General features: G+C 29.3%; 4 protein-coding genes and 1 long non-coding RNA gene across 15 annotated transcripts; 2 read left to right on the top strand and 3 right to left on the bottom strand.

The window, feature by feature from the left end:
- Window positions 1-20,491: 20,491 nt before the first annotated feature.
- Window positions 20,492-22,450, bottom strand: LOC112756103 (uncharacterized protein At4g06744-like). Its single transcript, XM_025804536.3, has one exon. It carries the CDS (start codon window positions 22,286-22,288, stop codon window positions 21,035-21,037), a length of 1,254 nt encoding a protein of 417 aa, XP_025660321.1. The 5' UTR covers window positions 22,289-22,450; the 3' UTR covers window positions 20,492-21,034.
- A 3,728-nt stretch (window positions 22,451-26,178) lies between these two features.
- Window positions 26,179-29,783, bottom strand: LOC112756102 (probable WRKY transcription factor 7). Its single transcript, XM_025804535.3, has 4 exons — window positions 29,054-29,783; window positions 27,795-28,273; window positions 26,771-26,896; window positions 26,179-26,558 (listed from the first exon to the last, which is right to left on the bottom strand). The coding sequence occupies exons 1-4, from the start codon at window positions 29,381-29,383 to the stop codon at window positions 26,393-26,395; spliced, it is 1,101 nt and encodes a 366-aa protein (XP_025660320.1). The 5' UTR covers window positions 29,384-29,783; the 3' UTR covers window positions 26,179-26,392.
- An 8,983-nt stretch (window positions 29,784-38,766) lies between these two features.
- On the bottom strand, window positions 38,767-40,927 carry LOC112756101 (uncharacterized). The gene is made up of 4 exons (XR_003179157.2): window positions 40,670-40,927; window positions 39,662-39,788; window positions 39,361-39,515; window positions 38,767-39,256 (listed from the first exon to the last, which is right to left on the bottom strand). It is a non-coding gene; the product is annotated as an uncharacterized lncRNA (long non-coding RNA).
- On the top strand, window positions 40,681-45,773 carry LOC112756100 (uncharacterized). Of its 8 annotated transcripts, none has more exons than XM_025804529.3 (6): window positions 40,681-41,607; window positions 42,988-43,181; window positions 43,355-43,610; window positions 43,863-44,038; window positions 44,164-44,455; window positions 45,578-45,773. In XM_025804529.3, the coding sequence occupies exons 2-6, from the start codon at window positions 43,130-43,132 to the stop codon at window positions 45,639-45,641; spliced, it is 840 nt and encodes a 279-aa protein (XP_025660314.1). In that variant the 5' UTR covers window positions 40,681-41,607; window positions 42,988-43,129; the 3' UTR covers window positions 45,642-45,773. The 8 variants fall into 8 exon arrangements, with proteins under 8 accessions (XP_025660314.1, XP_072054516.1, XP_072054518.1 ...); XM_072198415.1 differs by having other exon boundaries at window positions 41,100-41,607; window positions 42,305-43,181; XM_072198417.1 differs by having other exon boundaries at window positions 41,100-41,607; window positions 42,305-43,213.
- A 17,140-nt stretch (window positions 45,774-62,913) lies between these two features.
- Window positions 62,914-67,369, top strand: LOC112756098 (cysteine proteinase mucunain-like). Of its 4 annotated transcripts, none has more exons than XM_025804528.3 (5): window positions 62,914-63,687; window positions 64,621-64,856; window positions 64,949-65,089; window positions 65,596-66,048; window positions 66,903-67,369. In XM_025804528.3, the coding sequence occupies exons 1-5, from the start codon at window positions 63,207-63,209 to the stop codon at window positions 66,987-66,989; spliced, it is 1,398 nt and encodes a 465-aa protein (XP_025660313.1). In that variant the 5' UTR covers window positions 62,914-63,206; the 3' UTR covers window positions 66,990-67,369. The 4 variants fall into 4 exon arrangements, 1 of the variants encoding a protein (XP_025660313.1); XR_011862939.1 differs by having other exon boundaries at window positions 62,947-63,687; window positions 64,949-65,214; window positions 65,414-66,048; XR_011862941.1 differs by having other exon boundaries at window positions 62,947-63,687; window positions 64,949-65,296; window positions 65,520-66,048.
- Window positions 67,370-72,089: the final 4,720 nt, after the last annotated feature.

Here is a 72,089-nt window from a genome sequence, read left to right as displayed (position 1 = left end):
TTTAAAAATTGTTTTTACTTTTTTATAAAAAATTTAAAAAAATCACTCAAAAAAATATTTTTTAAAAATTTATCCAAACAAACCCTAATTCTCTTTCCTGTGTACGAGAGTTTATTTTTAAAGAAGAATTTTGTTTCAAGTCCTTTCAAAGTTTCACTGCTAAAGGAGGATTACAAATAGCATCAGCTAAGCCAGAATTTTTACCGAAAACTCAAGTATTAGTTTTCTTTCCTTCTTTGTTTCGTTTATGATTAGTTTTTATTTTCTTGTACCTTCAATCTCCCTTGTTATCGGTAAAACTGAATTGTTGCACTTCATGCATGTTTTCCGATTCATATAACAATAGGATATAGCTGCTTTTACACGTTAAGTTGATAGTTGAAAAACGTTAAATAATTTGACTGATTTGACTAAATTTTTATCTAATATTTTCCGTTATCAATTTTACACAAAATTAACTGTACCTGAATTTTTACCTTCTTTTAATCATCTGATAATTTTTAACATTTTTCAGTAGGATTAGTAATGAAGAAGGAACGAGTTCCATATCAAACCCAATACCCGTCCTAACAACAAAATTGAGCTTGACGCGTCCATACAACGCCGTCAACTTTGGACAAACATCAAGGTTTGTAACTGAATATCAAACCCTTGGAGTACAGTAAATGTTTTATTTGAATTCATTTATTATATGATTATATACTTATTTTGGTTTAGAAATTAGATATCTTGATACGTTACATATATCCAGGTATGATTGCTTTATGTGTAATATTATTCATATATTTAAATTGAGAATTTTTTATATAAATAAAATATTTTTTCACATTTATTGTTATTTTGTTTGCTCGTTAAATCAGTTTCTAACTTTAACCATATATCTGCAAACAAGACACATTTATAATCTATTATTATTTGGATCGTATCGATTTAACTTTTTATTTTAAATTGCATATGTACTACGTCAATTTAAATTTACATTTTAATCTAATCAAATATGAAGTTGTGAAAAAATTTAGGGAGAGTTGACATAATTTTTTTTTTACTTGATTCCTTTAAGTTACACTTAATAAGGATAAAAGAAAGAAATTTATAAACAAGAATTGAAACTTAATCTATACAGAGCAGATTAATACTTATTGAAATTTATTAGACAAAAAATATGTGACACTTAGTTTACTATTTTTTTTCATTTTTTTTTGTGAGATATTTGTAAAATCTACTTGGATCCTGTTTTTTTTTTCTTTAAATATTTTAGTGAATAAATGCATTAATTATCTTTGTATGGTCAATCAATAAAATGCAATTGTAATGATTTGTATTTAAACTCAACTTTTTTCAAGTCCTTTTCTTTTTGAAGCCTCATTCATTTTGTATTAACATGAATTTAGTGTGGGATATTAATTTTCATGATTTTTTGTTATAAAAATGGGACATCTATAATTTTCAACTTTTAAAACATATCACTTTTTCATAACTGAGAATAATACAATAATAATTTTTATATAAAAAAATTAGCCACAAAAAATTTATTACATATTTGTAAGAAAAATTAATTTACTTAGTATATAGATAAATTACTTAATTAATATTTTTTTGTTATATTAATGTTCTATATTTTGAAAAGATTAAATAGCGTGTAATAAAAAAATGCCTTAAATTTTTTAAAAAGATTTTATTGCTACTTTGCGATTTTAATTAATATACTTTTATATATAAACACTGATATCTATCAAATTTGTAAATTTTTTAAATGAAAGTTGTGAAGCATTTTAGGTAATTGTTTTGTAATAAAGGATAATTTAAATTTAAATAATAATATTTGTTAAAATATATTGCTCTTTTCTTTAAAAATTATCAATTAAGTATGTATTATCTATCTTAAATTAGAAGTTATTAAAAAAAATATTAAGTAATCAGATTGAAACATTAATATAACAAAAAAAAAGTTAATTAAGTAATTTATCTATGTACTAAGTAAATTAATTCTTCTCACAAATATGTAATAATTTTTTTGTGGCTAATTTTTTTTATATGAAAATTATTATTATATTATTCTCAAATATAGAAAAGTGATGTGTTTTAATTTAATATGGAGATAATTATAAATTAGATTCATTTAAAAATTAAAAAAATTAAAATTCATAAATCGATAGATAAATTTTTTAAAGTTCACGAATCGGAGAATAAGTTTGAAATTTTAAACATTTTAAAAAATTAAAATTTACAAACTCTCCAAAATTAAAATTTACTCTACAGCTGGCGTTTTAAAATTCTTGCATAGAGAATGTATCAATGCCAATGAAAGAGTATTTTTTTTTTTTTTTTACCAAAGATAGGAGATTCAAATCCGCAACTTCTTAATTGAGTATAGGGAGATTATGCCATTTAAACTATTACTCATTGGTTCCAATAAAAGAGTATATAGGAATCATTTCAATTCTTTGGTGTGGTTCCTATTTAAATTTTTCATAATTAATGTGAAATATCCGGCTTCAAAACAATTGTTATATTTGCTCTTATTATTTTCAATTTTTATGTGAAATAAAAATTATTAGAATAAGGTGAAATTAATCCTATCAAATACTATTTTAATATTATTAGCGATCTTGTCAAATTTTTATGTATATTTTTTATCACAATATGTAATGTGATATATTTCAAATTTTAAGGTATTTATATTGAAGTGATTAATTGCTATCTCAATTAAATTTTTTTAACAATAAGATAACTTTTAATTAAAACTATTTATTGAAGGTCATTTTTTAGAGTGATTTTAAATGTTATTTTTAGGATTATATATATATAGTGACAAATCCGACAAATATATATATAGTATGATAATACTTTTTACAATTGTATTATAATATTGTAATTTGTAAAATATTAATTATTTTTTAAATTATCTAACCAACAAATTATTAAAGATAATTTTATATTTAAGATTTCAAAATTTTAGAGGGTTTCAATAAATCTAATATCACATACAGGACCTTAATGTATGATTTTAGAAGTAGATTTTTTATTTTTTCAACCAATCAAAAGGCTTAAATTACTATTCAGTCTTATTTCAAACATGAAAATGTTTACAAAAGTTGTGTTACTCTAACTCACAGCAATAGGTTTATTTTTAGAATAATAATATACATTCAAATTTTTTTTAGTTAACTAAGTCTAATTAAATTGGTCTAACATAATAAAAATCAGTTATGACTAATATTATTTTAAATCTTATTATTTAATTTAGTTGCACTTAGCTCATAAAAAACTTAAATTTATAATATTACTTTTATTCTTATTTTTTTTGTAAAAAATGGGTGTTTTCACATTAATATTAAATTTTCTTTTTCTAATTTTTTTTAATAGAATTTATTCCAAATGACCAAATCAAATAATAAGCTGATCCGAAAGATGATCACTATCTCATGAATTACTTAAACAACATCATTGTTAACCTAATTAAAATCTCATGGATCAAATATAAATTGAAGATGTCAATAAAAATTAAAGAGGATTAGATGTATTAATTGGAATAGATGTTGTTTTACTCTTATTAAAAAAGATGCATGAATATTAGAAATTTTGATCGCAAATGAAAAAGGAGAGAGTAAGAACTAAGAAGAAAAGAGAAAAAAGAGTGCGGCACAAAAGAGAAGGAAGCCCTTATATATGTTGAAGAGGAAGTAACATTACGTTACCAATTGTTGGCTGATTTTTTAATTAATTGATTGAATTAGGGTGATGTTAGATAGTCAAAGAATAATTATAATATAAAAATATTATATAAAAATTTTCATTTTCTTTATAAGTAAGTGATATACACTTTTTTATCACTTATTTTTCTTATTACTTACTATTTTGCTACATGTTTGGAGTCATTAATGTTCTTTCTAAAATTAATTTCAGTTTTTCCCAAATCAAATTCTTAATATCTCTCAATCACATTAATATCCATTAAAATGTAATAACTCTCTGCAAAAATTATGGAAATTAAATTAAAATTTTTTAACAATTTCTACTATACAACTTATATTTTACATATAGACTATAAAAAAATAAAAAATAAATTTTTAAAAATAATTATTAACTCGTCATATTAAAATCAATAAATAAATATACATATGAATATTAAATAAAATATTAAAATAATTAAAATCATAATCTATTATGCACATATGAGTTAATTTAAAAAATATAATAAGACATATAATTTAAAATTTGATAATATTAATTATAAAAATTTATTAATTATAAACATTATATGTATGAAATTAGGGCAAGTTACTTAAATAAATAAATTTGAGAAAAGCTTTACTCAAATGTGCAAAACTGGATATGGTTACCCGTATGTGCAAAAACTGATTATTATGTAAACCGTGGCAACCCACCACGGTTTCACATTGTTCATAAACCGTGGTGAGTCAAGGCGGATTATGAAGGAGAATTTTTGAACGTAAACCGTGGCAGGTCACCACGGTTTACTCAGGATTGCTGGCGTGCATAAACCGTGGTGAGTCACCACGGTTTATGAAGAGATGGCGAAACACATAAACCCCTATGGGTCACCACGGTTTACTATCACTGGAAATCTATATATATGCAAGTGATTCTAGCTCATAAGAGATCATTGTCACAATGGCTAGTGAGGAAGAGAGTTTTCTTGCCCTAGTGCATTGCTCTGGGAAAATAAAAAAAAGTAAAAGCCACGGTGTGAAGTTTACCGACAAAGAACCACTAAGTATTTTTATTAGTTCGTTGATGACTTTGTCAGATCTGAAGAACAGCATCTTGGAGAAGCTGGGAGTTTTGGGTAGCAAGTGGGTGAAGAAATTATTCTACAAGATTCCCATGGCGGTTGTATCGACCGGTGTTCAGTATAAAACATTTGCGGTTAAAGCTGATGAAGATATAAGGGTTCTGTTCTACTGTGTAAGGAGTTTTCCCGAGATCAGAATCCATGAGTTGTTCGCGAAGCTGGAGGTTGGTGTCGATAGTTCCGGGGCATCCGCCCCAGTTCCTTGCCCAGGTTCTGCGGTTGGTGCATCTAGTTCGATGCCTGCGGTCAGACCGGTTCTTCCGCCGGTTCAATCACCTTCGTTTGCGGTCGATTTAGCCCGAACGGAGGTTGTTGGTTCTATACCTTTGGAGAATGCAGTAGTCGTTGAGCCTTCCCACGTTGTGGACACCGGTGGCGGCCTCGTACCTTATATTGAAGATTATGGTGTACCTGATCAAGTAGAGAATGCAATGCGTGACGATGAGTCTGAGCAGGAGCCTGTTGATATTGATGGTGACAGCGACGATCACACCGGTGGCGATCCACATCCGCAGCATCGGCCATCAAGTTCCGGTTCTCATCAGCAGCCTCCACACTTCTCGACACTAAACTTGGAAGCCCTTGGTCAACAGGAAGACAATGGTAACAGAGTGGGGGGATCTTCTGCAGAATTTCAGATTGGCCAATCATTCCAGAGTAAGGATGAAGCTGTCCTGAGTGTAAAAGATTATAGCATCCGGCGAGGTGTTGAGTACAGAGTCATTGAATCGGATCATTTGAAGTATCATGGAAAATGTAAGGATTTCGGCAAGGGTTGTACTTGGTTGATTCGTGTAGCGCTTCGTGCACGAAAAGGTACTTGGGAGGTTAGGAGGTACAACGGGCCACACACATGCCTCGCAACTTCTATTTCAAGTGATCACCGTCAGCTGGATTACCACGTTATCTGTGCGAGGGTTCTTCCTATGGTTAGGGCAGATGCTGCGGTTACGGTAAAGGTACTTCAACAAGCGACAGAAGCTGATTACGGTTTCAGGCCTAGTTACAGGAAGGTTTGGATGGCTAAGCAGAAGGCAGTGGCACAAATATATGGAGATTGGGAAGAGTCTTACGCGGAGTTGCCACGTTGGATCCTAGGGATCCAGGCGACAATGCCGGGAACAATCACGGTGCTGAAGACGTCTCCTGTTCGAGTTGGTGGTGGGGTTGATGAGTCCACGGAGTACTTTCACCGGCTATTCTGGACATTTCCACCCTGTGTCGAGGCATTCCGGCATTGCAAGCCCCTCGTCAGTATTGATGGTACCCATTTGTATGGGAAGTATGGAGGGACGCTTCTGTTGGCGATCGCTCAGGATGGAAACTCGAACATCCTCCCGATAGCATTTGCCCTTGTGGAGGGGGAAAATGCAGAGTCGTGGTCATTCTTCTTGACCAATCTCCGAGAGCATGTGACTCCTCAGGAGGGTATCCTTGTTATCTCTGACAGGCATAATGGGATCAAGGCAGCGCTTGAGGCACCTGAGACTGGGTGGCTGCCTCCTCGGGCTTTCCGGGCCTACTGTGTTAGGCATGTAGCAGCGAATTTCGCCCTAACGTTCAAAGGTAAGGACTCAAGGAGGATGTTGGTGAATGCTGCCTACGCAAAGACTGAGGCTGAGTTTTACTACTGGTTTGACATCATGCGGACTGAGAATCCAGCAATGTGTGACTGGGCCAACCGGATGGAGTATGACAAATGGACCCAACATCAGGATGGTGGTCGTCGGTTCGGGCACATGACCACAAACATCAGTGAATGTGTGAACTCCGTCTTGAAGGGAACTCGCAACCTACCGGTCACATCGTTGGTTAAGTCAACCTACGGGAGGCTAGCTCAGCTATTTGTGGTACGGGGACAGACAGCAGAGGCACAAGTCGGATCTGGGCATGAATTCTGTCAGGCCTTGGTCAAGGCCATTGATCGGAACGTAAGAGACTCTAGGTGCTTCACTGTGACATTATATGACAGGCAGCAGTCCGAGTACACCGTCGCGGAGACAACACCAACCGGCAACTTCTCCCTGGGTAGTTATAGAGTTTCTCTTAAAGATCACCAATGCGATTGTGGCCACTTTCAGGCGCTGCATTATCCTTGTTGCCATGCCATCGCGTGTTGCGCCTACTCTCGGCTAAACTGGGCGTCATATGTTCACGAGGTGTATCGTATGAGTGAAGTGTTCAACGTTTACAAGCAGGGGTTTCTCCCACCTATCCCTGAAGGACTATGGCCTCCATACGCTGGGCCTACCATCATTCCTGACCCTAATATGCGGCGTGCAAAGGAAGGTCGTCCAAAGGCAACTAGGATCCGTGGTAGTATGGATCAGTCTCAGGTGGACCAGCCGAAGCGATGTGGGCTATGCCGTCAGCCTGGGCATACGCGGAGGAGCTGCCCCCAGCGAAGACAGAGTGGTGGAGGGGATGCGTAGATCTCATGTCGTGTATTATGCAGTCCAACATGTTTTAGTTGCGTAAGCGTCTATGTAATGTTAGTAATTTATTGTTGGTTAGGTCTGTGATTGTCAAGAGTTTTATGAAATGCAAAAAATTCAGATGAATAAATTCCTGTTATTTTACCTAGTAATGTGTGGTTCCTTTTGTGCATTATAATATAAACCGTTGCTCTACATATGAAATAAGCTGAAACCAGTCAATAGGATTCGTCAAAAGACCAATAACATTTAACATAAGACTGAAAGTCATAAAAACTAAGTAGCAAGCTCAATTCATAAAATAACAAAGTCCCTAACAGATATGAACATACAACATAACTAATCAGAATCCTCAATGGTGTCACTGTCAGCATCGTCAAGCTGGCCAATCAGGTGACCTCCGGTGCCACACAATGGAGGACGCCTCACACGCCTGGGTCTGTGATCTGGCGCTGCTACTGAGGGTTGTGCGGGAGCGGCACTGAAAGCAGATGCAGGTGTCCCTCCTAAAGCAAACCATGGGTCAAACGGAGAACCTGCAGGCTCGTTGAGGTCAACTGGCAACTGAGCCTGAACATCGTCACTCCTGGGCTGCTGATCAGCAAACTGGGCATGCTCCGCAGGCATCTGTGGCCTATAGTCATCCCTAAGCATGTCTGCTATGTCCATGTAGAACTCGGACTCAGTAACATGATCATCAATGTCCATCCCAACTGCCGCGGTAGTAAACTGAGCAAATGCATGTGGGCTAACGTTCCCAAACAGCTGAGAGCTAGTACCCACCTCGAACGTCGGCTGATCCATAGCTGATGCTGATCCAACTACCTCCTGATCGGTCACGTGATGGCTGCTGTCTCCCTGCTCGGATGGTGCTCTGTCAGGCGCACCTCGACGGTTAGGCCGCGCAGCTGCCCGTCTGCCTCTACGTCGAGGAACGCGGTAGTCCACTGCATCCCCAGGCTCAGCTGCAGGAACGTCCTCCTCCAAACGCTCGGCAAACTCCCTCCACTCGCGATCAGTGGTCCGGGTCCCTATACGGCGACGCCGATCGACTCGTCTGTTATCTGGTCTGTCATAAACGTGCACTCTAGGAGGTGCCTGTGACGACCCTCTGTGACGCGCCTCCTCAGTCAACACAATCGGCCTCGGATCCTGAAATGCTACATCTGGGGATAGGAACCTGTGCGCCACACGGCACCACCAATCCAAGTAGTCTGATGATGGACCAGGGTCGAGGACTCGATCAACCCATATGACTGACTGAAGCCTGTCCTCCCAATGCTGGTGCCACTCCCGATAATATGAAGGAAACCACCGGTCCCCACCCCTGCCATCCTTCGCGTGTAGCCAATCTATGTTCAGAGCTGGCTGCGGGAGATGCTGAACACCGCCGAACTGGGGTAGAACCCTATCGACCTGGTGCCACTCGATCGCAGCAAAATATATGAGGCTAGTGACGGTCGTCCATAGGCGTCGATGCTCGTCAGCTAGTATCTCCGGATGAATGACAGTACCAACATCAACAGAAGAATAAGGCTCCCACACAAACTGCATATAATAAGTACGAGTTTGCTGAGACAGTGACATTTAAGCAAAACTAGTACATCTATCAGTAATAAATAAATGACTCACATCGTGGACACGCAGCCTATCCAGTGCAAGGCGTGCAGAAAGTAATCTCTGTGCCCCTGCATCGTTCCTCGGCACAAACTCAGCCCACCTAAAAAATTAATTGAGATGATGTCAAAACAAACCATAACACATGATGTATTTACAATTTATTAACAGAACATACTAAACCATACCTGGAAGCAAGAGGAAAGCCGAACCGGTCAAAACCAGTGGGCCTCATAGTGGGAAACCTCCAGAAAATCCAAGACTGTAGTAGTTGTAGAGGCCCAGCCAAGTTAACGACGTTCCTGTTTGTACCACGACAAAGACACCTATACAACCAGGCTAGTGCAGCGGAGCCCCAGCTATATCTGCCCAAGTCGTCCAACGATGCCAAATAAGGCAACCAGCGAAGGTGGACCCTGTTTGCGTTCTTGTCCGCAAAGAGCTGAGACGACAACAGCATCAGGATATAAGCGCGTGCGTATACACGCACGGTCTCATCAGTAGCATCTGCAGGGAGAACCCGGAACCTCTCGTGGAACCATGTGTAGCACACTGTCATCTGCTTAATTTTACTCTGTGGAGGTAACTCCCCGAACAACTCGTGAAACCACACCCATGCTGGTCTACCGTGTTCCATAAGATTCTCAAACTCAGTCAAGCACCCACTAACGGGCACACCATCAATCGGCAAACCCAGCTGATACGCAACATCCTGTAAAGTAATGGTGCACTCACCAAACGGCATATGGAACGTGTGGGTCTCCGGACGCCACCGCTCAATAAATGCGCTAAGGAGAGACTCATCAACCCAGAACCACTGACTGTTTAGCCTAGCCAGATGATACAAGCCGGCAGTCTCTAGATACGGTATAATCCGGTCATGTAAGGGCATATTCTGCTGCCTCCTAACGGCGCTAATAACCCTACTAGGCTGCACAAGGTGGGTAACATATTCTCTTAGTGTGTAATACAGAGTTAAGCTACGAATACTAAGCACTGATTATAACGGTATAAAAACAGGATAAAAAATATTATTCAATAAAATATTTACAATTATAACAAAATATTTTAGAAAAATACTATTAACCAGACTTACAAGATAAATCAGCATAATAAAATATGCATTAATCAGTAGACAATAGTAATGAATGCCTCACATTTTGATTCACAGTAACCATAATAATATCAATATTTATGTAAATAACATTAATCAGAATAACAACACAAATAAACATAGTAAAATATTTTCACTAACAATATTCCTAATAATATCAATTGTTATATTACTATGAATTTTGATAACAATAATAATAACAATAACTTACCTCTTGGTCGATATATCCTGCCACGTGAGCGACGCCGTTTAGTCGGTACAAACGATTCTCATCCTCCATTGGTTCCATCACCCACTTCCCCCTCAAGCCTCCAAAATTTCCTCTCAACACAACAACAATTTCCTTTTTTTGTGATTCAACAAGTGATCCGTCCTAACCTTCCACGGATTACTTATATAGACACACACACATAAACCGTGGTGACCCATAGGGGTTTATGTGTTTCGCCATCTCTTCATAAACCGTGGTGACTCACCACGGTTTATGCACGCCAGCAATCCTGAGTAAACCGTGGTGACCTGCCACGGTTTACGTTCAAAAATTCTCCTTCATAATCCGCCTTGACTCACCACGGTTTATGAACAATGTGAAACCGTGGTGGGTTGCCACGGTTTACATAATAATCAGTTTTTGCACATACGGGTAACCATATCCAGTTTTGCACATTTGAGTAAAGCTTTTCTCAAATTTATTTATTTAAGTAACTTGCCCATGAAATTATGAATATTATGAGTACATAATAATTATAGATGTTATGAGTAAATTTATCAATTGAATAAATTAATTTAAGAATTTGATATTTTTAAATTCAATTATGATAAAATTTAAAAACATCTGTGTTAACTTTATAGTTACTTATGCAATAACTAAAAAATGATATGTGTATAGACGTAATATCTAATAAAAATGAATTTAATTTTTAGATATTAGTTGTATGTAATTATGGATGTTATATATACGAACGTATGAATGTTATGTGTATGAACTTAGTTAGTACAATATAATTATAAATGCACATAAAAGTACAAAAAAAAAATCAGTTTATTACCATACCTCATCAAAGCTAGTGTGGTTTTTCATATTCTTGAAAATTGGTTGACTGACAACAACTTCGTTGGGTGAGTCCGTTGTTCAAATTCTTCATCAGCACCTTCTACCATAGGTACCGTATTAAAGTCGAATTCAAATGCCATAGTATTTGCAATGATAAACATGACTTCTTGTAAAATTCATTAGCTTATACACTATTGTGCTTGTAATGGTATTAGAGTCATGATTTTTAAATAATTGTAATTGAATTAATGGAAGGTATATATTACAAAGAATTAGGTGTAATTAAATGCTTTAAAGAAAACAAAGAATTAATGATTTTTTTGTATCTCTATTGATTGATATTAAATGCCTTAAAGAAAACAAAGAATCAAGTGCAATTAACTTAATTAATATATATTATCATTGCCGTCCATTATTATTATTATTATTATTATTATTATTATTATTATTATTATTATTATTATTATTATTATTATTATTCTTATATTCTTAAATATAAAAATTAAATTATAAAAGAGAATATTAAGTATTGATTATAAGAATGCCTAATAGTAAGAAATATGATATTAATAATATTATTAATAAGTGGAGTTGATAAGAATATGATAAATGGAATGATGAGAGATTGGGTTAAAAAATAAAACTATTATTAAGTGATGTAAATTATGGAAAATTTTGGTTAATTATGGCTGAAAATATTTTGTTACCAAAAAATTTGAAAATGGTCTCTGGCAACTCTAACGAGGGACAAAATGGTCCCTGACCCTCTTTAATTAGAAACGACACTGTTTTTCTCCAATTTCCATTATACGTTGCATAACCTTAACAGTCTAGCACTGCAACTTCAAGCTACACAATGCACACTCTGCAATTTCAATGTTCACAAGAAGAAAAATTCTTAACTTGTTCTCAACCAATTCATACTCAGAAAATTAATGACTATGTCTTTCAAGTACTTGTCGTCTTCGATGAATCTCATGAATCTAGACAGCAGGTCCGATTTGTTAAAACCCGTCGTTTTCGTTGTCGCCATCTCCCTCCTCCTCTGCTATATCATCTCCATGGGCACATTGTCCACCATTCTGATCGCTTATTTCAGCTTCTTCTCCGAACCAATGTTCAATAATTACTTCAGTTTTCATATGAGCGGCGAAGGCGACATCGCTCGCTGTATTGATAGCTTGGATGCGAGATCGAAATTTCCTGCCAGCTTTGACTCCAGGAGAGAAGGAATGAAGCACTCGAAGTCCATTCCAAATGAGAATTTGCATATGATGTTGAAGGAGAATCTTCTCATGATGTCCTAATGTCCAACAATCTATATTGCTTGTCGTAGAGTAGAGAAATGCGTGCCCTTGGAGTAGTTGTGGAACTTGTTATTGAGGATGTGGTGGACGTTGTTGGGATTGGAGGTGATGCTATTATTGAAGACGTAGAGGTAGATGCTTCTAGTGGGTGAAGTGCGGAGAAGGTAGATGTGTACCAGTTACAGAAATTTGGGAAGCGTGTGGTCCATGACATATTGAGGTAGGTGCGACACACATGGCAATTACACCATGGCTTGTTTTTGGAGATGAAGAGGAGGAAGTAGAAGACGGAGAAGAAGACTATAAAAGTGAAGAATGAGAGTATAAATGTCAGGGTTAATCAAGATACGATAGAAATCGGGAGAGAACGGCGTCGTTTTCAAATAAAAGGGAGATAGACCATTTTGTCCTCGGTTAGAGTTGTCAGGGACCGTTTTGTTTCCCGTTAGAATTGACGGAATAAAGAACCTAAATGACTGACAAAATTAATTATTAGAAATTAATCAAATAATTAATTTTAATTAAAAATTAAAATATCTGATCCAAAATTATTTAAAGACAAAAATAGATAAATACTCTAAAATTCCTCTAATCCTCTCTATAACTCTTTTGGGAATCACATGGTTCTTATGGCATAGAATTTGAGTTTATTGATAGTCATTTTTGTGACAAAAAAATATTAATATAGAAATAATGTTAGAGTTATAGCTCAAGACGAGGCTAAAAGGTATTGTACTCATGTATGGTGGCTAGACTTTTTCAATTACTACTAGAACTTTCTTGCCTATGAGAAGATTTAATATAACATTTTTAAAATTGAAAGCAAAGCATCTTTCATGTAGCGAGATAAAGGCTGAAATTGTTTCTAAATGGCTTCTCGCAAAGAGCGTGAATACCAGAATGACACCCAGCGAGAATAAGAAAATGATTTAAGGCATTCATTCACATTAGACATTAATAGTTTTCACACAAAATTCATTATTAAGGCTTGTTCAATTAATCTACACTAGTTAAACTGAACACATGGACATAACACGGGCTTTTTTATTAAAATGCGCATAAAAAAGCTTTTAATTCTCAATATACGTACGGTTTGATTTTCCTCCTCAAATACGCACGACCATTTTGCTTGAGTCAGCTACGAAATGATTTTAGGCAGCAAGTCAAGCATAGTGAACACGAAATAGTGTATTGAATCTGACACGGGCTATATCTTCTGTAGCAGGTCTCCTGTAGGCACGAGATAAGAGACCTCACCTATGACACACACGAAACAGTGGAATTCATATATGAAGCACACGAAATAGACCAACTCAATGCAGACACACACGAAATGGGCCATTTTACTTATGGTTGTTGTGTTCATATATAGCAGGCACGAATCGGTGTGTTTCTCTTGTATTTTTCTTTGTGGTTTGTTGTGTTCATGATTGCTTTCTTGGCTATTCTTGGTTATAACTTTTTTCATTTATTAAATTAATTATGTATTACTTTTATTTTTTTCTCTATAAAATTGTAAGAAAAAATGACTCATAATTAACCATATCAAAAATTCTTCCATTTTTATGATAATTATAAGAAAAGTGGTTATAATTTTTTTTAACAATTTGTGATAGTACGAAAGATGTTTATTTATACTGGATTAAGTCACTCAAAGAAAGATTAAGAGTAAATAGAGTATATATTTTTTAGCATTCATACAATTTACTTACAAAAATTAAGAATGAAGTGATTTTTAAGATAAAAAAAAAGTATACTTTAGAAGGGATGAAAAGAAAAAAAAATAGTCTTAACTTATATGATTTAGCACTCACTACGTACTCTATGATATACTGTACTGTACTTTGACTTGCAATTCGGACTCAACTTTTAACAAACATAAATAGAAAATTCATTATATGCATGAATTATAATTAAAAATTTTAATTTATTATTAAATAATAAATTAAATAATATTATTAAAATGGTTGTTGACAAACTTAAAATGGTTTTCACCACTGCCGTATGCCCAATTCGTATCTGTTGTCTCTGATTTGGTCTGTCCATTTCGCTGCTGACAAACTTGAAATGGTAAATAAAATAGTTTTACCATTTCGTGCCTGTCCTAAGTGAAATGGTCATTCCATTTCGTGCCTGCCATGTGGCACGGCGCATTTTGAGAAATGTTTTCACATATGCGCATTTTAGGAATTAAAGAAATTTTCATGCGCATTTTAGTAAAAAAGCCCATAACAGGCAAATTAGTAAATAAAAAATTAGAGAGATAAGTACAGCGGACATAATTTTTTTTAATGCATATATAATTCTTTTCTACAATGAAATCAGAAACACTAACACTACATAAGGCTTGATTTGGTAAAACTTTTCGAAGAGGTGCTTGTACTTTTTAAAAGCTTAAACTCCTCATTTTATGTTTGGTAAATAAAAAAGATCATGTGCTTGTACTTGCAGTTTTTAAAAGATGAGGTACTTTTAAAGGCACCTAAGATAGAGCTTTTTAAAGATGGCTTGTGTTTTTTAAAATTCAAAAGTCTAATATAACTTTATATGTTAACTAATTTTTAAATTTAATACATGCATTTATGTCTATTATAGTATTTTTAAATTTTAAAAGCTATTTTACTAAATGCAATTGTTGTTGCTTGTGTTTATTAAAAGCAATTTCTAATTTGATTTACCAAACATAAATATACAACTTTTAAAAAGTAAAAACTTTACCAAACTAAGCCTAAGATGCTTAATAAAATCACTAATAAAGATAATGCATTTATAATAAATGGTACTAATGAAAATATAAAAGGACCTTCTCAAATATATTCGCAACAACAATGACTTAATTTTAGAAATTTTTTATTGGGTTAACCACTAAAAACGCCCTCGAATTATTCAAACACTGACAAAAATGCACCTGAATTTTACTATCGACAAAAATGCATTCAAATAATTTTAAAACACAACAAGAATACCCAACAGTAAATATATATTTTTAAAAAATACCTTAGAGATTGAATTTGAATGTGATTTTTTACAAGCATAATTAAAAAATGAGATATTATTATTCTTAAAATTTGGTGATTTTTTTCTAAGTATATATTTTTTTGTGATTTTTTAAAAGTATTATTAGTTGTTAACAAAAAAATTACAAAAAAAATATATACTCAACGAAAAATCACCAAATTTTAAAGATAATAATATCTTTTTTTTTAATCATACTTTCAAAAAATTACATCAAAATTCAATCTCTAATATATTTTTTGAGAAATACATATTTAATGTTAGATAATCTTGCAAAAAAATTAACATTAAATATGTATTTCTCAAAAAATACATTAGAGATTGAATTTTGATGTAATTTTTTGCAAGCATGATTATAAAAATGAGATATTATTCTTAAAATTTGGTGATTTTTTGTTACGTATATATTGTTTTGTGATTTTTTAAAAGTATTATTAGTTGTTAACAAAAAAATTTATAGAAAAATATATACTTAACGAAAAATCACCAATTTTTATGTATAATATCTTATTTTTGTAATAATTCTTGTAAAAAATCACATCAAAATTCAATCTTTAAGGTATTTTTTGAAAATATATATTTATTGTTGAATATTATTGTTGTGTTTTTAAATTATTTGAAGACATTTTTGTCGATAGTAAAATTTAAATGTATTTTTATGAGCGTTTGAATAATTTGAGAGAAATTTTGATGGTTAACCCTTTTTTATTATATACTAAGAGTGATTTTACGTTGACAGAAAAACACAACATATAAAAAAATTAACAAAAAAAAAATACACAGATCAAGGCAGAGTAAAGAATTTGCCACGACTTCATAAGGGTATCCGAAATCTCAAGAATATCAAAGAAGTTTACCGACGTACTCAAAAATCTTAAGAATCGAGTTGAAGAACCAGAGACGATCGGATGCTCCGTCATCTGCGCCCTAAGAGCGCTGTTGACCGCCTCACTGTCATGGCTTCCTCCTTTTTTTTGTATGACCCTCTTAATTTGCATATGCCTCATTTTCTTCATTAATGCACGTCAATGTTGGAATAAATTAATTTTAATATTCTAAATCATCCATATTAAATCACCAAAAATATAATATAATGCGGAAGTGTACTTTTATTCGTAAGAGTAAAAAATTGATAGAAGAATTTAGATTTTGTAGTTTTTTCGATCTTTTTCAACCAAAGTCTTCTGTATTCCTAGGAGGCTGAACTACAACTCTTTTGATGAGAAAAGAGCAACAAAGACGGCTTTGGTATATTGGGGACCGAAATCCTGAAGGTCTATTTATATTTGAGTATGGCACCCACTAAACCCTAAAGCCCAAATAAAATAGTATCTTAGGCCCAAAAGATAATGGGCTTGTTTGGGTGAGCTTTTAAAAAAAGATCTTTTTTCGAGTTATCTTTTTTTAAAAGATCTTATAAAGAAGTAAAAGTAATTTTATGTTTGGATATCTCATGTAAAAAGGTCTTTTTATCTATCAATTATATTTGGGTATAATAATATAAAAGTACTTTTTTATTCATTTATTACATGAAAAACATCTTTTTTTTAAGAAAAAAAATCTTTTAAAAAAAGATGTAAATTACAGCTTCTCAAAAAAGATCTTTTTTTTTTATTTTACTAGTACTTTTACTTTTACTACTAGAAATTTGCCGTTAAAAAATAAAAAAAGATCTTTTTTTAACAAAATAATAGCGCCCAAACATGCACAATATATCTAAAATCCAAAAAAGATAATTATCTAAAGAACAAAAGATAATATCCAATTTTATTCTTATTTAATTCCAAATCAAAAGTAATAACGACTTATTCCATTAGCATTTAAAACAATAAATGAGATCATCATTATATAACTCATTTAATTTGAAATAACATAATTTGTGATTATAATTAATATATGTATTGTCACAAATAAGTTAAGAGATCAAATAATTTCCTAACAGTGAACTCCTATTCATTTGCAGTTTTGCACACGAATTCTCATGTATCAATAAAGGGGTAAAAAGTAAATGACAGTACAGATATATATTTTGGTATTTAAAAAAAAAGGATAAATTAAGGGAAATTAATGTATATTGGGGAACTAACTAAAGATAGAGTATTAAATATAATTCTAACAATTTTTTTATATAAAACATGCATGTGCGTGGGTGCAAATTTTCTCCTTGTATCAATTAAAAAATTCATTTTAAAAGACTTCAATCAATATTACTTTTGGTTAATTAAAATCTTAAAAATATAAAAAAATTTAAATATATCTAAAATATTAATATTTTAATATTTTTAATCGTTAATTTTAATTAATATATTATATATATTTTTAATTAAAATTAATTGTTAAAATTATTAGAACAATAATATTTTAAGTACACTTAAAAATTCTTCCAAAAATATATACAGATAGGAAGTGTCATGACTCACGATTGATTTCTGGAGATAAAATAAGCAGCCACTAGGGTTAGCTTATCTTGGTATTGCTGCCCGTTTTGTTGACATTTAAATATGTGACAAAATTAAGAACAGTGGCCAGTGACAAGGCTAACGCTACATACTGTTGTTAAATTATAAAAATTAATAATAATGTATCTAATTCTAATCTAAAGGAACCTTTTTGAGCTGGAAAGCATGGCCATGCATGGCTGCAAACCAAACATGCAATAATCACATTATTATCCCATTTATTATTTACTTCCAAATTGTATGGGAGTAGTTGAGTAAATTTTGCCTTGTAACTCCCCTTTACCTTCATTATTGCTTTTAATTTTCTTTTCTTTTTCCTTGTGTCAATTCAAGAAAAGCAACTTGTCTGATCAATCATTTACACTATGTTTGGTTTAAGGGAAAATAAGAGGAAAGAAAAGTGGTGGAAGAAAAATGAGTAAAAAATTTTATTTTCTTTTGTTTGGATACCAAAAAAAATGAGAAGGAAAGAAAATTTTAGTATGGATCCTATAAAAAAAATTTTCCTTCCATTAGAAGCAAAAAAACTAGAAGAAAAATGTTACTTTTGATGTATTTACAATACTACTCCTAATTCTATTATTATTAATAATTATTAATATAAATTTAATTTTAATAATTTTAATACATTATTATAATAAATATTTATATTTAAACATTATATATGTATTAGATAAATAATTTATAAAATTATAATATTTTATAATATTTATAAAATGCAATAAAGCATAAATAAATAAAAATATTTATAGTTTATTTTATTATAAGGGCATTATTGTAATTTTATACCATTATGATTTTTTTTTTTTCACTTTTCTTCTCATCCAAACAAAAGAAATTTTTTTCTCTATTTTCTTTCCATTCATTTTCTCTTCATCCAAACAACACACAAATAACTCTACTTTTTTTTTTTATTTTCTTTCCTCTCATTTTCTTTCCTCTTATTTTCTTTCCTTCTATTTTCTTTCCTATATCCAAACAAAGCGTTAAGGTTGCCAAAGAAATAAAATCATCATGCATGCACCAAAATATAAAAAAACACTGAATTGTCTACGCTTTTCGTTTGCTTAGATTTGTATTATTTCAAAGCTTTAGACACTAAAATTGTGGTAACTGATAAATTGATAATAATAAGAGCTTAATAAGAAAGTTTCAATTAATATTATTAATTTTTAAAAATTATTTTTTATTCTAAATTTTAAACTTTAAATTTTAAAGAGTCACCAAAAAAAAATTTTAAATTTTAAATTCTAATCCTAAATGGTAACTCTAAATTAACTTTCTGAAAAATGAGGATTAAAAATTAATTTTACAATTTAAAAAGTATATAATTAAAAATTAATTATATGTACTTATTCTAATGATAAATAATCCACACTACTCTTTCTATTTAGATATTGAATAGACATGAACATGTGCAACTAGATTATCAGAAATAGTGTGTGCTAAGTAGTTTGATTATGATGATCACTAAGTGGGTATCAACACATTATTTTATCTTCACCTAATTAACTTTTCACACATATATGAATTACTTAATTATTTCTTTTTCGTGTGGGGTGCCATTTGCCACACCGCCTTCAGAAGGAAAGACAAGATAATGTGATGCTCGATAAAAAAAAATAAAAATAAAAAAATATATATAAGAAAAAGCTAACAATTTTAGGACCATGTTCATGATGCTTTGGAGAAAGCCCCTTTTCTTGGCATTTTTTCTCCTCATTTAAGATTGTCCAAGCACTTTATCTTAACAACCTTCGAATATTAATATTGTTCAATATAGTAATAGCAAAAGTAATACTTGTACTTTAGGGTTTTGAAAGACAGACATAGTTTTTTTTTTCGATAATATTTTAGAGACAATAAAAATTTAGTCAAAATAGTCTAAAATTATTTTATTTAATATTTATTAATTATTGTTACTATTAATAAATATTTAAAAAAAATAAATTTAGATTTTTTTATCTTTTTAAAATTACCGCTCTTAATTTCTTATACCCCTTATTAATTTTGTAATATCCGAGGTATTTATTTTGAATTTATCCAACGGTTAATTTGTCAACTGCTTGATTGTCATTACTATTGCTGCCATAACATTTGGATACTTATAACTAAATTAAGTTGGTCTAGCGGTTAATTTATTAGCCTATTTAAAAAAATGTCGAAAATTTGAATTCTGTCTTGCATATACAGCAACGATCTATTGTCTATTAGTCAGCAACAAATCCTTAAATAAAACTCAATACCGCGATGGATTAGTTTTTAATTTGTTAAACTGAAAAATATCGTGAGAAATTAAAACATTTCGATACTTATTATATTGAATTCATTCAACAATTTATTTTGGTTAGGGTATGTAATTGGTGTTATTATTGTAATATATCTTATTAATTCTTCTTGGTTAAACGTTTTTGAATTTGAGATTTGAAAAGTTGATATTTAGAAAAAATAAGTATAGATAATTAATTTTTAGTTAGTCAATATTTGTCAATTTTTTAATTTATTTTTTAATTGTAAAAACCTTTTTTTATAATTTAAAATTTAGGATAATTAAAAAAAAAAACATAGCTAAAAAGATTGATGACTATATCTAATTAAACCCTCATAGCTACATTATCTGTACCGGGGAAAAAACAATAATAACAATCATATAAAAGCAGAAGATTATGGCATATGAAACTATGAAAGGTATGTGACTTTCAAGTAATTATGACTTGCCACACATTGATATGATAAATTATTAGATGGACCATACAAAGTTCAGTACAAATAATTATACATCATTACACACAAAACAAAAAAAAAATTAAACAAAGAATGCAACCCATTATATGCGCCTTGCAGCACATGGAAAAATTTTTGAAGGAAATGTTTTCTTTTTCAATTTAAATCATGTAAATAAAAAAAGTCGACTTATTTTGGTCTACCATTACATTCAAAAAGTCAATCCACCAATTATATGAAAATCTTATCTAAAGCATATTATCAAATAAAAAAAAAATTATCTTCATTTATAGTTGATAGTCGAAAACTGTTAAATAATTAGACATATTTGATTAAATTACTATCTAATAATTATCAACTATCAATTTCACGTAAAAATAACTGCACATAACTGCACGTTTGATTAAAAATATTTTGCTTTTTCTATATAGTCTCATTATTACCAAACAATTTTAGATGAAGCAATGGAAATTAAATGCAATCTAAGTACTAACTAGGGTATAGAAGAAAGTGGAGTGTTATGAAAATGAAGCTTGCAAGGGATGAAACTATGATACCACATCAATGGACACATCCTTGGTTGTGCAAAGAATTGAGCACACTCAAGAATTGATCTCTGGAATGGAAGATCAGGAATGCAATTCTTTGTAACATCAAGAACTCCTCTCTCAATCAAAACCCTACAAATGGGTCCCACAGCATTGAAATAGTTATCTGAAAGTGAGAAATTTACCAAATTGCCCATCAAACTTGCACACACAACTTCAGGCACCATACCATACAACAAATTCCCACCAAAATTCAGAACCTCAACCTTCTCAAGACAACTCAATGACAATGGCAACGGACCTGTCAATTGGTTATTCCCAACGTCAAAAACCGTTGCCTCTTGAAGGTAACCAATCTCATAAGGCAAACAACCTGTTAGCTGGTTGTTCAATAGCAACACTTCAGTGAGTGTGGCTAAAGCCTTTGGAAGACTTGTTGGAATTGGACCATTGAACTTGTTGTTTGCTAAGGTTAGCAACAAAATATGAGTGGATCCTAAGTTATCAGGCAAACTCTGATTAAATATGTTGTTGTTGATGAACAAAACTTGAAGATTCTGTGTGAAAATCTGTGGTGGAACTGCCCCAGAGAACAAATTGAACCTAATGTCCAAAAACGTTAACGTTTCCATTCCCAGAACAGCCAGAGGAAATGGACCTGATAATTGATTGTTACTAAGATCAAGCTCATAAAGATAAGGTAATTTTGAAATCTGGGGTGTGATTGTTCCACTAAAATTGTTGGTATTTGCATGGAACAGAGCAATATCAGGTAATTGATCTATGAATCCATCAAGGGTAGGTGCAACAAGTTGAAAACCGTTGAAATCAATTGAGGCTAAGGCAACGGCTGAACTATTGTATGGTGGAGTGTCACAATAGAAACCTTTGTAGCTACAAATATCTGAACCTACCCAAGTTTTTGTAACTCCTAAGGGATCTAAGGTTACGGTGGACTTGAATTTTTGGATCACTGGATACACTAATTGAAGCCTTTGATCTGCAAACACTAGAGGTGGAGAAATTGGAGATGATGCTGCTACAATTGGAACTGATTTGGCAACACTTTTGTTTCCGTGGCCTTTGTTTTTTGTGTTGTGTAGTGCTGATGTGTGGATAATAGAAAGAAGGGACATTAACAATAAGAGATTGTACAAAGTTCTTGAGGTTGAGAATTTTTGTGAGTGGATACTCATCATGTTGTATGATCCTAACTAAAATTTGGTGAGTAACATTCAAAGTTTTAAAGGGCAAGAAAGTGGGTAGAAAGAAAAAATGAAGTTAGGCCACACTTAAATTGAAGCACTTTTAGGGTGTGAGTGAGTGTGTGCATGAACAAATAAATCATTGGACAGATAATAATGCCAAATGAAGCTTCTAGAATCATATATGTATATATGGATAAAAATTTTACTTGCGGACTAAAAATCAGTTATTATATGAATCATTTTGTATTTGTGTATATATATATTTTGTTTAATTTTATTTTATATTTTAATATATATTCTATATAAATAACTAATTTGTTTTTTTTTTTTACCGAAGATATAGAGACTCGAATCCGCAACCTCTTAATTGAGTATGAAAAATTATGCTATTTGAGCTATTGCTTATTGGCTAAATAACTAATTTGTTAGTATATATATTTTTTAAATATTAATACGTAACATGATTCGGACTAAATTTGTATATTTATATAGTGTTTGGAGAAAAGGGACTAACTTTATATTTATATATTGTTTGGAGAAAAGAAAATGAATTATGGATATAGATTATTGCACATAAAAAGATAGTGTTACAAACGTCACAATTTTTTATAAAAACTTTGATATTTAAACAAAATTATCTTCAATATATATTTACATATGGTTTTGACTATTTAGTATTTTTTTTAAGCATACATACAATTGACTGATTAGATAAATTAAATTTATGAGCAATCACAATTAAAGAGTTTGATTTTGATATAATTAATCGTATAAAAATTCTTACAAAATTATTCATCATACGTTTAAATAATTTTTTAAATAATAAATTTAAATTTTGTCCATTTTTATAATATAATAATACATGAAAAAGTAATACTACGCATCTAAATTTTTTTATAAATCAAGTCTACTTAAATTAAATAATAAAATTTGAAATAATATTAATCGTAATTAATTCTTGTTATAATAGATCAATTTAATTAAATTTAATTAATAAAAAGACTTAGATATAGAATATTATTTTACATTAAATAGTGTGTTGATACATAAAAATGAATTCCATAATTAAATTTGAAAATACTCAAACTTAAAATATAATTAATTCACTGTTAACTTTGGTCCAATAAGGCTATAGCCACTACTATTGTTCTACTTTCCAGTATCTCGTCACACACACGTCATATTAATTAAAATTTTTGTTTCTGAAATTGATCCTTATCTAAACATTAAACAATGTTCTATCACTACTTTCGGTTCAAAATCACTTTTGTTTTTATAAAAGGATATATATATTATAGAAAACATTTCAAGTGTATTGGGAGTATCGGTATTTCAGTTGTTTTAACCGTTGATCTGAATTATAAAAAATATATATAATATATTGATTAAAATCAACAGTTAAAATAATTGGTGCACCGATACTCTTCGGTGCCCTTGAAATATTTCCTATATTATATATATAAAGGTTTGGGTATAGTAAAAGAAACACTTGTTTTTTCTAGGTGACAAATAACACCTTGTTTTTAGCTGTGTTCAATAACAACACTTTGGTTATTGATAATATAAGAGTATTAAAATATATAATAAAAAAATAATTAACCATTAGTGGCTAGAAAACCATAAACTGGACACCACACTGTATATCACTATGCAAGTGTCCTCGCTCGATCAATCCTTATTTTCCTAAGGTAATAACATAAAATTATTAAAGAACACGCTTCTCTATTATATGTTATATTGAAAGTATCCTCATAATAAATATTTCTCTTTTCACAGTGATAAATAGATAAAGAGTGATTTGAACAAAATCTTATAAGAAAAAGTAGCATTATCACTTTTCTAAGAAAATAATTAAAATATAGGTGGTAGTCCTCTATAATTTCAAAATATTTTTTTTTCACACTAATTTAAAGATAACATTACCTGCATCCTTATGGGTTATGGGCCTTCAATAAAAATTCAACTAATCAAAGTGGACATTAAATAGACCCAAAAAAAATCAAGTTGGGTTGGTCGAGTGATTCGCTTAAACAAATGTGAGTGGTTCAAATTTCACCTTGTATATGCAGCACTCATTGACCAATAACAAATTTTTAAATGAAACTCAGATTCGCAATAAATTAGTATTTGACTTATCGAACTGGGATATATTGTGGGAAAAAAGACCCAAAAAAATAGCCCAATACACTATAGGAGTGGCACTTTCTCCATTTTTATGGGCCTTCTACTCAAAGAAAACTCACAAAAGTTTGTTAGCCCTATTAAGGACTATTTCTTTTACTCCAAAAAAGGGCTACTATATATATATTTTTTTTGAAGTATTCTAAACCTCAAATGAGATTGGTATAAACATTTTGGTCCTTGTCAAAAAAAAAAAAAAAAAACACATTTTGGTCCTTTAAAAAATTTATTCATTTTAATTAATTTTCTGAAAATAACGCCCAATCCATTATATGAGAAAAATAAAGAGAGAAGATAACATGCTAGATGATGATGTTCTAAACCTAGCTGTATTGGATGATATTGGCTAACAAGAATGTTTTAGAAAAATAATAATGTTACTCCTATTTTTAATAATGTTATTCTACATATGATTTTTTTTTATATTGTATGTATGCATGAATTCATTAAAAAATATTAAAATAAGAGTAACAATATTTATTTTCATTGTTTTATCCAATGTTTGTTGATTATGACAAAAGAAAATATTAGATGAAAAACAGTTCATTTAAATTTAAGTAAATTTCTATAAGTGAAACGAAATTTCAACAATGTACTAGACAATATTAACAGAAGATTTTTAAATTAGAACATCACATATTCAGTAAATATTATTTTTAACTAAGTCAGTAATAATTTATACTTATATTTACAGATATTTTATATACAAAAAATATAAAATTATACATATATTTATCAAAATTTTATATACATAAATCAATATAATTTATATTCATATTTTTTAAAATTTACATATATAAATAAATAATTTATTTATTAAAAATAATTTAATATAATGACTAAATAATAAACAAAAATAATAAAATAGTTGGCTCCGAAAATTTCTCTTCCAATTATTCTTGTCATTTTTCTTTTGTTATGCTACGTAGGTCAATTTAAAAGTCAACAAAATCTATGTTAAGGGTTGCCAAAGATTCACGTATCCTTCTTTAGCTTCATCCTTATCCTCATTATATCCAAACTTATATAGAATAAAACCTACACTTAACAAATTGAAAACAAGACGACATCTTTCTCCTGCCCCTTTGGCCTTTAGCCTTTTGCATCCTTTTCAAATCCACGCGAAATTTTAAAATTATTTAAGAGTGAATTTTAAGTAAATTATGGACAAAATATATAACTTTAGATAAAAATAACTAATTTATTATAACTAATTTATGTGCTAGGAGAAAGTTATTAATTTATTATCATAACAGTCTACTATATAAATATATATTTGGTTATAAATACTAGTTATTATATATACATCTAGCAATTTACTGTATAAATATATGTATTTGGTTATATTAATATTATATAATAGAATAAAATTATTATAAAAAAATATTTTATAATTAATATTATGTACTCTTTATGTGTTTTTATTATAATTAATTATTATTAATATTAAACTTATAAAAAATATCTAAATTAACACAGTGAATATTTAATTATTATATATGTATCTTATCAAAATTATTACCTTGAAGTTTGAAGTTAGAAGCATCAAGATAACAATCTTTTAAGAGGATTTAACTCTTAAATGTGGTCAACGTTGTATAGAAAAATTCAACATATATAGTGTTTCACCAATATATTTCTAACTAAATATATACTATATTTCAACGAATTTTAAAATATATATAAAAAAAGAAAAAGGCAACCCATAAAAAAAATTCCTATAAACACATCAGTATGCCTCTAATAAGTCAGATTGTTGACCAGTCAGAAAGGTAATTGCAATAAAAATTACAATATTCCAAGAAGACTTGTGAAAGATTACTATACACCACTACTATACTTTGGAAACTATACCTGATTCTTTCTTAAGCTGTATATATAATTTATATAAATTTAATTATAAACTATTACTAATTAAGATGATTGGAGGATAACAGCATCATTAGCATAATCATCATGTGTTAATGTGTGATTGTGTTCTCCTTCATAAGTTACAACAAGCATGTTTGGATCGTCTACTGCACGCTCCACGTGTTTACGTGCAGGGCATCCTCTCACGCTCGTACATTTGTAATAACCTCTGAAAATATAATTTTCCAAAAACAAATTAAATCCGGTGTGATATTTTCAAAACAATTGGATAATAAAAAGGTGAAAACTCAGGTGCAATCGACTTTACGTGAAGTTGATAGCTGATAAAAATAAGAATTTATCTATATATCAACTTCACGTGAAGTCAACTGCACCTGAGTTTCCACCTAATAAAAATAAGAATTTATCTAACATAAGTACCTAGGGTGAGGAGAGCCCTTAATAGGTTTCTGACCATATTTTCTCCAAGAGAAATCATCTGATGGAATATCTGCAGTCTTTGAACTAATTGCTGCCACTCTAATCACTCTCTTCAACTTCGATTTCCTGCATCATCGTCATTAATTCAATGCTTAATTGTTATATAATTAAGGACATGAAATGCTAATGATTACAGCTATGAATTTAGGACATTATTCTAATTTAGACACATCTACAACAAATTAAAATAAAAAAGAATACTAGAACTATAAAAATTTATTATTTTTGCCATCAATTAGCTATTAAAATTTAAAAGTGTAGGCTAAAATATACTGTTGAATTAAAATTAAAAAATTTGAATTAATGACTAAAAATAATAGACAAAAATAATAAATTTAATAATCAATTTCACTACTTATATATCTATGGGGTATTAATAATGAGTATTCTTTCTCCCTGATTCATCTCTTTTCTATTTCTTTTATTACATGTTATTTTACATTATTCTAATATTGGTAACCCATCATGTAAATATCATTATGTTAGGAGTTTTGGATTTTGAAAATTTTGATAGATTCGATGATCTATATATATAGGTAAGATTCCCTTGTATAATATATATTGTGAAAAAAAAGTTGGAAAAATGGACCATATATATATATATATATATATAGTTTCTATAGCTATTGGTATCTCTGTCCAGAAAATTGATAAATATAAATAACTTTCACATATTGTCATTTCTTAATTTAAAGAAACTATATATATGGTCAATTTTTCCAACTTTTTTGAAAGTTAAAAAGAGTAAGTTTCAAATAAAAAAAAAGTTTAATTTTATTATTTTTAAATGTATATGAAAATTCAAGCTTATCAATTTCACGTGAAGTTTATAACTGAGAGTCGTTAGATGATTTGACTTATTTGACTAAATTTTCATCTAACAATTCTCATTTATCAACTTCACGTGAAGTCGATTGTACCTGAGTTTTCACCTTTATATAGTAGTACTGCAGCAGTATATTACCTTTTCTTATAGCAATGGCACTTTGAAGAGGAGGATTGAACATTATTATCCAATGAATTGCACTTCCTCTTATTCAAAGATGAATTGGATAAGGGTGGTTTTTGCATATAAGAAGAAGAAGAACCCTTATTAAGAGACACCCTTTGAATTTGGAAGCCATGATCATCATCAATATTATTAGTCAACGTTGACAAGTAAGTACAAGAGTTTGTTGTAGAAAAGTCAATGCTTGTAGAAGAGCCATTGTTTGCTTCAACATTATTGTTCTTTTGATTATGGGAAAATCTTGAAGGGTAATCATGGTAATTATTGTTTCTCTTCCTTTGAGGCAGAGGAGGAAGAATTGATATAGGACAATAAAGCTTGAAAGCAGAAGAAGAAACTTGCTCCTCCTTACTTCTTTGTTGTGGAGAAAAACCATCTTTTTCTTTGGATAATTCAAAAAATCTTGTTGCATTGATTGTTTCTTTTTCATGATCCTAAAAAAAAGAAACAACATGAACATAAGTTTCATTTGGCAATTATTATTTTTAAAAAATAATATACTACTACAACAACAATAAATTATACTCTATTATAAAAATGGATAAGTTAACATAAATTTTTGGATTCATAATTTTAAAATTTTAAATATGTAAATAAATTTTGCTTTTCCCCTTACTAAATCCTATCATTATATTAAAATTTACTAAGGCCACTAGAATTTTAATTTAGTATTTTTAACTATTAGATCAGTCTAATTTTTTAGTCTGAGAATCTAACGGTATATTTTTAGCTTATATTTTTAAATATTTTTGGTTAACTGCTAATAAAAAAATATTTTTTTTATTAAAATAAATAACCTAAAAATGTATCCTTAATTTATCCAAATTGTTCTCAGCAAATATACAAGAGGAAAAAGTAAATTACAAAAAAATAATGTCACCAAAAAAAAATTACAAAAAAATAAAAATCTCTAATACTAATATTTAGTTTGAGGTGAAGATAAAAGAAAATTTAATAAATAATAATATAGTATACTTAATAGTTAATACTACTTATAAATGAAAGAAATTTAAGGCGTGGAATTTATAGATAATGCTAGGTAAACAAAAAAAAAACAGCCAAAATTTGCTTTATTTAACATTAAATCATTAATTAATTATCGCAATAATTAATGAATGCTAAATAAGACAAGTTATGACTGTTTTTGGCTAATTTTCTTTGATTACCAAACATTTTCAGAATTTATAGAATAGAAAGAGAAAAGAAAATGTTACCATTTGCTGCAATTGAAGATTATTAGGAAGAAGAGTAGTTGATGATGGAGCTCTTCTGAAACGAGCATGGCCCAATAATCTTGTTCTTGGTTTGTTGTTGTCAAGAATTGAAACAGCAACACCTGCAAATTCTTCTTTTTCAAGTGATGAATAATCATCATTTTCTTCATGTTTTTGTTCTGAAATCATGTCCATGAGCTTCTCAACACTCTCAATGCCACCACAAGCTGCTTCTCCCACCGCCGCCGCCGTCGTTGCGTCGTTGTTACTGACAAAACTATGATCACCATCACCACCACAATCATAACCGCTTATAAACTCCACAGCCATAATAATAAATAAATAATAAGCTTAATTAACAAAATACCACCGTTAACAAAAGTTACTATGGACTTATATATATATATATACATATACATATGAACTAAATAATTCTTTATTTATATATTTATTTATTTAGAATAGTGAGGTTGAATCTTTTTGGTTTCTTAAGAAGGTAGGAGAAAAGCAGAAATGTAGACGAAGAAGATCAAAGGTGGTGGTTTTAGTCAAAGAAAAATGCTTCACATATTTATAAGGATTTAATTAAGTTGTTTATAATTTCAATGTATAATAATATAATCATTTCTTTCTAATAAGTAATTATTTATGGTCAAATATATAGTAAAGTTAACTTTATGAGTTTAAATAAAGAGTTTTTTTTTTTCCAATTAATATCATTCTTCAATTCAAACTTTTTAAATTCTAAATTTTAAATTTTAAATACTAAATCTTAAATTTTAACTTCTAAACCTCAAATACTCCAAAATAATAATAATAATAATAATAATAATAATAATGTGTTTAAAAAATTTACAATAAAACATTTAACTAATATTGATCATTTAAAAAGTATTAGTTCCTATATTTCTTCTAACTTTATATATTTATCGAATCTTAATATAATATATATGAATTAATTAGTAAAATTATTTAGCTCAATAAATATATTTAAAAATTGTATAAGTACAATATTTGATTAAATAATAGTATCTAACTATTTTTCACTACTAGTTAATAATTATATTATGTTGACATAAGAACACTAAATATATAGTTTTTTCAAGGTACGTAGGGATCAGATTACAATATTAGCATTATAATTATAGTACAATTAAAGTTTATGAAAAATCAACGAGAAATTTCAAAGCAAATATAAATGTAGCATTTACTATCATAAGAAATTTTCCATTGAATATTTTTATTTTTTAAATCCAGGTTCCACAGGACCACAGCCATATCTTTTCAAATACCATTAAGAAAGGATGCAAAATATAAATAAAAAAAAAATTCCGCTAGGGAGCCAATGGAATATTTGTACAATGTGTATAATGGACTATGAGTTAAAAAATGAATATCACCCATACGGCCATATTATCCAGAATAACCATCCGGGTAACGGGTACATGGATAATAAACATCTCATGTCATGAAACCACTCATTCCAGGGTTCACCAATAATCGAACTCTTGACCTTTCGAATCTAGAGCTCTGATACTATGTCATGCAATCACTCATTCCAAAAGTTTAAGCTAATAAGAAAAGATAACACTAATGGTTATATCTCTAATACTGAATCAGATATCCCTAAACCTCTATTGTACACATTGTACAGATATTCCATTAACTCTCTATACTCCCTCAAAAAAAAATAAACTAACATAATATAATCCTTTGTTTAACAATGCATGGTGATGATGCTATGTTTTACTTGTTTGAAGAGATAATATATATATATATATATATATATATATATATATATATATGTTTTTAATTTTTTATGACACCCAATAATCAAAATAAAAATAGAACGAGATGCATGGCAAATTTGGTCAAAGAGAAAGTCTCATTGATGCAAAATGGTCAAACTCATCTTCCAATTGATGAAGTACACGTGGCACAATCTTAGTAGGATGAAGACCCTTCTCTTTTAGGTGGGGTCCTCTACAACGGGATTCAGATAGAGTTAAAAAAGTCAAAAGGTTGTGATTAATTAGCCGTTGGATTGAAATTTTTTCTTTTGAAAAAAAAAATATATTATAATGAGAGAGAGATAGATAGTTGACCATTTACTTCTTTTCATGCAATGCAAGTTTTGGAGTCTTAAGTGGGACCCACAAACCACTTGAAATTTTAGAATAATGCTCAAGCTTTTTTTAGGACTTGTGATGTGATGAAAATGATTTCATAAAATTTTGATATGTATTTGTTATTAATATGATATGTTTCTTTTTATGTCTATTCTTTATTTTAATTTCATAGATTTATATATATATTTCAATTCCAAAATATAAATAAATAAATTGTTCCTCAATTACATGCTTACTAATATTCAATTTCGCAAACATGATATAAATGCATGATCTTTATTATATGTTTTATAATTTAACAGTTAGATTAACAAAATATACATCTTATAGAAAAAAAAATTATAAATATAGTATCACTTTACTTAAATGGATATGAATAGCATTTGATCTTAACTATGTATGTTTTTCTACCTAACATAGAAGAAAATTCAAACAATAAGAAAGAATTACTCTAAAGTTTCACAACCACTAAAATATTTGATTTTTGAAAGCATGTGCCAAGTGTCTGTTTTTCTTTTCTTTTCTTTTCATTATTTTGTATTCTACTTTTGGAGGGAATGAATATGCTTTAATTAATTTTAAACACTTACTAATATATAGGACAAGATAAAGAAAGCATTAGACATAAACATGAAATTAAAATTCACTTTGATATATTTAAAGGCATCTTCCAAAACACGATGTTTCCTTTCTTTAATTTGCATCAATCTACATTTTCAGAATCTCTTTTTTACTTTTCATTTTTTTTTATTTTTGTTTACTAATAATGGTATGGGGTGATCCCATACTATTGTTTTTTTGGCACAGATATTGAGTTTCCACGCCTTTTAAGATAACAATTTACAATCGATTGTAAGACTTTAAAAAGTTTAAAGGGATATTTTAAGAAAATAAAAGAAAAAGAAAAATTGTAAAGAAGAAAAGAAAAAAGAAATTGAAGAAAAACGTAACTTCCTTTGGCTTTTGTGTCTTTACCCTTTTTGTTTTTTTGGTAAAGACAAGAAAATTCAACACCAACCAAGGTGGAATAAAAGACTTAGTTTCGAAATAAACAGAATATAATAATAAAGGGTTATATATATATATATAATGCAAATTTGACTCAATAATATTCATAGCTCCTATGACTTTACCTTCATTTTCAAAAAACAAAGTATTTTTTACTACAAAAAATAACACCGATAAAAAACATAAATTAGGGACAGATTATATCAATGGAATTAGTTTGTTGAAATTATCAACAAAAATTTGTGATAGATTTTTCTTTAATAATAAAAGAGATAAATTTTACAAAATTTACCAACAGATTCGTAATATGTAGTAATTTATCATATTTTACTACAAATAATTATTTTAGTAGAATATTTTTCATTGTCACTAAATGTTGTTTAAAAATATTTTTAATCTTGAATGATTATACCAATAATCTTTGAAACAAATTAACCGTATTTTTTTTCTAAAGTTAGGAATAAGATTCGAACTTGCGATCTTTAAATGAGTACAGAAAGATTATGTCATTTGATTATGAATAACCGTTGAAAAAATTATAATATTTTTTATTGACATATATATCTTTAGTCATTAATATAGCTACTATAAATAAAAAAATCAAAATAAAATTTTTCTTTTCACAATTATTGACAGACAAAAATATGTTAATTAATTTTTTGAGTTTTGATAATTAATTACCTTCAAAAATACTTTTGAACAAAATTTTATAACTAATTGCTATAAAAAATATGTTTAATAAATGCAATATTTTACAAATAATGACCATAACACAATCTTTTGAAAAAACTAATTTTAATAACCATAAAAATATATTCATTTTTTTTATAAGGATTGAATAATTTATATCACTAAAAATTTGACTAATCTAACTATGCTCAGAAAATTTGATTAATCCATCCACTCCTTTTGTGCTTTGGTATCTTCAACACAAAAATCAAAGATAATTCTTTAAAGCTAAATAAAAGCAAATTCTTATATCTACTTTTAAATTATGATAAATAGTTAAATACGCACAAATCAAATCTCTTTCTAAAATTCTAAGTAATAAATAAATTTGTTTTTATTATAAATTAGTTTTTGGCTGCTATCCGCCTATTTTTTAGAGGTAATTTCAAAACATATTATTGAATAAGTGAAGTTTTACAAATAGTTATTTTTGTTACTTAGATTATTTCTTTATCAATAATGAGTTTACCATTGTAATTATTTTTTAGTGTGAGTACATAAAGAGTACATAGTATATAAGATGTAATAACTCAACAAATATTTTTTAAGGGGATTTTTCATTCTGTCCAACAATGAGAAAAACTTATTTCTCTCCCTCTCTTAATCCTTTTTGGTTCATCAAACTATCAATATTACAGCTTGAACAACTTAGGACATGAAATTTTTTTATTTTTTTTTTCAAATAATAATTTTAAAATAGAATAATTCTTTTTGTGCAAATTGTAATGACTTGTGTAATGGTAACATCAGTCATAGCCATATAAGATAAATTCTGACACTTTTTTTACCGTTAATCTGAATATTCGGTAAGAGCTTCAAAATAAAAAAAGATGTGTAAAATACTAATTAACGAGCTTCAATGGTGATCACCCTCACCCTCATGCCCTGGTGGGTCGTTAGGGAAATAGAAGTACAGCCTATGTCCCGAATTGGCATGATGATACAGTGGATGACCGTCTTCTGGTATTACTAGAAGGTTGTCCTGACCATCCTTTAACATCGGCCGCATAAGCTCTTCCAGAATTCCACGTAGTTGCAAAATCATGTAGGGCACCGTCTCCACCGTGGTATTTGAGAAGACTTTGTACGGTATAGGTTCTTCTTCTGCCTCATCCTTCTCGTCCACGGGAGGCATAACGAACATATTTATGCCAGCTTCCATTTTGAAGTATGTGCCGGGTTCGAGAGGCCAGCGAAGACAAAGAGGACCTGGGGACGGCGGCGCTGATGACCTGGGAACCGCGACGAGGACGGAGGGCTAGGGTACTGGGTACGGGGTTCCTCTCATGCCCTAAGCTATTCAAGCTGTGACGTGGATGGTTTGATGAACCAGAAATGATTAAGAGAGGAAGAGAAATAAGTTCTTCTCATTGTTGGAGAGAATGAAAAATTCCCTTAGAAAATATTTGTTGACTTATTACACTTTATATACTATGTACTTTTTATGTACTCTCACTAAAAAATAATTACAATGATAAACTCATTATTGATAAAGAAATAATCTAGGTAACAATTTTCATAAATTATATATATTTTTGGGCATATAAAAATATTTATTTTCCCTTGATAACTTTTGTTCAAATTATGTTTGCAATTACCAAACTGAAAATCTAAATACTCAAAATATGCAGATTAGACAAGACAATAAAAGAATAAGACTAAGATGGCAGAACTCAAAATTATTGACGAAATTAAAAAGACTTAACATACAATAATAGTTAAATTCGATAAATATATAATACCTACAATAATCTTGCATTGCTGTGTTGTCGTGACTTTGTGATTATGCAATTGTGATTATGCAACTCCAATAATCGTATAAGTTTGGGAAATTTATGATTATGGATATAAAAGAAAGCACGAAGTGAATGTTGAATTGAGAATGAATATATATAGTAGTAATAATAAGCATTTTGCAAGAAATAATAAAGGATAACAAATGTAATTATAGTTATAATAATAATTTATTATTACACGTGTGAAACATAAGATAGGGTTAGTCAATTAGGAAGTCAATGATGGACTATTTTGGACATCTTTACCACTTTACTCATTTATTTATTTTAGAAGATTTTGATCATTTTTTCTTATATTACAAAATCCACTGAATATAAAATACGCTTTGAATGAATCTTTGTTTTTATTTTTATTTACTTTTTTACCCAACTTTTTTTTAGTGAATAAAATCCTAATGTTGCCTATAAAGAAATACGGAAAAAAAAATTCTCTCTCAGCAAATAAAAATGATAAATTCATTATTTATATTTGAAATTTAAAATTCATATAAAGAAGACGACTAGGTATTCATTTTTAATGATGATAAAATTTTAAAAGAGTACTTTAATTTATTTTAGAAGTTATCCTTTTTTATTTATTTCAAACTTTTCCTGGTTCAGAAAATTTTCTAACAATTTTGGATTGTTTGTTTGGTTTGAGTGTTGACTTAGCTTGTTGAATTTTACTACTATACTTGATTTGGTAGAGGGGACCAATTACCTATGTTTTGGAATTATAGTTGAATAATCTTATCTCATAAATGTAGATTAGACTATGACTTTCAAAAAGTTATATTCTTTAAGATAAGTTTAACAACATTATAATATATGAGATTTTTCTGATTCATTGAAAGTTTGAAACGAGTATTTTTATCACCAAATAAGGTACCAAGGACTATCAACAAATTAATTGGCCTCGTTTCAGTAATTTCAAATAAATTTCGTATAGGTAACTTAATTGTCCTAAGCGTGTTGACTTTCCAAGTCAGTAATAAGATAATTCATTGTTAAAAATAGGTTTAATTATTTTGTTGGTTCTATAGTTTCGTGAAATTTTAAATTAGGTCTTTATATTTTTTTTCTTTTTAATTAGGTCCTTATACTATTTTTTTTTCAATTAAGTCCCTCTTAGTAGTAATTGACTTAATTTTATAGGGACCCAACTAAAAAAAAAAGAATTAGTACAGAGACCTAAATAAAAGGATAAAAAAGTGTAGGGATCCAATTAAAAAAAAATTTGGTGCAAGGACTCAATTAAAAAAAAAAAGTATAGAGACCTAATTGAAAATTTTGCGAAACTATAGGGACCAGTAGAGTAATTAAACCTTAAAAATATTGTAATAGATTTATAATTTTTTTTTTAAAGTTACCAAATAAATTCTTTAAGAAAATTTTGTGATAGACTTATATATATGTCTCTAAAAAACTGCAATAGTGAACTTATAAGTCTATATCAAAATAAGATAGAAAATTGAAAAAGATAAGAGAAAGTATAGGTAAATATGTAAGTGTTGTAATTTTTAGAGATTTTTTTTAGTATTTTTATTTAGAGATCTATAAGTTTATAATAATTTTTTTTTCAAAAAGTCTTACTTAATTTTATGTTCTTAAAGAATTTATAAGCTCGTTACAAGGTTTTTATTATCCTTTTCTTTTTATTGTAATTTCCTAAGTGGTGAAAATTTCTTGTACATTTAATTTTAAACTCACATTCACGATGGTCATATTTAAATTTCTTGTTTACAAATAGTTCCTGTATTCACCTGGATAAAGTTATATGTTAAAAAATAAATTTATTTAAACCTAATTAATGCGAATTTTACTAAAAATTATACTAATTAATATTAAATACTAATAAATAAATAATATATTAAAATCAACTCGTAAAATTTGTATTATTATAAAATTTAAATAATTATTGTCAATCATGCATGATCAAATGAAAACATACATAATACTCATTTGGCAAAACAAAAAAATAACAATAACAGCATATAGTCTTCATATAATATTTGTTCAATAATAATAATTCATAATTTATTTTGTAACTCCATCAAAAAAGTAATTTAATGGAAACGGTTGAATGATATTTGTTTAATTTCTGCAACATCAAAAAAAAAAAAATATAACATAAGCAATGCTAAAGAAAAATTTGACATAGAAAAGAAAATAATAATTACTCGCAAATATTCATACAATTGTTAAAAGTTATCAATTAAATTAAAAGTATGCATCTGATAAGATTAATCATAGCATTGATACAAGAAACAAAATTTCTATAATTATAATTGAAAATATGCAGCGTATTAGTTGGAAAATTTTGCCTCAAAGTATATTTGTCTTGCAATTTTTTTATATACATGTCATTGTCATGATCATTAATCTTAAGTAAAAAATGAAGAGAAATTAAAGTTGCTAATCCATCATCCTCTAAACTGCATAAATTAAACAATTTGTAGTCAATAAGATGAATTCTAAATTAGGACATAGGAACAAACTTAGCAAAAAAGATAAGAGAGTAATGTATTATTAAAATAGAATAAATCAAATCAAATCAAATATAATGAAATGGCAAATAGATAAAAAGTGATGACCTTAAATATTAATGAGGGAAATTTTAGAAATAATAATAAACAAGATGTGGTATTAGCCATAAAAAGGTACGTCAATAACTTCTATCTTAGAATAATTAATAGCTAATTATAATAATTAGATCGTTAAAAAAAGGTTAGAGTCATTAAAATTGAAGCTAAAAACTCAAAATATAAAATTAACAATAAAATTAGATGTTCAAATGGTTTTTAAATCAAATTTCAACAAAGTTATGGTGCACTTATTTTTCTTTGTAGGTAGGTTTGCTTTTTTTTCCTCTTCATCTTTTATTATCGTCTTTTACGCGTTGATGCTGCTGTTTTGTTTCTTCTTCGTCTTTTTTCTCTCCCGTTATTATTGTCTTCTTCTTCTTTTTCTTTTTTTTATATATATTCAATAAAGATGCTGAGTACAGAAATTTTGATACACAGCACAAAAATTTTAATATACAATATAATATTTTTTTGTGTTATATATCAATAAATTTTTATATTATGTATAAAAATTTATGTGCTATATCATCCATAAATAATTTAAGTATTATGTATAAAACTTTATGTATTGTGTGTAAAATCTATGTGCTTTAATTTATAATAAAATTTATGTACTAAAAAGACTGCAAAAACAAAAAATTAAGTGATAGATGCATGTATTATTTTTGCTGAATTTGTATCAATTTAGTTGGACTTGACTATAAAAGATGTTTGTACATACAGGATCACCATAAAATTTATTAGGTCAATGTTTAGAAAGAACGAGTCAAAGCGAAAAACTTAAAGGAGTTAATTAGTCTTGGAATAGTGAACCAGATATATATTTGATGTATGTATTGACCTTTTTTATGATATATTCATAAATCGATGCATGTATTGTAATATAGATTACAGTTTAGAAAATAAATGTATTAATAAAAAAATCAATATATGTAATGGAGAAATAATTAAGATTTAGCCATAAAAAACATATTTTTATTTTTGTAAAATTCAGATACTTCAATATATATATTTGTGTCTTTTAAAAATCAATATAAATCTAGCTAGCATATTATATACATATAGAAAAGTAACTTTTAGAATTATAAGTAATTGAATTATCTACATTTAAATGTAATTGGCTCTGCTTGCATCAATTATTATGTAACTAAGATTAAGAAAAATAACTAATTAATTATGTTCTCTGCTTTTTGTAAAACTTAGAGAGTGAAAACTCACATCATGGAGAAGGTACCAATATTCTCTTCCAACATTGACACTCAATTGTGACCTCAATCTCTCATACTACACACGTCATCCAGATCGCACTATAAGCATTAATCTTTGCTGGTCTAGAAAATTGGACCAATATAATGCAAGTGACATACACAACCAAAAGATTTACGTGGTTTTGATTGAGGTGCTGACCTGAGTGCCAACCTAATTGGAGTTGGTCGGATTTCAGCCAGGAATACTTCAAAAAGTGCAGACTAAGAATGAACATCATATACAGAAATACAAAATTAAGCTTTCGACCTTACAAATCACAATACAATAACGGTACTCTCTAGTATTTAATTTAGAAAAAGTCTAGGGGCCAGCACTTTTATTAAAATTTGGCCAGCACTTAACCAGCAAAAGAAAAATGAATAATCCCACACCATTAGATGCAATCTCACACCATTAAAAACACTAATGTTGGCTAATTGATGGTTACAAATCACAAACCTGCTAGCCCCCTAGCACTCCTCAATAATTTATACTCACTCAACTTAAATAACAGATATCATAAATCAAAGAGATATTAGTTGGTAATGTGTTCAACAAAAGAGTTAGTCATAGACCTTCTTTTCATACACTTTCTGAATAGGAAATTAGTTCAAGCAATCAAGGTTCGGAGTCCATTGTCTGCTTCACACCAAAAATAAAGAAGGGAACAGAAACTTTCTATCACAAGTTGCATTAACAACGTCTTGCTTGCATCCCGTTCTCTTGCATCTGCAAATACAAATGACTAGAAGTTGTGGTATGCATGTATAAAATACAAGTATAATGAAATATAGCTTTTGAAAATAGTCATAGACCTCAGAATTAGAACTTGCCTGCATACACTCATCACACACCCTGAATGAAACCCTTGCAACATTGATGCTAGAATGATTTGTGATGGGGAAACTCAGCAAGGTCTTGCCACTTCATGAACTTCCCAAAAGAACCCAGAGTTTAATAATCTTGATAGATTTCTCAGGCAAGCTTTCTAATCAAAAGAATTCCGATCTTTCCATGAGTTTACGTCTTACGAATTTCAGCCCCAAAACAAAAACAAAAGGGGACCAGGAGGGCATGCTTGATATCAACAAGTGAAAATACCACAAGTAGACAACTGATCAAGTTAACCCTTACCCACAGTTTATAATGATGATGGCACAATACCCCGGTGGTCCACTGAAGCAACTTCACCTCATTTTTCAAAAAGCTATGTCATCCACCTAGACAAGCAATGCTTATGTAGGTGCTCCGGCAAATCTGCCTAGAAAAATTAGTGGTCACAAAATCAAAATAGCAGAATAACCAGTTTATATCATCATTACAAAGATCTGCGTATTTTCTTATTCTAAATGCTCTACAGGATGTACTCATGTATCTGAAATTATTCAAAAGCTAGAACCGGACAATTATACATGAACTAAGCATGTCTCAAACCAAAACATTTTCTGGTTCAGTCGCAGTTTAAAACTCTCCTAATAATAAAAACAGGTATGTATATCATATGAAATAAAAATTCAGAGCTTCAGAATCCAAGTTATTTCAAATGGTACAAATTGATTGATCTATATCAACAACTAAAACACAACCCGAGTATCCAAATATTCAGGAGATTTCAATAACAAAATATGAGGTAAGAACAATTTCAATTTCAATTTTCAAAGCAATCTTGCAATTCTCTGCCCCTACACAAGTCAACCAGCATATCAAGACAAAGTACTTCTATAAATTTTCTAAGTTCTAATAGTACATGAAAACAACCGGCGAAACTATATAACATTTCAATGAGTAGCGTGCACACTATAGGAAAGTAAAAAATATTCAACGAAATCATTCAATTTAACCATTATTTTAGAAAATCAGCAATTTAGATAAATAAAAATTTATAAAATCAATATTATGCAATTACTAACTCAGTAATTTAAACAGGATAAAAAATATTAATGTAGTCTCCAATTTAAATAAAAAGAAGCAATTCCATATCAGAAACCAAGAACACAACAAAACCGAATAATTAAATAAAACTAAACAAAAAAAATAAAGAAGCAAGAACAACCTTCACAGTTTCACAACACAGCAGCTGAGCAATCATCAACAGAATGTGTTCTCAAAACTCAAAATCGAATAAAAAAGAGAGTCATGTACCTAACAGAGGCGAGCAAGGCTGGAGGCGACCAAGGCTAAGCTCGGTGGAGGGACAAATCGCAGCTGAAGGCAGCACAACTGGAGGAGAGACTGGAGGCGGCACGGCAGAGGGAGAACTCGGGCTTCAAGAGGGCGATGGCAGAGCAATGGGGGACGTCGTTGGCTAGAGAAGAGAGAGACGCCGCCAGATGGAGCAGAGGAGGAAGCTGCGATTGAAAAAACAGAGGGACAACAAAGGCTGAAGCAGAAGAGGACGCGGCGACGACACCCTCTGACGGAGGAGAGAAGTTCAGCGATGGAGAAGGTGGCTGCTAGGGCTGCTATTAGGGTTGGGTTTGAGTCAGAAACCGTTAAAAACCTGTCGGAAATTAAAAAATCGGCTGCTTATTTCAAAAATCGGTCAAAAACCGTTAAACCGGCCGATCTGACCGAATCGGGTCCTGGCCACTTTCAGGAAAAAAAAAAAAAAAATTAATCATTTTCCCTCCTCTCTCTCTCTCTCTCCCTGGCTCTCGCCTCTGAACTCGACGCATGAACGCAGAGAAGAGAAGTGAGAACTCGAAAATTGGAGGAAGCAGCTCTGCATCTCGTCGCCGTTCTTCAACGTTCAGTCACCGCCGCCGTCCACACTGCTACAGATTCGTCGCAAGGTATCTGTTCCGCCCTCGTTCGCCGTGCTTCGGCCTCCTTTCTGGCCGAGATTCCGCCTCTGTTTCGCCGTGATTCCGCCGCTGTCTCGCCGAGGTTCTGCCGCTCTTCAGCCTCTGTTCCGTCGCGCTCTCGTCTTTCAGTTCGAGCTGCTTAACCCTCTGTTCAGCCCTCTCCGTCGCGTGTTGGTGCCTCTGTTCAGCCTATCGTTCAGCCATCTCCGTCGCGTTTTAAAGCTCCAGCTCCCCCTCTCTGATCTGTTCGAATTTCAGAACGTGCACCTGCCTAAGGTGATTTCTTTTTCTTTTTCTTGTTTTTTTTTTTTGTATTAATTATTCAGTTATTGTTTTATTTGATTGTTGTTTTAACTTTTAATGGTTAGTATGCTGTTACAGTTCTTGTTTTGTCGTTGGTTTGCTGTATTTTAAAAGTTTCAATTGTTGTTTTAATGATTAGTATGCTGTTACAGTTCTTGTTTTCAATCGTTCTAGTTTCAATTTTTGTTTCGCATTGTTACAGTTACAGTGTCGAAGCATTGTTGGTTTTAATGATGATGCTGTGAGGCTCTGATAAAAATTGAAATGCATGTTTCTTAGGTCGTCTGAACACAATTTATGAATTATGATTGTTCTCTTGTTTGTATCACTGGGAGCACAGCTTAGACAGTACATTGATGCTACACTAGATCAGGTCTTAAAAATTAAAATTGACTATCATCTTATTAGAATCCCAGAATTTGAGTATCACTTTCTTACGCTATTGAGGTTCCATTCGTTGCCATTCCTTGCTATATGCTTTTAATTCTATTAATTGAGCTTTTAATTCCATTCGTTTCATCTTATTTTTCATGTTTCTCATACCTTTTCATTATCCATTATTATTCTTATTCATGCCAACTGTGCTTTAAGAATCTACCCAATATTTAATCAATTGAAATCAACATGACTGAAAATATATTATCCTGTATCCCTTTGCTCCTCATTACAGTTGAACAGGCTAATTAGGCACTTTTTGTCTTCCATTGCTCAAGCATTTTGTGCTCATCAGCTTTTTTTCCCCTGCTTTCCCTGCTTTAGAGTAATATAATTCTTCAACTATATTCTATCATTGAGAGGAGTTTACCATCTATGAATTTTTGCTAGCACAATAAACATGGAACAAAGTTAAACATTGAACGAAGTAGCTGAAGGTTCTTGAACATGACTCTTCTCTTTTGAGTTTGATGATTTTGTTATTTGACTTCTGAGTTTATATTTGGTGAGATTATAACACTTTGGTTGTTGTAGTACTTTTGATTTGGATGACATTTTAAAGTTTATATTAGACTATAATTATGTTTTAATGTGTTAATTTATATTTTATTTATTATTTTATTATAAAACCGTTATTCCGGTTGAATTATGGTTGAATCGGTTAAACCAATAAACTAGTAATTAGAGCGGTTCGATAACTGATTCGGTTTTCAGAACCTTGGTGATGAGTATTGTTGCTGATTACTTGATTAAAACTTAGAAGTTAATTAGAAATTTTAATTTTGTGAATTTTTAATGATAAAATGTGAACAAGTTATTATGTAAAACTTTGAATTTTATTAGCTTAGAAATCATTGAATTTGAATATTTGAAAATTGTATATTGAATTTTTAATAATTTTATTATATATTTAATTAGACCACCACGGTTCGACCTTGGTTGGATCAGTAAATCGTTAAACCGGTCACTTGATCGGTTTAATGACCATTTCGGTTCTTGCAACCTTGGGTTTGATTGATGCAGTGGAGGCAGAGGAAGAGGAAGAAGCAGCTGGTATAGGATGCATATTCCGACAAGAATCTCAGCACTGCCTCTCTTTCTTCCCTTCCGAGGTGCCATTTCCTTCCTCACAACCCTTCTCCCTGTCAGTTCCCTCTCATTCTCACTGTCTCTTTCTCTCTATTTTACGTGTTTTTCTTTTAAACTTCAATACAGCTTCGTGGCTAAAAGTACTTCCTGTTTCATTTACTATCAAAATCTAAACTTGATGCGTCATTGTCTTCAGAGAATAGTTACACTTTTTCCTTATTATCTTCGGGGATTCGCAAGTCATCATTTTCACCTCATTTGCAACCCGGTGGTAGAAAGCTGAGAAGGGATTTTCCAAAAAACATGGCCTGTGGTTTGGATAACAAGACAGGAACTGCTTTATTTCGCCCTGCAACAGATGCGTACGCACCTGAGGCTGTTGAAGCCTTGAGAGCTGGCAAGGTTATTGCGGTCCCCACTGACACACTCTATGGATTTGCTTGTGATGCTTGGTATGAGCTGTTCTTTTTCATATCTAATTACGTTTTATCTTCACACAGTACAGTTTTTCTCATTACACTTCTCCCATATTAAACAAAGCATGTGAAAATAATCACTTCATCACATTCTTTTATAATATGTCTCAGTTTTTTTACATCGGCAAAGACTGGTCTTGTGTCTCAATGTCTCATGACACTGCAATGGAGACAGATTTATGAATGATTGGTAATTACTTATTGCCTTGTATTGGGGTATGATTGTAGCTCGCTGGAAGCAGTTAATAGGATTTATGAGATCAAGGGTCGAAAACATACAAGCCCTCTGGCTATCTGTGTTGGAGATGTATCAGACATATACCGTTTTGCCGTGACTGACCACTTGCCACATGGCCTGCTTGATTCCCTGCTTCCAGGGCCTGTTACAGTTGTACTAATTCGAGGTTTGTAAGTTACTCAAAATGAGTTTGAAGCTGTAGCCTTATTTTGTTCTGTCAACATTTATTATATAAACATCAAATTCGGTTGTGATCCTACATATGTGATGGTATGCCTTGATATTTTACAGGCGATTCAAGTGTTCTTGAACAATCTTTGAACCCGGGATTTGATAGTATAGGAGTTAGAGTGCCTGATAACAATTTCATTAGAGTCATTGCTCGCGGTTCAGGAACTGCCTTAGCACTTACAAGTGCAAACCTTAGTGGACAGCCAAGTAGTGTTTGCATCAGAGATTTTGAGAATCTTTGGGAGCATTGTGCTTTTGTATATGATGGCGGTGTGCTTCCATCAGGTCGAGCAGGTTCAACAGTTGTGGACCTCACTACACCACACAAATACAAGATACTGAGACCTGGAAGGTAGATATGTTTGATCTAAATCTTTTAAGCTGCATTGCTCAAATAATATGATTATGCATTTCACCAATTGTTTGTGCCTATTGTTAAGGGTCAAATACTATTTGTGATAGAAAGGTGGTTTCTGATATAAAAGATTTTACATAACCGAGACCCTTAACGGACTTGGTTTAAGAATCAAAGATGAGTTTTAAGTTTTAACCCAAAAATTATAAGTCTTTATGTTTTTAAACATTGACAATTCAAAACTTCATTTTCTCAATTTCTTAAACAAGAGTCTTTATGGAGTACTAACTTAAGAAACCCTTATAAAAACTAATGATACTAAATATCAAATTAGGAAAACTTAATAGGCTGCAAAATGCATACAGAAGGCTATAATTATTTTTCTGTCAAGACTTTTTGTTTCACTTTCACATGGTGAGGTGAAAAGAGTAAATGGTCAAATTAGTTCTTGAAAGATCACACGTTCTCCAAATTGGTCCCCGAAAGATTTTTTTAATCAAATTTGTCCTTTAAAAATTTTAAATTAGTCATGTTAGTCCTTACGTCACTTTCTTTGTTAGTGTCAAAATTTGCTAATGTGACACGTTAAGTGACACCATAACACACACCTAAAAGTCTTAATTGACTATTAAGATAATAAATTTATAAAATTATATCAAATTAAAACCTAATTGAGAGGAGAATTTGAGGCATTGGAATCTCTCAATTTGGGTTTGATGTGGTCTAATTTCATAAACTAATCATGTTAATAGTCAATTAGGACTACTAGGTGTATGTTGTGATATTACTTAACGTACCACATCAATAAACTCTGACATTGTTAGCAATAAAAGTGACGGGAGGACTAACATGACTAATTTAAAATCTTTAAAGGACGAATTTGATTAAAAAAATCTTTTGGGAACCGATTTAAAGAACGAGTGATCTTTCAGGAACTAATTTAACCATTTTTCAGGAATTAATTTAACCATTTACTCTGATCATTTCAAAACTACTCGTTTCTGTGTTTTAAGATATTTGGTTACTTTTATAATTTGTTTTCGTGGTGAATTCTTTGTTATATGGACCAGCTTATATGGAATTACAATATGCATTACTTATTTATTTTGCAATGTGCAGCGCAAAGGAAGAGACAATTGCCATCTTGGAAAAGCATTCTTTAGTTGAATCAGCTGCCCAGTAAATAAGGGGTGATTATATTTAATTATTTATTCGTACGCAGTGCCACGTTCAAGGCCTCAATTGTATTTGCTTGGACATGTGAGAAATTATGACCAAACACACTTAATGTGAATGAATCTTACGCTTCACATGATTTCATGTTGTGTAGTTTTTTATTTTATTGTTGATAAGATTTTCTTCTATGCTTAGGGATTTGATCATGTAAAACTTTTATACATAAAAGGATTGATTAAAAGTTTAAAACTTTAAGTGTTTTTTCCCCCCACAAATGAACTTAACATGTTATGCCAATTGAGACTATCAATTTATCGTTGTTCGCATCTAATGGGTGCAATGATGGGAATAAAATGATTCAAAGTGCTGTTTTTTTTTTTTTTTTTTCTGGACTTGGATTCTCTAAAATTTAAATTTTACTTTAAAGAGTAATGTGTGATTTCTCACTATTAATTTCATAGGTGAGATCAATAATAAATATGAAAGAAAAATTATTCAATGAGAGAAGATCACATTTTATTCTCTAAAGTAAAATTCAAACTTTAGAGGATTCAAATCCTTAAATGTTTAAGATTAATATTTTTTGGAAAATTTAAATTTCTATAGTATTTATAATATTAAAATTATTAAAAATAATATATATTTTTTTTTACCCTCGCTAGTCGCTACAAGAAAAAATTACTTGTAAATGTCAAGATTTTTTTAATGTTATGAAAACACAAATGGGTCCCACAAGGCAAGTTGGTGGTTGTATCTACCTATGATAATTGCAACAAGAAATTAAAAACAGGAAGTAGTGAGGAAATTTCACTCCCCCATACTTTTTGGTTATATGTAACAACAAAAAAAGAATCTTAATTAGAATCCAAATTCCACACAGATAAGAGAAACTATCATCGAACATACAACACACATCATCATCATCATCCATAGCATGTTATGGTCAAGTGAGATTCAAATACATACAAATTTTCTGGGAAAATAACCATGTTATCAAAAGCAATTTCTAGTTATTATATCCAAGAGAAAAAAATAATTAATTTTATTTTCAGTCATTTTTTCTCAATTTTGAAAAGGACTATATACTTTCCTATATACATGCTAATATTATAAAATAAATACATCCGAGCACATTAAGAAAATAATATTTTCCTATCCCTAGTGCTGTGTATTGTTATTTATTATTAGCCCTTTTGTTTTATTTTTGACATAATTATTAGTTTAATTCAAATTTAATTAAAAAAATATATAATGTTGGTCCCCCAAAGAGTTCACTTTTGCTTTCTGGGCTATGAAGTGTGGGCCCAATGAAAAGGCCCTATGTAGCATTAAGAAATCAGAATCTTCGCCCATGCATTAAAAAAAAGGAGAAGATGTTTCTTATTTTTTGGCCCTTTTTTATCCCGAAATTTGTGGGGTACCCCTTTCTAATCCCATTATTGGACCAAGTTGCAGGGAATCTAGATCATGATAAGTTGAATAATAATATCTTTGATCTCATATATAAAGGTCTTATTTTGTTATGTCTTTTGTTTAATTTATTTTTTGTAATAAATTTTAAATTTTAAAAATTATTTATTTTTATACTTTTTAAATTAAATATTAATTTTTTATTTTTTTTAAAATTAGACATCACCTTTTAGACACCATAATAATCGACTTTATTTAATCTGTTTTACTACATACGATTGGAGATGTTAAAAAGAAATTTACAGAATAAACGGAATGAAACTCTGAATTAAGAAGAGAGGCTTTGGATGTAGAAATTAAAAACGAATGAATTAGAGATGAAAATTGCAACACAAAGTACCATCACATGAAGATTATTATTAGAAGGAGACACAACAAAATTTATTTGTAAAAATTCTGTTTTATTAAATTTATAATTAAGTAATTGTAGTTTAAAATTGTATTTTAAACCCTTCTTTCATAATTTTAAAGCATTTGTAATTGAGTTTTTGTTGTTTAAAAAATATTAAAAGAAAGGAAATATTTCTATGTGAATATTAAAGATTGGATTATAAATGATGTTTTATGCACTGATATGTAAACCATATGAAACAAAAATAAATAATACAGAAAAATAATGAAACTACAATGCGATCTCTGAATTTGGATTCATGGATCCTACCATTTTTTTAAACGTCAGATCCTACAATGTTATCAGAAGAGATAACTTAAAGAATTAATAAAATAAACATTATGTGAAGGTAATAATTATTAGGAAAATTAATAAAAAATAGACATACAAATTAAATTTTTTTTAACAAGAGATATAACGATATTTTTATCCAAAATAAACATTAAAACTAACTATATTTCATCTAAAAGAGTGAAGGATACCATATTCTTATTATACATAAATAAATTTGATTTTGCATTTTGTTGTTTTTTTATGTACTTTATTTGAGCTTTAGTGTTTGACTCATATCTCTCTCTTTTAATATTCTCAAAAAATAATTTATAAATTTGTTACTTTTGTTAAAAATTAAAAAAATAAAAAAAAAGTTGTTCAAAATTTTGTAACAATTTTTTTCGACTATTGTGATCCAGAAATTTTTATTAGAGGTTAAATTTTTTTTGTCCAGAATTAAGAATGAAACTCGTATCCCAAAAAAAAAAAATGTCATTTGAATTATAACTCATTAACTAATAAAAATTAAAACTTGAGATCTTACCGTTGAAATCTTTTATTCACCTTGGATTTACCACGCAAATGCAGTCTTGCTATTGGCTAAAAAGAATATAATAAATTTTTTTTTTTGAGAATATAAGAAATGTTAACATCACTATAAACGTGTTTTATGTTTTTCCCTTAACATTTGCAATATTAAAGGACTTATACCTTCTCCCGTACCCATAACATTATTGAAGCAACAATTAAAAGAAAGTAGGTCAGATGCCAATTAACTTTAGTAGTTGTATTTGGATTTAGGTTTTCTAACTATACAAATTGCTAAAATAAAAGAAAGTGAGAGCTAAATATTATTAAATTAACATGCTACAACAACAAGACTAAATTTATATATATTGTTCTTTATACATTTTTAATTTTATATATTGTTTTTTTTTCCTTTTTTATCACTTATAAAAATTTAGTGTTAGATAAAATAGAATAGTTGTTCAAATCCGTCCATGAAATTTTTAGAAGTAAACATTCTAATTTTCAAAAAAATTTAATACACAATATAATTTCTAGCGTTTATTTCTATTACTGTCACTCAATGCAATTCCTAATCAATTTTTTCTATTATTTGTTAAAAAAAAAAAAGATGACAGATTAGTTTCTGTAGTTATTTCAAAAACTAAATGAATAAATCAGTCTCTATAGTATAATTATTTCAAAAATGACATCATAAATTCTTTTTCTTTATAGATATACTTCTAATAATCAGTATTTCTTATATAATATGACTCAACACAAAAATCATAATGTAATGGAGAAATAAAATGAAAAAGATTTACATAGAAGGCTATAAGAAAAAGATGCTTTTGGCACAAATTTTTTCAGTGTGTTTTTTAGCAGTAGTGAAATTACCTACAATTTCATAACAGAGGACTAACAAAATTTTTCCCTTAATTTCATTAAGATCCACCTTAATCAAACTTAATTTGTTAAAAAATACATATATAGAATATGCATACTCCCAACAAATTTAATTAAAATGTTCAATTTTTACTTAATTCTATTCTTTAAAAAAAAAAAAAAAAACCCCTCGTAGAGGTAGGGGTGGCAACGGGACGGATAGAGTGGATTTTTGCTCTACCCGATCCTACCTCGCCGTACAATAACTCGCATAGAATCCGCCCCGCTTCTATCCGCGGGTAGTAAATCACATAGGTGCAGTCGACTTCACGTGAAGTTGATAGTTGACTGATTTGACTACTTTTTCATCTAACAATTCTCAACTATCAACTTCATGTGAAGTCGACTGCACCTGAGTTTCCATCATATTATATATATATAGCGGGGCGGGTATTACCTAAACCCGACTCCGCCCCCGCCCCTCCCAAAAAACCCGCCCGGTGCGGGGCGGGTAATTACTCGCTCCGAGCGGGTAGGGACGGAGTGGGTACCCGCGGATTCGGGTGGTATTACCATCCCTATGTAGAGGGGATAATTAATAATATATTTTTTAATAATATATTTTATTTTATATTTTTAAATACTAATAATTAATTAATAATAATAAAATATTAAATTCTAATCACACTCTAACATTTTTTTTAACTAAGGAGTCCATAATAAGGGCCATTAGGGTCCATGCTTGGATTGATTCGTTGAAGCCTAAACCATTTAAATTAAGATAAAAACAAAGAGAGATTAAAAAGGTCCAAATATTTTATTCTTTTGGTGAACATTATTTTCGTCCGGGAAACCACACAGAACTTTCGTACACCAACGTTGGTATCTTTTGTCCATTCCACCTGTTTCGTGGATCATGGCTGAATCATCATCATCATCTACACCACAAGATTCTATTCACACTAATTCAATCCATACATAGATAAGATTATCAATTAATTTTTACCATTAACTAATACCATGGTGACCGTACTTAATGTTAATCACAAGCAACCATGATGGCATGGTTTCATAAAATCTCCTTAATCACAAGTTGTTGTCACACTTGGCAAATAATGATTGGAACATGTTTCAAATATAGATTTGTTTTTGTCTTTCAAAAATTTTTGTTGAGTTTTTTTTTTTTTTTTTAATAAGTACTCCTTGATCAGTTTACAAATATATTTTAATTTTGAAATGACGAATTAACTGGTGCTGAACACATCTATTTTTTTAAGTAAACAATATGTAAAAGGAATATCTAACATTGTTGATAAGATTTTCTTAATTTTAAAATTATGTAGCCTACATTATTCGGTGTCATTTGATTATAACAAAAATTAAAATTATGTTAGAAAAAACACAAATTAAAATAAGAAATTTACAATAAACCCCTATTGATAAAATCGACACTCCGAATTAAATCCAGCGAGTCATATATATATATATATATATATATATATATATATATATATATATATATATATATGGATAATTGAACACACTACTTACAAGGGAGAATTATTTTGATATTATTGTTTTCACAATAAATACAAAATATGATGAAGAATAATATCTAGTATTTATCTCTTCATAATAATTTTTTTTAGGGGAACTTTTCATAAATTATGAATGGCTCTCATTATCACGAACACAATGATTGATAGGGAAGAATGGGAGCAAGAGATTGTACATATTTTAAAAATAGAGTAAAGTATCGTTTTTGTCCCTAACGTTTGGGGTAAGTTCTATTTGTGTCCTTAACGTTTAAATCGTTCTATTTGTATCCTTAACGTTTATAAAAGTGATTCAATGTGATTACTATCAATTATACTAACAAATTAGATTATATTTTTCAATTATTCTCACTTGGATGTATTCATTCTCAATTAGGTCTCATTTGGATGTGTTCGATTTTAATATTATACCCACTATTTGTGTTTAGATTCAATTATATCCCTAGAAAAGTGAATTATGTAAATGTTGTAGGAATTAGTTTCAATATTTGATGAGCTATTTTTCGGAGTAAATCATCGATTCTATCCCAAACATTTGTATTCTAACTTCAAGAAGAGATTTTTAAAACTCAAACTAAAGCGTTCATGATGTGTAATTGACGGCAGGATAACATTGAATCACTTTTACAAATGTTAGGGATACAAATAGGACGATTTAAACGTTAGAGATACAAATAGAATTTACCCCAAACATTGGGGACAAAAACAATACTTTAGTATTTAAGAATATTTGTAGGTGTAGATTATTTGAATATGAATTTTTTTCCCTCACAAGCTAAGAGATGGAAATACAGTAAAAAATATTATCAAGTAAAATTACTATACTTAGTGAAATAAATTAATAGTGAAGATTGAAATAAAATATTTTTAGTTTTATTAGACAAAAAAGAAAGTATCAAATACTTATTTAAACCAAAATTGAAATTCACTTTATTAAATAAAATGGATAAAATAATTGTAAAGAACTAATTAAAAAAGATTATTTTAAATTGGTAAAACATTATTTATAAGCAAATAAAAATGTGATTATTAGATTAATAATAATACTAATTCAACACAACAGCTAGCTTGTTAGCCTATAATACTTTTTCATAGCATGTAATTTAATTAGCATATTTGGTGAAAAGAACTCTTAAAAAGATTCAGACCATCCAGTTTACCATTAAATACTATATTAGAACAAATTGTGGGTCATGGAAAAAAATCTTATAGGACTATTTGGCCAGCCCAGTTTGTACCCTTAAATAATTGTGATGTAGAATCCCACGTTTCAATATTAATGTCCTTTATGTGGTAATTTTTCTATTATCTTAATTTAATTATATATGTTGTTTGGGAAATTAATTTAGCACTGTCGTGACGTTATCGGATTCTAACACCAGAAAATATTTCTAGCCCCTTACCATATAAATAATAGAGAAAAATCTAAAATAATTTTCGACAATTATCTCAAAAGATAATGAGACTTTTGATAAAAAAAAAAAATTCAATCCAATCTTTAATAATTATTTTAAAAGGATAACGAGATTTCTGTGTCAAAAAAAAGTTAATATTATTTTTTTTGACACAATAACTAATTAATTTCAAAAAAAAATAAGGACCGAATCGAGTGTTTTTTTTTTTTCGTTGTCTTTTTAAAATAATTGTAAGAAGTCGGATAAAATATTCACTCTAAATAATAAATAATAGACCGAAGGGTTGTATGATTTGGTCAAACATTGCGTCTCAAGATTATGATTTATGAATGAAAAAGAAAGCGATTTGCTACTACCACAATAATATTCTTACTCATTCTCAAATGATTTTCAGTGAAAAAAATTATTCAATATTAATATGTATAGTTTTTTACCAAAGAAGGTTGATTCATCTCACCCCTTGTTTCTTTTTTTTTCCCCCTAAATATTTGATTAAAGTTTAGTGTAAATAGAAAAAAAAAATCTATTTAAGATCTCATAACTTGTTGTTTTCAACTTGAATATGATTTTTGTTTATAAAATATATAAAAGATAATGATAGCTAGTTTAATAAATATGTTTTTTTTTTTTTTTATGTAAGTCTAATTAGTATATCTCTTTTTGTTTGTATCCATTATAATTGTTTGAATTAATTGCCCCATAACCTATGATAGTTGACATTTGTAAAGTGCCATTTTACTTTGCCTGCAAGGAAACTAAACCAATCTTCACAAACAATAATGAGCATGTGAGTATTCATTCCTAATTTTGAAACTAAATAGTCTAAAGTCTAAACTTCCCCTAAGCCATTCTTTTTGTAAACTATATTAAGCTATATATATAAAAGAATAAAAAAAAATAAAAAAATAAAAAATGATAATCAACACAACTATCCAACACTATCCTACGTATATATGATGTATACGTAGAGTGATTACATTGGATGCAAACACAAAGTTCTCAAATTTTTGAAGTCTTTGATGTTAACATTATAAGCTTTTAACAAATGCGAAAGAATATTATGTATATTAAAAAAAATTTGATTCACTGTTAGTGTAAAATAATTTTATGTGTATATTTAATTATGTAATATTGTATTAACAAAAATAATTATTTTTCACCAATGAATTATAATTTAAATGATATAATCTCCTCATTCTTATCTAAAGATTTTAGGTTGGAATCTTACTTTTAAAAATTAAGAGGGAATAAATTGACCATTTATAAATATAAATCCTTCAAGAGAAACTTTAGTAAATAACAAAAAAATTATAAAGTAGATTGATTATTTAAAATAAATGCGTCATATTATAATTAATTTAATAGTTTATATTAAGAATATAATTATTTTTATATATTCATATTATGATATTTTCCCATACGCATTAAATATTTAAATATTACCATACACAATAATTATCCATATGGTAGAAACTATATAGAATTTAACCTTTTATTCTATACATGCACGTTTGAAGCAAGGTAAAAGTTTTAAAGTGAATTTTTTTTATCTGAAAAATTAAAGAAGTGTATGAAATTTAACTACTAAGTTAATAGAAATATTTTATCATTAATCATAAAATATATAAAAATTAATTAAATACTTTGTGACAAGTTAAAACATTTTTTATTATGTGATAAAATATTAAAATGAAAAATTATTACAATCATAAATATATATTTTGTATTATTATTTAAATCAACTAATAAATAATTATTACTAATTTATATATATATATATAATAATTATTGATGAATATTTTGATAAAATAGTCGAAAATTAATAGTTCGATACAATTGATAAAATTTGTTAATTAATACTATTAATTTATTTCTGTTGAGGACAAGTAAGAATATTCAAGTATCTTTGTATATTACTACATTTCTATTATAATATTATTCTATGAGTTTAGTATAATTTTATGACCAGGGATGGAGCAAAAGCTTTAAATTAATTAGAGGGGCCAACATAAAAAGTATAACCGGAAAAAAGGACAAAAAAAAAAATTTATGAGAGACTAAATTATAAAATAAGGAATTTTTTATATAAAAATTATTTGGTTAATAAGGGGTTCTATTGTCCCCCTTTCTATACCGTATTTAAGTGTTTATGACTGATCATGAGTTTTTCTACATGATCATTTATTTAAATAATTACTTCAACATTTAGTATGTCTTTTTATACTTTGTATAACTAATATAAGATTGGAAGTGTTTTGAGTGTATCGGAAACACCGGTGTTCCAATTGTTTTAACCGTGATCTGAATTATAAAAAATATATATAATATACATTAATTAAAATTAATGATTAAAATAATTAAAACACCGATATTTTCCATACACTTAAAATTTTTCCTATAAAATTAACTAAAAGTATCTATATAAGGAATTAGTTCACATTTAAACAAGTTTGATTCCTTATCTATGAACAACGTGAGTTTTTAGTCTTTTATTAGATACTAACTTGTCTCTGTTCTAAGAAAGATGCCTAATTTTACACTCACATAAATAATAAGTACTACTAATAATAATTAGTCTTATGAACATTTAAAATAAACATGTAATAATAATGTCACATGGTATAAAAACAATTGCAAAAAATTTACATTATTAATGGAAACATTTAATTTAGTATTTTATTTGTTTGTGTGAATATGAGTTTAATTTTAATGTACTAATAGTATAAAATGTTTTATACAGTCGTATAATTATATTTATTTTTTTAATAATAACTATTTAGGTAATCAATATAAAAAATAATTATTTTATTAATATAATAATATATAATTAAATACACGTATAAAATTATTTTACACTGATAATACATTAAGATTAAATTTATAATGTAAATATTTATATAAGTTATTGTTTCTAGGAGTATGAAGCTAGAGAGAATGTGACCTGAAATAAAATATACATAATAAGGTGATTTTATCCTCACGCAACTTGGCGTATTCAATTGCAACTAAATGAATATGAGATCTTTGCACGTTGTCTATATCAAACTTCAATTTTCGTGTAATTAGCAAGAACTATATGGCCCACTAGAGGGTAGATATTTTTATCACACAAAAGAATTAAAAGATTAGATATTTCCAATATTTCACGTTTTATTATTTTTTAATTATATTATATATACTAAAATAAATTGTAAATTTTAAATATTAAATTTTATATTAAAATTAATTATCAATATATATATATATATATATATTTGATATTTTATAAAAAATATATATTATTATAAATAAATTTAGTTAATTATTTGTCTATTAAATATTTAATTATTTTACTATAATATGTATAAATATACAATATTATATAATACTAATTTATGATTACTTTTTAGTATACATAGAATATTTTTATATTATCATTTCCCCTTTTTTGGGGTTTTTTGTTTAAATAAATAAAAAAACTAATTATTTACAAGCAAACGTAAAAAGTGAAAAAGTTGTGATCAGTATAAGCAACTTATACCATTATTTCATAATATAATAGATTATTCCGTTGAAAAATTAAATTGTAATTTCACAATATCTTGAGATCTTTAAAAATAAGATCCAAGCATGGGCGTGAATGGCGAGGACCCAACACAACATTGCTCTTATGAATTTGATAACATTTTTAGAAACACAACATGTATTTAGATAATAGTTTTTAGAATAAATGATAAATAGGTCTCTGACATTTTTTTTGTAGATATTTTTGTCCTCAACGAAAAGAAAATACATTTAAGTTTCTCACCTCCGAAAAATATGGACATTTTAATCCTTCTGTTGAGTTCAGGCATTTGGACTGGACGGAAAAGTTTGATCTGGCAGAGGTGGGCTGACTTGGCCGTTACGGAGGCCACGTGACAGGGATTAATTCGAAACAGGACATATAAGTCCCCGCAACGAAAACGACGCCGTTTTGGTAACCTCCCCCAATCTTTTAAATTCCTCTGCCCTTTTCTTCTTCCTTCGCCCTTTTTCTCTTCCATTCTTCTTCCTCGGCCCCTGCCTCCATTACCGCCGCACAGCCGCGCCTCCGTCAGCCACCATCAACGCCGGTGACCTCCTCCTTCCTCTCTTTTCGCGTCTTCTTCCCTTTCTCACTCCCTTACTCCCATTAGTCTCTCTCTCTTCTCACCTTCCTTCCACCCACTGTTCGTCCGCGACAACCTTCTCGGCGACCCATTGCCGCCGCGCCGCCGTCTCTCTACCGGCGCACCACCGTCGCTATTAGGGCCCAACCATCATTTCCTCTCTCTCATTACCACCCTTGTGCTTTCCAGGTCTTCTTTCTCTCTGTTTAATTCACTATGTTATTGCAATTAGTTAATTAATATTGTTTAGTTAGTTTTGTTTAGCTAATTTCAATTATGTTAGATTAGTTAGTTACATTAGGTTGTTAGAGAATTTGGCGTGGATAGTGGATTAAGTCTTGCTTGCTTAATGCTGCTGTCTGTGCAATTACTGTTTGTAGTTCATTATATGTAGTTTGTTCAATTGTTCTTGAGTTGTTACTTGTTAGGATTAGGGTTGGTTAATGGAAATTGCTGAGACTGATGTTTTACACCGTTGCTGTGTAAATTCTCATTGTTAGGATTAGTTAGTTTCTTAATGCATATTGAACTTCAATTTTGATTCAGTGAGACTTGATTATTTGATCTACATTCTCTACGTATAATTGACTGTTGAATTCATTGGAAAGAGTGTTGACTGAGTAAATTACATGTTCTTTGTACTGTTTGTTGCTGCAACTTGGATTGTTACTGCTGTTTTGCTGCTAGAGCGATGTGCTTTTCTTGAAATTTTAACTGTCAATTGCTCAAGCTCAATCACCCACTTTGTTGTTGCTTCATGTTTAGCTGCTGCTGATTTTTCATCACATGTTGGCTTGTCCATTCCCTCCCTATGAGTGTATATATAATTTTTGTGTGCTTAATTATCAAGGAATTTATATGGAATGTAAAATTGTTTATTTGACTTTGGAAAATGTACTATGTACTACTGAGATGCTGCTGAATTTTAAAAAAGTTTTGTTTTCAAAACTCAATCTTCACTTTGATTGATTGACTTGGTATGCACGCTTTTCGCTTTGAATGTTACCAAGGCCAATTAATCACTAACCCGGCTTTGTTATTTATCTGTTTAGTTGAGATTTTCCATTCTTATATTTCACTAAGCTGCTTCATATTCCTTATTTCCACTCATCTTTGAAGAGTGTTTGTGTGATGCTTTGATGTTTGATGTGTACTTCTTCATTCAACCTCTTTTTGCAATGTGAATTACATGAATGGCCACATGTATATTCAAATTTTTACTTGAGGTTTATCAACTTTAATTTTTTCTGTCAATGTGCATCACTCATTCTTCATTCAATTCCACCACTGTATAGTTTTGAATGGTTGCATTGTATGAGTGTGAATTGTGTAGAGGTCCTGCTTGTGAGCTGCTGTTTCTCCTATTTTACCCTTTCTTGTGAGCCGTTATTGTCAATCCATTTCTTATAGACTGTTTGTACTTTCCAGGATGAGGACCACTGGCAAGGGTAAACAACCTGCCAAAGGAAAGAAATCAACTGGGAAAGGAAAACAACCAGCTAAAGAGAGCACTGGTCTCTTCTCTGATCCCGACATGGGAGTCCCGGCAGAGGACACATCTAACTTCCCGAATCGATATTGTGACATGCTGGATGAGATGGATACACTTGAGGATCGCTCACAGGGCTAACAGCTACTCAAAAGAGAGGAAGGAGGAGGTCGCCAGCGTTGATGGTGGCTGACGTAGGCGCGGCTGTGCGGCGGTGATGGAGGCAGGGGCCGAGAAAGAATAATGGAAGGGAAAAAGGACGAAGGAAGAAGAAAAGGGCAGAGAAATTTGAAAGATTGGGGGAGGTTACCAAAACGGCGTTGTTTTCGTTGCGGGGACTTATATGTCCTGTTTCGAATTAATCCCTGCCACGTAGCCTCCGTAACGGCCAGGTCAGTGCCACCTCTGCCAGGTCAGACTTTTCCGTCCAGTCCAAACGCCTGAACTCAACGAAAGGATTGAAATGTCTACGTTTTTCGGGGGTGAAGGACTTAAATGTATTTTCCCTTCGTTGAAGACGAAAATGTCCGCGAAAAAAAAGGTTAAGGACCTATTTGTCCATTTACTCTAGTTTTTATATATCAAGTCCCAATTTTTGTTGCGTATTTTTTTTTTTTTTTGATGTTTTCTTTTCTCTTCTTTTTTAAAACATTTCGTTTCTTGACAAGTTTATTTTTCTTCTTTTATTTATTTTTGTTATGTATACTACATTTTTGTATTTTTATTTAAATTATTTGGGTTTTGTATGAATATTGTGATAGTTTAATACAATTTATAAATTTGTATTCTTTAAATATTTAAATAAAATAATATATGAGAAATAATAACAATAAATATAATTTTTTATTTAATTTAATATCTATAATTTTGTTTATGTAATATCTATAATTTGATACGGACATATGCATTATGGTGGGAATTTTTTTTAATAAAATAAATTAATTATTTACTCAAATAAATTGATTTATAGAATTTTACTTGTTTAAACATTTAGTTATAATTTTGCTAACACAAAAAACAAAAATAAAAATGACAACATTTGTGCTAATGCTTGCAGCGAAAATAGCATTGAATTATTTCTGTATTTTTGCCGTTGCTTTCAGCAAAAATAGAGCAATTTTTTTTTTCTAATATTTACATTGTCTTTGGCTCATTGCCACTGAAAATGAATAAAAAATAAATAAAAATCATTCTCAATCACTCCCATATTTCTCTTTCCTTTTTTTTTCGTTTTTGTTGACAATAAATAATAGTTTTCGTTTTTTGTGCCAACAAAATTGGAACTAAATATTTAAAAAATAAAATTCTATAAATAAATTTATTTTAAATAAATAAATAATTTATTAAAAAGATTAAAAAGTATATATCTATGCATATCTGTGGCCCATAAAAAATTATGTTTACCTCTGTACTGAAATAAAAATTACTTTATTAATTTTTGTGTAAAAAATTTATTTTATTAGTAAAAATCATTTAAAACATCGTTAAAATAGTAAAGTATTTTATGTTTCTATTTATCAGTGAATTTTTAAAATGATACTTAAAAATTTATATCGTTAATAAAAACAATCGTAAAAAATATAAAATGATAAATAAGCTCCTGAAAAATTAAAAAATACGATAATAAAATTAGATATTAAATATATATTTTTAAAAAGAGATTTATAGATAAGATTTGGATAAATTTTTACAAACATTAATAAACAAAAAGGCCTTGCTGTTATCAAAATTTGGTGATTTTATATCGAGTAATTTTAATTTTTTTAAATTTTGAATGACCAATGTTTTTGAAAATAAAAAAAATTAAAGATTAAATTTTATTCTAACTTTTTTTGTATATTTTAAATATTTAATTTATTTAAATATTATCATAAAAAATCGGATCAAATAAATAAGTTACTTGTTAAATACAAAAATATTTTTGTTATACATAAAAAGATATAATATTTATTTATCATTTTTATCACATTTTAAAATTATTTATCATTCGTATCTTTAAAAATTATTTTTGTCAGTGTGACATAAATTTTTAAATATTATTTTAACAATTTACCCTTCTAATAATAGATGGTGGATCGATCTATTATTATTATTATTATTATTATTATTATTATTATTATTATTATTATTATTAAAATTTAATTTTAACATATTAATAATATAAAATATTTACAATCTTTTAATTATATTTATTATTTTTATGAATATTCACGTTATTAATATAAAAAATATTTATTTTTTATGAATAATATTATGTGATTAAATATATATAAAATATTGCTTACATTGATAATGTATCAAAAAATTATTATTATTATTATTATTATTATTATTATTACAAATCAATAATGTTGGTCCCTTTTTTATTAAATAATTGAACAAGTATTACGTAATCTATATATATATATATATAACGAGGATATGAAAGTTTGATGCATACTTTTTTTTTTAAATACTCTTTATCATATATCATTCATAAAAAAATGTATTTTGTTATTTTAAAAAATCGATTAAAGGATCTCTTGGTTAGAAGATAATATATTTACTATCTTAATTAATCTCATGTTTACTATTATTACATGTATTTAATTTATAAAAAGATAAGTTAATATCTAAGTTTATATCTATTAATATACTAATATTGATAGAGAATAAATAATATATTATTTAATATTTAATATTTTCACGTTTAATTATATATGTTTTAACATGTTTGTATGTGTTATATATTTACCTTTACTATTTAAATTTTTTGAATTTGTCATTATTTATAATTATATATTTATTATATATAATTAAAATTATTTATTTATTTTAATAATAATTTAAAAAAACAAAATAAAAGATAATAGATTGAAAAAAATTGTAACTTCTTATAATACTCAAATTATTACTCCTAAATATTCTTCGAATAATATTGAAGCAAGGTACGACTATCATTTTTAGTTTATAGAAAATAATAAACGGCAGCTAAACATTTTTGTATGGAAAAATCAAAGATATTTTTATCTGAATTAATTAATGATTTGTAGCACTAAACTTCAATGAATCTACATGTGAAGGTGATGGGCGCGTGGCGTGTGGCGCGTGAGAGAGTGAACAAGCTGCGAGTGTTTCCATTGGGCCACATTTCCCATTTCCGTGGGTACCCTTCTCTTCTCTTTTCTTCTCTTCTCTTCTTCCAAAGTCTTATTCACTTTTATTCCCCTTTTTAATTTATTTATGAATTTATCTCTCTTACTTGGGTTTCCCATGCATGTGTCAAATTGACAATTGTTAATCTAAATTATTTATTTTATTATAAAAACGTTTAAAATAACATAAAATTGAATTATTATAATACTAACTTTAATTTGTTATTTAATTTTTAGTTTTACTAACAAGTATATTTTAAGTTTATTAAAAAATGTATTTAAGAATATAACACTCCAAAATCTGATTTTTGGAAAAGTAAACAAACTGTAAACCAAACATATTATAAAGAATACTCTTTAAAATAGTATATAATTAGATAATGTGTATAAAAATGTAAATCAAATATAAAGTTTTAATCTTTTAATTGAATATATTAAAAATAAAATTTTATCCTTTTAATCAATATTCTTAGGATAGTGTTTAACTAAATCTCTTTTTTTTATGCAATGACATCATTGTAATTTTACTTTATATGGAATCAAATGCAATGGAAGTATGCAATTCAAAACGTAAATTAAAAAAAAAAAAGGTAGAAAGAAAGAGGAGTAACGTAATTCATTTTTTTTCATTTTATATATTTTCAAATGACGCTGGGTTTTTTTTTTTTCATTTAGTTTTTTAATATCCATAGAGTAAATATAATATTAATACCATTTTTTTAGTGCATCTGTGCATGAATAAATTGATATTTTATAATTCAAACAATTTTTTTTCTTTAAAAAAGGGGCTTTTCACTTACACGATGCGCAAATCAAGTTGCTCGTAATTAAAATAATAATATTAATATTATGAAAAATATTAGATAAATAATGACTATCTTGAACAACATAAATAATCACTAATAAAATAAAAATACACTACATTTTTAAATTAATTATCTAAATCTTAATATTAAAATAATTTATATATCTATTATTCACATTATTTAATATTTTCATTGTCTATCTATATTTTTCTTAATATTATTCAAGAGAATGCTACATATTAACAGGATCTAACAATAATAATATTAACATTCAAGACAATGCTACGTATCAAGGATCAACATAACATAATCTTCATTTCTAGACAGAAAATATACGAGTTCAACTAAAAAGATAATTCTTAATTAAGAAGATTTCTTAATCACACCAATCTAGCTGTAAAAGTAGTAAGAAGATCTTAAATGTTAGAAACAAATAGATTATGAGAATGTTTTATATAAATAATAGATTTAATTTAAATACAATGACAATAATGTATGAAAATTTTATAAATATTTTTATTTAATTATATCTAGCAGAATAATTATTATAATTAATATATTTTCATTACTTAAGTAATCACCTAATAGTCTTTTTTTTTATGACTTTTTTTTTTGATGACTCACCTAATAGTCTAATACCTTAAATTAATTAACTGATATTTTTAAATAATATTACACTATTCTATAATACCACGTAAACACATCTTATCATATATATATATATTCATATCTAATTCATTTTATTCCCATAAATAATCTATTTAGAGACCGAATATGTTTAGAAATGCTGAAAAATTAAATTTATTTTAGTAATATTTACTTGTATGATTATTTTTTAAAATAATTAATTATGTGACAATCCATTATATGTTTGGATATTTAACTAAAAAGTAATTTTCAAATAATTTATCGTATTAAAAATATATGAAGAGAGGTGATGTAATTACAAAAGTGAGTATAAAATAATTATTTCAAAACGTGATATTGAAAGTTAAGTTAAAAAAAGTTTTATAATTTAAAATATTATTTTTACTTATAAATTATTTTTTAGACTAAAATAATTAATTTAAATTATGATCAATTTTTACATAAATATGTTTCTTTTCAAGGTAAAATCTTTTTTAATTGACCAATGAATTATAATTTAAATGATATAGTCTTCCCATATTCAATTAAGAGGTTGCGGTTTTGAGTCTTCTATTTTTTATTAAAAAAAAAAAAAGTCTTTTTTAATTTTTCTGATAGGTTCCGAAATATGCTCTACGTCGCTCCTCCCATAGCCTCACATTATATTGATATATTCCTACCTAATATAGGCATTAATAATCATTCACATAAGTCATAACAATCTAATAATGAACATTATATATTATATAATATATATAATAATAATGCAATAATTTAATATAAACCGAAATTATCTTCCTACCCTCTTAAGCCTTTATAAAGTCCACCTTCACTGCACCCTTTCTCCAACCCTTTGATCTTCTTCTTCTTCTTCTTTGTCTTCACAACCATGGCTTCATCCTACACCATCCTCCTCTTCTTCTTCACTCTCTTCACTCTTTCATATGCATCAGACATGTCCATAATCTCGTACGACAAAACCCACTCCAACACATGGAGAACCGATGAGGAAGTCATGGCTATGTACGAGGAATGGCTTGTGAAGCATGGAAAGAAATCAAGTAACGGTCTCTTAAGTGGCGAGAGCAAGAATCGGTTCGAGATCTTTAAGGATAACCTCCGGTTCATTGATGAACAGAACAGTTTACCGAACCGGACTTTCCAGCTCGGTCTGAACCGGTTCGCCGATCTGACCAACGAGGAGTACAGGGCTAAGTATTTGGGTACCAGGATGGATCCTAACCGTCGGATGATGAAGGCTAAGACCAGGAGCAACCGATACGCGCCACGTGTCGGGGACAAGTTGCCGGAGAGTGTTGATTGGAGGAAGGAAGGTGCTGTTGTTGCAGTCAAAGACCAAGGAGGATGTGGTAAGTGTAAAAAAAGAAAAGGAAAAATTATTTTCCTTTTTTTCATAAATTTTATAAATTAATTTTCTGTCTCTCTTATTTATTAATGTATTTTTCTTTTAATTTGAATTTTGTTTTAGCTGCTATGGATGCGATTGTTTTATTGGTTGGTTGTGACTTGACTGGTGACTTGTGACCACCCACATGATCTAATAATATCTGAAAACTTTATCTGAAAATATCTGCAGAGTATTATTACTATTATTATTATTAGTTTTTTTGGAAAAATAATATAAAATAAAAAATTACTTTTGAAGCGACTTAGTATGATTTATCAAGTGTTGGAGGTTCTGGATCTTGATAGGAAGAGATTGAAATTAGTACAGTAAGATAAATTAAAATAATGAGAAAATGGAAGCAGATTTGAAGTATTGGTCAGTGTATCTAATGATTTAGTATATGTCATGAGAAACTGGATATTTTTGGGTGCATTATGTCATGACTTCCATGCTTCAGGAATTAGGATGGCGTTTATTTACTCACTGACCCATATTGCGTTTTTATTTTTTACTTTTTATAGTTTTATTTTCAGGATTTTGAGATTTTGTGAGAAAAAAAATGGTAAAAAGTAAAAGCAATCACCGTTAAGTTACTTGTTTGTTTGATTTTAAATCATTCATAATTTGGGGAATGTTAAGAGAAAAATATTTATAATTTATCATTTAATTTTTTTATTTTATAAAAAAGCCATTTTTATTGAATAAGATTCTTCAGGACCCTTTGCATTTGGTAGCAAAGATTAATACATACTTATATCCTTTACTAAATGAAGCAGTAATAAGAATTTTGAAGATGTAATTGTCGGTTGAATACTCATTTAGTCTTGAGATTAATAATTTGTTACATGTTATTAATGTTATTAATCTAAATGTAAATATGAATTTTATGATGTAGGGAGTTGTTGGGCATTCTCAACAATTGCTGCAGTGGAAGGAATAAACAAGATCGTAACAGGGGATCTGATTTCATTATCAGAGCAAGAGCTTGTGGACTGTGATACATCATACAACGAAGGGTGTAGTGGTGGACTCATGGACTATGCCTTTGAGTTCATCATCAACAATGGTGGCATTGACTCTGAAGCCGATTACCCTTACACTGGCTTTGATGGCACATGTGACCAAAACAGGGTTAGTTTTTCTGCACTTTTCTTGTATTATTGACACCTGCATAAAAATGTACTTGTTATTAATCAATCAAATATGTGTCCCTTTGTGCACAGAAAAATGCTAAGGTTGTGAACATTGATGACTATGAAGATGTTCCTGCCTATGATGAATTGGCATTGAAAAAGGCCGTTGCGAATCAGCCAGTGGCAGTTGCCATTGAAGGAGGTGGCAGGGAATTCCAGTTATATGTATCTGTAAGTTTGCAACCCTTTAGATGCATGAATTATGATTTCAATTCCGCTTGTTATCAACAGCATTTCTATCAACAGCATTTTTGCCAATTTCGGCCAACTCTTATTTATAACTGTGTTTAGTGGAAGTGTCTTTGTGGATGTGTCTAATAAAAATATCTTTTTGGAAAAGTCTAGGGGCCAGCAACTTTGTTAAATTTTGGCCAGCATGTAACCAGCAAAGAAAAGTGAGCCATTGGATGAAATCTCACACTAATCTCACACCATCAAAATCATCATTGATGGCTATTTGATGGTTACAAATTACAAAAGTTGCTGGTCCCCTAGCATTATTCTATTTTTTTATGGCTGTGTTTAATAGAAGCGTCTTCATAGATATATTTTCTGAATATGTCTTTTTATATATGTGTTTTTGTTGGCAATAAGTTTGCAGATAATATGTTGGTACCCTATACTTTTTCTTATGATTTTGGATGAATGTTTACGGTGATTGTTGTTGGGTGTGGTAGGGTGTATTCACAGGAAGATGTGGAACAGCATTGGACCATGGAGTTGCTGCTGTAGGGTATGGGACAGAAGGTGGGCATGAGTATTGGATTGTGAGGAACTCATGGGGAGCTAGCTGGGGAGAGGACGGTTACATCCGAATGGAGCGGAATCTTGGTAACAGCAGAGCAGGCAAGTGTGGAATCGCCATCGAGCCTTCTTACCCTATTAAGAATGGCCCCAATCCTCCTAACCCCGGACCATCTCCGCCGTCGCCTGTGAAGCCGCCGTCCGTGTGTGATAACTACTTCAGCTGCCAATCTGGAAACACATGCTGCTGCCTTTTCCAGTTTGGAAATGCGTGCTTTGATTGGGGATGCTGCCCTCTTGAAGGTGCTACCTGCTGTGATGATCACTACAGCTGCTGCCCTGCCGACTACCCCGTTTGTGACACTTTCAGAGGTCTTTGCCTCAAGGTATGGACCTATATCTTCACAATTTATTTCTTGCTTTCAATCACTTCATGAATTTCAATTCCTATTTATTTTATCTATTTTGTTTGGGTAACTTTAAAACATAAATCAAACATTAAGAACTTTTAGAGATATAACTATTCTTGTTGTTTCTTCCTATTACCTTAAACTTTTGGGATAAGTGATTTCATGACAAAACTGATTACAAAATTCATCCGAGTACTAGGGATAATAAACATCTTCCCAAAAAGTTCTAATACCATGTCTTGGTACAACTTATCCCAAAAATTTCAACTGATAGGAAAATGTAATACTAATGGTTATATCTCTAATACTTCCTAAACCTCCATTGTACACATTGTACAAATATTTCATTGGCTCCTCATACTTTCCCTTTCAAAAAATATACTTTATCTTAGATTTTTCATTTATCATCATGTCATTCTATAAGATAGGGTGTCAATGATGTCACTACTAACTTGGGGATAGATGAGCGTCACATTTTCTAGATCAAGGGCTATTGTATGTGAAAGTGTTTAACTTCAAAAAGCTAGTGTAATTAACCTTTTAATTTAGGATTTACTAGTGATATATGTTGTGGATTAAACTTGATTCTTGATTGTTTTGGGATGTCCCTTTTGTATAACTACTCTTTAATTAGGTGGAAACACAGGGTGTGGTTAACTTTATGTAAAGTTGATAGTTGAGAGCCGTTAGATGACAGTTTAATCAAACCTGTCAAATTATTTAACTGACTCTCAACTATCAATTTCACATAACGTTAGTTACTCCTCTGTTTTCATCCTTAATTTATGATAGAAAACCGTACTCATTGATGTTCTTGTGATTGCTTGCAGAACAAGAACAACCCATTCGGAGTGAAGGCGTTGAAGAGAACTGCAGCTAAACCTCACTGGGCCTTCAATGGTGTGAGCAGTGCTTAAAGCAGTTAAAGTTGAAGAATGTGTTTACGTGCTGAAGAAGCTAGTGATGAAAACAAACAACAATGGAGGAAGAAGGAAAAGGACTATAACACCAACTATATATGATACTAATCTTCCTTTTAGTTTCATCAAACTGCACGTAACACATGGGTCTTCATCTTCACCATAGTGATGCAAAGATGATAGAATTATGCTTCTTTATCAAATTTCAGTCACAGGCATTGACTGTGTACATAGGCATTTAAATATCTATGTTGGGTGTAGTAGTAACTACTATTTGGATTCATATTTCAGAAACAAGGGAACGTTATTTGGTTATGTTGTGATGTAGTATTTGTATTCTCAAAGTTTCAATCAAACAAAGGACTACTTGATTATTGGACTTTCCAACTTTGCAATTTGTTAGATTATATAGCGATAATTGGGAAATTTCTTTTTATTTGCATGTGATTAGTAATTCTGAGAGTGATTCTTTTGGTTTTAAGATCTATATGTGGTTTCATTTTGTGATTTTGATCACATCATCTAAAGATTTAACACAAGGTATTTGGTATGGAAAATATTTTCTTATTCTTGAAAACAGGCAATGCAAAACATTATGGAAAATTTATTTACATGGTTGGCTAATTAGCAAGAAGCGTTTAAGGATGACCCTTTTTTTGAGATATTTAAACCAAACTGCTTTAAAAAACTGATGCTTTTTTTGCATGGAAAAAGAAATGAGATCTACTTAAATTCTTAAAAGGCTACATGCTCTTGATACATTTTCATTGGCCCAACCCTAACGGTTCCCTTATCGATTTTTTAGTTGGAGTAATAAATTATGTGTCTCTTAGTACTGAGACAGAGACTGAGAGACTGAGACTTAGTATCGTGTTTGTTAGTTCAGAGGCTGGTACTGAAATTTCTGTCTCTGTCTCTAAAATTTCAGTATTTCAGTACCTCTAAAAAGTAGGGACACAGGAAACTGAAATTTTTAGAGATGGAGACTGAAACTTTAATAATATTTTATACCTAAAATACTTTCATTTCAATTAATTAATTCCAATTTTACCTTTTATGCAAATTAAATTAGAGTTTTATTCTTATTTCAATTCCTGTCTCCCATTTTGCACCAAACAGAATATTGAAATTTATTTCAATCCCTGTCTCTTAGTCTCTGCTCTCAGTCTCAGTATTTCTATCTCTGTCTCTCCACCAAACGCTACTAGGGTGCATCTGTTTATAGATATAGGATATTGAGATGCGGATATAGTGTCACAAAATCGTATATAGAGACAAAGAAAACATAGATAGATACTTAATTAATGTATTTTGTGTCCATCCTAACAATAAGGACACGGAGACACTAATAAGGGACACAATTTATTTTTTATTTTTTTATTATTCTTGTTAATTTTTTATAATTATATTTTTTATTATTATATTTTTCATTTCAAATTTTTTGAATGAAAAAAAAATAAAAATAAATTTAAATTTTCATAATTTGTTCTAATTTATCACCAAATAAGATATAAGAATACAAAATTTTGTATCTCTGTCTTTAATACCTTATTCTCAATGTCTTATCTTATCCTACACAGTCATAATACACCGAAATCGAATTCAAATCTTAGAGAATGTTAAGTGGTGAATAAAATTTTGAAATGTTGTATATATGAGTGTGTAGTAAATCACTTGTTAAGTTCTTCTCAACCCTAAAGCTAATACAACTTTACGAATTTACCTTCGTCGCTTTTTTTTACTCCTTATATTTTTATTCTTTCTTAACCTTTATTTCTAAGTGGGTTAATATGTTTGCTAAAAAAGGTGAATATTCACAACATGATTCTTTTGTAATCGGTCTAAATGTGTCGATCATGATCTAAATTGCAAGGGATAAGTAGTTGTAATGGGGAAATGGATCCTCTCAATTGTTAAAAAAAATTGAGAATGTAAAGTGTGATTTCTAACTTTTCATTGTTCTTTTTTTCATATTTATTTTTTGTTCCACTTATAAAATTAATGGTGAGAAATTACACTTTACTCCCTCAATTGTTAAAAAAAATTGAGAAGATCCATTCCCAATGAATCGTATTAGATAGTAATAGTAGTATTTAAAACCGGGTTCAAAATTTAGTTTAAATTTAAAATATATTTTGTCAGATCTAAATTTATTATTTTTTATTTGGTATAATTTTAGGTTTGAATTTGAATAATCAAAAAATACTGTAATTTTAAGTATGAATTCGAATATTTAAATCGATCTGAAATCATGTTTTATATTTAAAATATATATTTTATGATAAGGCTTATAATAAAATATTATATTTTTATATTATATGATATTGTTTTGGATTTAAAATAATTTATTTTTGTATAATGTTATATAACATTTCTTAAATTCAATATTTAAAAATAAAAGCTTATTAATTTGTTATATAAAATTTATAAAATCATATACACTAATTATATATCATATTTATCCATTTTAATTAATCTGATATATTTTAAATTAATTTAAAATTGAATTTATATTTTAAAAATAGACCTAATAAAATATTAATATCGATTTCAATTCTAATTAATCCACGACTATTTCTAATTAAATTATTAATAACCCTACTATTATACATGTAGGGGTGGCAAGAAGAGAAGTTCGCCCGTCCTATCAAGTGAGGCGGTTCTAAAATCCCACTCCGTCCCATCTAATTGTGGGCTGGTGGGCTAAATTCGGCAAATCTATCTTCTTTTTTTTATTATTAACTATTAAATAATATATATAATTTTACAATCATTTTAATAAATTTATAATTTTTGAAAATATAAAAAATTATAATTTTTATATTCACAAACATTAAGATCTTTGTAATTATAAATATCTAATAAACATAATTATAAACCAAGTTTTCATCCAAAACATAATTATAAATATTGTTTTCAAAGCAAAATAAACATAATCCAAAACATTCAATTTTCATCTTCATTCTCTTGTAAGTTGGGTTGAGGGAAGTTAGATTTTGGCAAAAAAATTACAAAAATACCCCTTACCAAGAAACACTAAACCCGACGGGAAAGCCCACCCCGCCTCGCCAAAACCCGCAGTTTAAGCGGTGCGAGTTAGGCGGGCTTTTGCTATTTGGCGGTTTCAATTTTCTAGTCCGGCCTGCATTTTTTGGAGGGTTACGTGGGCCGGCCCAACGGCCCGTTTGCCACCCCTATACACATGCACGTCGCATCGAATGGTCATTAGATAGATATATTTTGAATAAATGGTTAAATTAGTTCTCGAAAAATTACTCATTTTTAAATTAGTCATTTTAGTTTTTTCGTCACTAATGGCGTCAAAATTTGTCGATGCGATACCTTAAGTGACATTACAACACATATTTAATGGTCCTAATTGGCTGCCAACATGATAAGTTTACGAAATTAGATTAAATCAACTCCTAAATTGAGAAATTCCAATGCCTCAAATTCTTCTCTCAGTTAGATTTTGATTTAATTTAATTTTATAAATTGTTTATATTAATAGTCAATTAAATTTTTATATGTATTTTATAGTATCATTTAACATATCACATTAAAAAATTTTAATACCATTAATAAAAAAAATACCAGAAAAAATAATATGATTAATTTAAAATACTTAAAAGATAAATTTAATTAAAAAAAATTTAAAAACTAATTTAATCATTTATCCGAGATATTTTCTTTTGATTCAATGCTTTGAATTTTGGCCGAATAAGACCAGTCATATCTCTTGTACTATATGTGGCCTAAAAGAGATAATGTGACTAATGATGGGCAAAAACATAAAAATAAAAATATCAAATCAATTGCTCTTTGTCCCATTTTAACCATTGATTTTATTATAAGATTTATTCATGGAGAAGTCTTTGTCAATGGAATAAGGCCACCTATGTCACAAAATTCATAACCTAAGTATGAATTTTCTATTTATCTTCGGGTATACCAACTAAGTATGTCCAATGTCCTCCTCATCGTGTTTCACGATTAGTCATCACTATAATAACGTTAGCGACTCACTAAAACTAAAAGCCACAATATAAAAATTTTCTATTTTTAATCTTGCTCTAAAAATTAATAATACAAAATACACCTCATTTCTTACAACAAATATCTAGCAAATGTTGTCATCTACAATGGAGTTACTGACTTAGAGCTAAGTTAAAATTTTTTATAGTATGAGTAATAAGGATATAGTCATATAATACATGAATTATATTACTAAAAATTTAAAAAAATAATTTTTAAAAAATTTTAAATTGAACATGTTATTTTGAACAAATTTTATTTTCTAAAAATTTTTACAAGTATTTTTTTATCATATTAGTCATTCTGTTACTTTTAAAAATAATTAATTTATCTAATAATAATATATTTTGTGACTTAATTATTATATAATAAAATTTATTATCTATTTATTTAACTCATATTTAAAATTTGATTGAAAGTTTAAAGAGACCAATTTATCCGTTGTGAATAATTTTTAAAAAATGGCTAAAAAATTTTGATATGAAAGCAAAATGAGTGATATACTTTAACATGGTAATTTTTGGTATTTTTTAAAATTATGGGAGTACACAAATCGGAGGGTCTCTCCGATTTGTGTTTAAAAAGTTGAAAAAAATCAGAGTACAGTTCGATTTGTGTTAAAAAATTGAAAAAACTCAGAGTACACAACTCGGACTATGCGAGTTCTTTGGTCATGAAATTTTGCTTCACAAATCGCATGGTCCGATTTGCAGCTGATGGAATTTGAAATCTGAAACGTAGAATTTGGACCCTCCGTTTTTCTTGTTCTGGGTAATTTTTTTTTACGCTTTGAGGGACACAACTCGCAAGGTCCGAGTTTTGCTTCCTCTGATCCCACGACGAGGTGAAACACCCCTCCTCCCCATACTCGAGTCCAACACTTCCTTTGCTTCCATATTCAAATTAAAAAGAGTAAAACCACTCCCCGGTCCCTAACTATTTACAAAATTGACCTGGCGCCCCCTCACCATTGAAAATTAACAACGCGGTACTTAACCATTCTCTCCGTGTGACCATTGAAAATTAACAACGCGGTCCTTAACCATTCTCTCCGTGTGACCA

This window comes from Arachis hypogaea, chromosome 6, assembly GCF_003086295.3.
Source record: "Arachis hypogaea cultivar Tifrunner chromosome 6, arahy.Tifrunner.gnm2.J5K5, whole genome shotgun sequence".
In the NCBI taxonomy this organism is placed as follows: domain Eukaryota; kingdom Viridiplantae; phylum Streptophyta; class Magnoliopsida; order Fabales; family Fabaceae; genus Arachis; species Arachis hypogaea.
The sequence above is the reverse complement of the archived record's forward strand: the minus strand, read 5'-3'. Positions and strand labels throughout refer to the sequence as shown.

Bases quoted from the DNA above. Each gene is read 5' to 3' on its own strand.
- LOC112756103 (XM_025804536.3), bottom strand. From the start codon at position 22,288: ATGATGAGTATCCACTCACAAAAATTCTCAACCTCAAGAACTTTGTAC.
- LOC112756102 (XM_025804535.3), bottom strand. From the start codon at position 29,383: ATGGCTGTGGAGTTTATAAGCGGTTATGATTGTGGTGGTGATGGTGAT. The intron at 28,274-29,053 runs GTAACATTTTCT...TCTTTTTTTTAG, and splicing joins ATCTTCAATTGCAGCAAATG to GATCATGAAAAAGAAACAAT. The intron at 26,897-27,794 runs GTAATATACTGC...ACGATGATGCAG, and splicing joins TGCCATTGCTATAAGAAAAG to GAAATCGAAGTTGAAGAGAG.
- LOC112756100 (XM_025804529.3), top strand. From the start codon at position 43,130: ATGCATATTCCGACAAGAATCTCAGCACTGCCTCTCTTTCTTCCCTTC. The intron at 44,039-44,163 runs GTTTGTAAGTTA...GATATTTTACAG, and splicing joins TACAGTTGTACTAATTCGAG to GCGATTCAAGTGTTCTTGAA. The intron at 44,456-45,577 runs GTAGATATGTTT...TGCAATGTGCAG, and splicing joins AAGATACTGAGACCTGGAAG to CGCAAAGGAAGAGACAATTG.
- LOC112756098 (XM_025804528.3), top strand. From the start codon at position 63,207: ATGGCTTCATCCTACACCATCCTCCTCTTCTTCTTCACTCTCTTCACT. The intron at 64,857-64,948 runs GTTAGTTTTTCT...CTTTGTGCACAG, and splicing joins GCACATGTGACCAAAACAGG to AAAAATGCTAAGGTTGTGAA. The intron at 65,090-65,595 runs GTAAGTTTGCAA...TGGGTGTGGTAG, and splicing joins AATTCCAGTTATATGTATCT to GGTGTATTCACAGGAAGATG.